Source organism: Cynocephalus volans, chromosome 15 (genome assembly GCF_027409185.1).
Source record: "Cynocephalus volans isolate mCynVol1 chromosome 15, mCynVol1.pri, whole genome shotgun sequence".
Classification (NCBI taxonomy): Eukaryota; Metazoa; Chordata; class Mammalia; order Dermoptera; family Cynocephalidae; genus Cynocephalus; species Cynocephalus volans.
The window spans coordinates 14,451,010-14,523,098 of NC_084474.1; the positions used below are offsets into that span (position 1 = coordinate 14,451,010).

Genomic DNA, 72,089 nt, shown 5'->3' on the forward strand with positions numbered 1-72,089 from the left:
GCTGAAATAACTGGCACCCTCTGATTGCAAATAACCAATGCAGCAGTTTGCCTGCAATATAAATGGCAAAAAGTTATTTTCCCCCCTAATTTCCTATAGACTTGGCATATAGAATAGGTGGAGGAAAAATCCACCCCCATTATTAATTTGAGTGCCAGTTCTCACCCTCTTCTGACCACAAAGACGTATTGAAATAGGCCCATGAAGCAATTATTTCCATCACACCTTGACGAAGAGGTGTGTCTTTGTATTAAGCAGTCATATTCAGTGTGTTTTGATGTTGTTTTGTTTTTCCACACTTCACCGAGATTTAGTTGGTAGAGAGCTTAAAGGCACTAATAGCGACATGTTCAGGTTATAACTTACTCTACTTTTTTGTTTCTTGGGTTTTGGGTTTTTTGGTTTGGTTTTTCACATTAAAAACTTCTTTTAGGTTTGGGGCTTAAAAGTTTTTCTGAAATCAAGCAACTTACTGCCCAAGTTAAATGATGATACATGAAGTGTGATATGTCTGCTGATAATTTGCCCCATTAGTTGATATCTTTGCCCTGGATATATTAGAACTATCCAGCTATTAAAAAAAAAAAAAAACAACAACAACACAAAAAACCAAAAAACACACAAACAGTGACAGCAAGAAAACAAAGTGTTAAGAGATGCAAAACACATAGCAGAGAATTGTAGAATAATTTTTCCTAAAAGGTTTAGCCTCAAAAGAGCTCTGCTATTGCCACAGTACAAGAATTTGGACAGAATTGATTGACAGACAAATGCGGTGATTACTGGGACGTCTTCCTCTTTGACGGTGCCCTTGCCGTGAATCCCTTCTTACCTGGAAGCTCGTAACTTGCTCCCCGATTCAGGGCAACTCCTGCCGCGTGCAGATGCACCGAGGAATCAGGGCTGCAAAGAGGTGCCCCCGAGCCTCTCTGTCATCCACGGCCCCCAGGGAATGAAGTTCTGTTCTCTGGGTTGCATCATATCAATGGTGACACTTACCAGATGACACAAACTGAATTGGTTTTCCCTGGTATAGAAAGAGACAGCCAGGTAGTTTTCCTGGTGATAGACATGAACAAAAAGTAAAGCTTTCCAAGAAAGCAATGACTCTGAACGAGAAAATAAGAGTGTGGGTCAGTTGACTGTCTGGTTTGGCGATGGCTCTGATGTGCGCTGGGTATCTGCATAGAAACAAGAACCAATTCACGAATCTCTTCCCATGAGGCTCTGAACGGGGGCAGACCTCTGAAAGGCAGGACACCGGTGACCCGCAATAGAACGATCAGGCAGTGGCCCCGTCCTGCACTCCTTAGAAGTCCCTGAGGACGAGGGTCTTCCTCCTGCCAACTTGTACTGGGGCACAATTACTCGAAGTGCTTTCGGAAGCGTTTTCCTTTGCTCAGCGTGCGCTCATCAGAACAGCGGTCATCGTTCGCTCACGTTGCTTCCTCCTGAGCTGAAGCCGCTCACGGTGCGAGCAAGGGCCAGGGCCTAACACACCCGGCCTGGGCGCTGGGAAATGCCTGCAGGACGCTGGGCCCGGCGCAGAGCAGAGCCTGGGTGCTGTGACGAGCAAAGACGGGGGGACTCTCGCATGTTACGGCGACACGGGTTTTATGACCATGAAGGTTTTACCTTTTCTGGGATTCCAGGGCCTGACAAAGGTAAGATGGGAACACCCTGTGTGCCACCAGTTTAGTAAAAGCACGGGTCGTGCAGCATTTCTTTTTGAACCTGTGTTTTAAGTGCTCCATACTCTGATGGTTTTCACAGATAGGAGCGTTTCCAGCACTAGCGACCCCGTGCTGCCCCGGGTGCCGGCCTGCGGAGGCCGCCCAGGGCGGAGAAGCCGAGCACTGTGAGGGGGACAGACCCCAGGCCAGCCCCGCAGAGCAGAAGACAGAACAGAGAGCTGGGATCCCGGTGGTGCCCTGCTCGGCTGCTCTCACAGGAGCCCTGGTCCGCGGGGGAGGCGCACGACTCGCCTCCTCGCTGGGGAGCAGAGCCACAGGAGCCACAAAAATACTTTTACAATATAGCATTTAAGTTATGGAGGATCAGAAGAAGAGTAAACATCACTGGAGAACTTTACCTCCTTTTCTGGAGAAGAGATTGTGTATTTCGGGTTGTATGCAGGATAGCTGTATCCTCTTAGGTGGAGTTATGACCTTGTTAAGTATGGTTTTAGGAGATGCAAGTGGGTACAGAGTTGACAAGGGGTGGATTGGTGATGGTTAATTTTAGGCGTCAACTTGACTTGGCTAAGGGATGCCCAGATAGCTGGTAAAACATTCTTTCTGGATGTGTCTGTGAGGGTGTCTCTGGAAGAGACCGGCACTCGAGTCAGTGGACTGAGTACAGATCAGCTCACCAGCGTGGGCTGGCACCGCACAATCCACTGAGGGCGCAAATAGAGCAAAAAGGGTGGGGGGAAAGGAGAATTTGCTCTTTCTCCTTCAGCTGGGACATTCATCTTCTCCTGCCCTCAGACACTGGAGCTCCTGGTTCTTGGGCCTTTTGACTCTGGGATCCACGCCAGGCACCAACCTCACCCCTACCCCCACCCCTGCTCTCACCCCAAGCTTGCAGACGGCAGGTCGTGGGGCTTTTCAGCTTCCGTAGCTGTGTAAGCCAAGTTTCAGAATAAATTTGTGTGTGTGTGTGTCTCCTATTAGTTTATTGGTTCTGTTTCTTTGGAGAACTCTGACCAACGCAGCATCCGATAAGCATATTTTGCCAAGTATTAGGCCAAGTGAAATATGACTTCCCCCTTCTCCCATGAGGCAACCCAGTGCCCTCAGGCTATGACATAGGGAGCACTCTCTATTCCTCCCCTGCACCTGAGACCCAGGCCAACTCCCTGTAATTGCCTTTTTCCTTTGCTAAAGGCCCCAAGGATGCTTTCCTCTCAGTGGTGCCATCACAGGGTCCATCCTTTGGGCTTTCGTCCTCCAAAACAGGACAAGCTTCCCGAGATTCTCTTCTCAGCTCCCACTTTCTTGTTCTCCCCAAAGATTTCTACCAGTCTCTTTCTGCTTTAAGGATTTCGTATCATAGAGAAAGGGACGTTATGAAATAAGAAGTCACAGACTTGTGACATAGTGGCCCCTGGTCTATAGTGTCCAGATCCTGAGTCAACAAACAGAAGCCCTTGTCGACTTCTGCTGTCCTCTGTGTTCTCCTGAGAAAGTGAACTTTCAACACGTACACTCCCCTCCACTGCCAATGTCAAAAGGGAGGGTGGATTTAATAGAATTTGTTTTGAGAAATGTCCTTTCATAAGGACACTTATGAAAGGATATATTTTTATGTCCTTTCCTAAATCAACTTGTAAGTTGATTTAAAAATAAATAAAAATTATAGACAACAAAAGGGTTTCTTTATTGAGAGAGTAAAGGAGGATTTCAGTTTTAATACAAATTCTCACCATTTTAGTATTTTTTTGCATAATAACTTTAGGAATGGTTCACTGGCTTTGCAGAATTTTATACATAACAAATTATAAAGCTATCCCTTAAGAATTTGGTAGATTTAAAACATCTAAACCACTGTAATAACTTTCAGTGCCATAGGTAAGTGAGCTGAGGTCACAGAGGTGTATAATTGAATGAGGTCTGGAGTGTGCCTCATTGCAGGTGTGAACACATTCCCACCAACTGCCCAGGCAGGTGCATGACCAAGGGGTTATTTTATTGAATTTTCAAGAAAGAACAGTTCCCCTCAGGAATGTCTCCAATGCTGAAATTAAATTATGCAATGATTTAAATTTGCTCTAATAAATTCTATACCAATCTGAATCCCTGGGATTAATAAAAACATACAAAGATATATTGTGTTGTAAGTGAATTCTGTATGTGATAAAGAACTAAAGACACATGTCAAATAAACAGGGTGGGTGGAGAGGGCAGAGGGCCCCGAGGGCTGGTCTAATGTGTCTGCTCCCTGCCAGCGACCAGGGGTACAGGGCAGGACACTGAGGTCTCCAGTCCCAGCAAAATGGCACATGAGAAGCACTTTTGGAAGCAAGTGAGGTATGGAAGCTGGGGTTTGGTGTGATTCCCCTTGGTTCTTGGAAAGATCCAGGGAGGTGGAGCAGAGAGAGGCACTCAATTACAGATTTTACTTTCTTATTACAGTGTGGTGGTGTCACCCTCCACAACACTCAAGCGAAGGCAGGAAGGAAATATGCAGTCGGCCCAGTCAGTGAGGCTGCTGCTCCTCGGTCCAGGGCTGGGACACTGGACCACAGATTCCAGTAGAGAAGTCCACAGCCTGGGAGGTGTGGGGAAGAGATGACAGGGAGCCACTTCAGATTTCTTCCTTGGCTGTCCCACCTGTTTTAAGGTCAGGGTGTATGCATTGCTTTGAAAAAGTCAGGTAACTATTGAGGTATAATTTAAAAGCCTCAATGAGTTTTGGCACATTTATGCTGTCATGTAGCCATGTCCACAATCAAGACGCAGAACTTTTCCATCATCCCCAAACATTCCCTCCTGCTCTCGTGCACCCTCTGTCCTCACCCCTGCCCCGGCAACTGCTCATCGACCTTCTGTCACCAGAGTTTTGCTTGTTGTAGAATTTCATGGAAATGGAATCACGTGGCACAAAGACTTTGCTTCGTTCTCAAAGAATGAATTACCTGTTGGGTTTATCTGTCCTTTCCTGGTCCCTGTTGCCCTTGGTCGTCATCAGGGTTCTGGCAGCTCACCTCTGTGGCTGCAGAAGCCCCGCAGGTGTGACGACGGCCGACCATGACACAAGAGCCCTCCCCGTGTGTCACAGAGCAGCGGGGCTCTTGCGTGTTCCTCAGAAGGAAGCAACGGGAAGACCTCCTGGGACATCACAGCGTAACTTGGGTGACTCTTCACTCTGCCTTTTTAAAGATCTCCCTCCCAGCCAGGCATGAGGAGGGAAAGAAAAGAGTGGTGTGTGGGCGCAGGACCCCCATGCTGACCTGAAAGAGGGTGGAAAGAGGCACCAAAAGCCATGATAAGGTTAGATGGGGGGGTGGCGAGGGACTACAACCCCAGTGCACAAGTCCAGTTTGTTTATTTTCCCCCAATTAAAAGACTTATCCTGGGTGAAGAGAGTGGGAGGAGAATTCTTCCTGAGGACTGAGTCCACAAGGGGACAGAGGAGGAGAGCACGATGTTATCTGAAGGGAGCACGTTGATGGGCCAGAAGCCAGGCTCAGCCACAAGGGGCCCCGTGGTCAGGGCTCCTGCCTTGTCCTCTGAAAGCAAGGAAAACTCGTCCTGGGCTGAGATGTGTGCGACTGTGGAGGCCGAGGAACCATATGAAGGCCTGGAGAGAAGGGCCCTTGGCAAAATCAGATTGTTCACGTTCTTATAGATGTGTCTCCTTCCAAGAGGGACTTAATAGAGAGAGCCAGGAAGAAAGAAGGTTGGGTTATGTTTTGCTGTATTTTAATGTCCCCTAGAGAGGGGATAGAAATCAACACTTGTCATCTACCAACTCTATGCCAGATACTATGTTAAGTGCTTTTATCCATTGTATTTGTCCATTTCTGTTGCTTATAACAAACATACCTGGAACTAGGTGATTAATAAGAAAACAAAATTTATTGCTTACTGTTTCAGAGTCTGGGAAGTCCAAAGCCCAGGGAACACATCTGGTGAGGGTCTTCTTTGGTGATGGCTTCATGCAATGCAGGTGTCTCACATGGCAGAATGGCAGAACAGAGAGAGAGAGACTCTCACGTGCTCTTCTTTTAAAGCCCTCAGAACCAGGCCTCTGACCACCATCATTAATCCATTCACTACTGCACGGTCCTGCAACCTCTTCAAGGCCCCACCTTTCAATTACTCGGATTCCCCACCCTCTTTGCACTATCACAATGGGGACTAAGTTTTGGGGGGACATCAATCCACAGCATTCCACCCTTGTCCCCCACAAACCCGTGTCTTTTTCATATCATCCCCATAGCCCCAAAGTCTTAACTTTTTTTTAACTCAAAAGTCCAAAGTCCCATCTGTGAAATCAAAACAAGTTATCAACTTCCGAGATACAATGGTGGGACAAGCAAAAGGTACATATTGCCAATCCAAAAGGGAGAAATAGGCCAAAAGGAAGGTGTAAGAGGTCCTAAGCAAGTTCAAAACCCAGCAGGGCAGATGTTAAATCTCAAAGCTAGTGAATTATGTACCTTGGCTCCATGTTTGACGTCCTCTGCATGCTGGTATGGGGGTTGTGACTCCAAGTCCTTGGGCTGCTCTGCTCCTATGGCTTTCCTGGTCTTCCACCATGCTTTATCTCTTGCAGGCTGGTGTTGCACACCAGTAACTCTACAAGTCTGGGGTCTCTGTGGTGGTCCTGCTCTCACAGCTCCACTTGGCACGACCTAGGTGGGGTTTTTCTGCGGCAATTCTGACCCCACATTCCCTTCTGGCATCACTCTAGCGAAGACTCTATGTGGTGAATCCGCCCCTGTGACAGATCTCTTCCTGGGTCCCTAGGCTTTTTCATACATCCTTTAAAATCAGTGGGGAGGATCCCAAACCTCCACAGCTCTAGCCATTATGTGAGTCTGCAGACCTAACACCAAGTGCACGCTGCCAAGGCTTCTGGCTTATATTTTCCAAAGCTGTGGGTCCAGCCACACCTGGGGCCAATTTAGCCACAGCTAGAGGAAACAAAGCACTGTGGGGAGCAGCTTTCAGAGGTGGCCCTGGGCAGCGAGCCCATGGAGGGTGCCTCAGGCCTGTTCCCCAAGACCATTCTGTCTCCCTAGGCCTTTGGGCCTGTAATGGAAGACTCAGCCTCCAAGATCTCTGCAGTGCCTTCAGGGCCTTCTTCCCATTGTCTTGGCTATTAGCATCTGGCTGCCTCATAGCCATGCTAATGTCTTTAGCAATCAGTCCCTTTGCTGCACCAGTGGATTTTTGTCCTGAAAATGCTCTCTGCTTCTCTACCAGGTTGCAATTTCTCCAAATCTTTACACTCTGCTTCCCTTTTAATTATACATTCTGGCTTTACATTATGCCTTTTCTGCCATAACTCAGCATAGGCTGCAAGTAGCCATGCAGGTTCCTGAATCCTTTGCTGCTTAGAAATTTCTTCTGCCAAATACTCTGGGTTGGCACCTTTAAGTTTTACATTCTGTTAAACTTTGGGGCATGAACAGAATGCAGCCAAGTTCCTTGCCAGTTCATAGCAAGGGTGATCTTTGCCCCAGTTTCCAGTAAGTCTTGTCTCATTTACATCTGAGATCTTCTCAGTGTGGTCTTTACTATCCAGAATGCTATCAGCATTCTGCTCACCATCATTTAACCAGTCTCTAAGAAGTTCCACACTCTCCTTGGTTTTCTTGTATTCCAAACTCCCACCAGCAGCTAGCCTTTTACTAACCTATACCTCCAAATTCTTCCAGCTTCTCTTCAAAACCCAGTTCCAAAGCTTCTTCCACATTTTCAGGTATTTGTTATAAGCAACACTCCACTTTTCTGGTGCCAATTTTCTGTATTAGCCCATTTCTGTTGCTTATAACAAAATACACAGAACTGGGTAATTTGTAAGAAAATGAAATTCATCACTTACAGTTTCAGAGGCTGGGAACTCGAAAGTCCAGGGAACAAATCTAAGGAGCGTCTTCTTTGGTGATGGCTTTACAGCAATGGGGGGGTCTCACATTGCAAGATGATGGAAGTGGAGATACTCATTTACTCTTCTTTTAAAGCCCTCAGAACTACACCCCTGACCACCATTATTAATCCATTCACTATGGCATGTTCCTGCAATCTAATCACTTCTTCAAGGCCCCAACTTTCAATTACCATAATAGGATTTCCCACCCTCTACAGTTACAGTGGGGATTTAAGCTTCAATGAGAGTTGGGGGGTTGGGGGGGCATCCAATCTACAGCATCCATGTTCTCATCACATAGGAAAGGAAAAACAAATCATAAACACTTAAAAAAAAAAAAAATGGAACAGCCAAGATTGGAATGAAAAGAAAAAGGACCTTTTTAAAAAACAAAAAAGTAGCAACAATCACAATAATATATTAAATTTTCAAAAGGAGAGAACAGAACTGAGGCCACCTGTGGTGGGAAAGGGGGAGGAAGGGTAAAGGAGGAATTGGTAAAAGGCCACGAAAAATGATTATATTGTATAATGGTGAATACACTAATTATCCTGATTCGAGCATCATATATGGCTCACAGGTACTGATATTCAACTCTGAACCCCACAGATATGTACAACCAACTATGTTTCAATAAATATAAATAAATGAAATTTTTTAAAAAGTAAAGGGGAAGAGTAAGGAGAGGATGGGAAACGCTAATAGTTTATCAATAAGGCGGCTAAGGCAGAGCGGGCGTGCTCTGGTGCTCTACTCTGTTCTGGCCAAATCAATTCTATAGGATCGACCAATTTAAGATAGAATTTTTAGATCCCACTGGGGGAAGGTGGAGCTTTCTTCAAGGTCATTATAGAAAAGAGGGTGTCTGAGATTAGCCTAGCCAGTCACTCCCAGAATCACAAAAGAGAGAGCAACAGTAGGGCATTCAAATGTGAGGGGGAAAGGTGTATCGGGCATCAGAGTCAGGACATCGGTTAATACTATTTATTTAATGGGAATTATCATTAACTGCAAAGGTTAGTGTCCTTGTATGTGGAATAAATAATCTCATTTGCTACTGCCCACCAGGTAAAATGCTGAGCCTCTTTGATCTCACCTGAATGTGCAAGCGCTGGACTGATCATTTGTGGACAGGTCCATGGGATACAGATCTTCTGTAAAGGACTGGGGAACCTCTGTGTTCTCAGACATAGAACTTCCCTCTATATTTAGCTTCCACAACAGGGGAATATTTCCTCTTTGGCACATTCTTAGCCTGGTTCAGGTCCCACAATGCTTCAGTACAAGTAACATGTCACAAGAAAAAAGCGCCGAACCCTATCCTGTCTCTATATCGGAATCATTGCTAGCCTAAGTGGTGAGATGGCGATTGTCTTCACCAAAGGGAATTCACCCTATCCAGCCCAGCAGGTTGGTCATCCACTTGCCTGGATGCCTCATTCTCATCGTTAGTCTCTGGGAAAGTCATGTAACCTCTCCATCTTCACTTTTAATGTGCTTATGCACAGTGCACACATCACATACAAACAGAAAACAAAACCACGTTGTCTTTTCCAGCCCAACGCCTTATGCTGGTACACAGGAACCTTCAATTGCAAGGACAAGGCGAGGCAGGGCAAGCAGTTTTAGGATTAGCTAGTTTGAATCATTTCAGCGGGCTCTGGGGCCTAGGGGCTGCCCTGATGGTCTGTTACCTGGCCCTTGGGTGAATAGGATGGGGGAGTAGTGGCCTGGAGGGTGACAGCCAGATGGGAGGTGGGGATGTGGGCTCCGGGTGAGTTGGTTTGTGTTTGAAAAGCGCACCTGGGAGGAGGAGGCCCCAGGCGGGGCGGTGTTCGGTGCGGGTGCAGCTGTAGGCAGCAGGGGCTTCAAGTTCCAATGGGGGGCTCGCTCTTTCCTCCCTCTCGGTTTTGGGGCTTCCCTGTGAACTGCTCTGTCTTGCAGCTCTCAGCTCTAACCCGTGGTTATTACTGTTAACTTAGTGTGAGGGTGTGGGGGAGAGGGCATTCTCTAATTTTCTAATTAAGTCTCACCCTTTTCCTTGTCCTGTCTCAGGCGTGTGACCTTCCAAAGAGTTTCTGTCCTTTCTCCACCAGCAGAGCTTCCCCCTTTCCTGCTCCCTAGTCCCTTTCCTGGCTTCAGCATTCCCAGATTTTCCCCTCACAGTGGGCTTCCCTGATGATCGTGTCTTTATTTACCTGTTTTTCCTCAGGTGAGGCAGAAAGGCTGAAGCAGGCTGGAGGGGGGCAAGTCCCTTCCCCTTGCAGGTCAGGCCTTTGTTAGGGAGAAGGGTCTGGGAGGGATTCACGATGACACTCCCTCCCTGCCCCTGGCGATTCCACATGGGGGGCTTTCTGGGATCTTCCTTGTGAGAAGCTGGTGGGGTTCCTGGAGGAAGAGGCTGTGAAAGCCTGGGCCCATCTCATGACTGTAGCCCCAAGGAGCTTTTCACTCTCCTGCCAGTCTGCCCTCTGCCTCCAGCAATTTGCCAAAATTACTGTCTAAATATTCCTACCGGCTTAGGGCATCTGGCAGCTTCTGCTCCAGGTATCTTTCTGGTTGCACCCAACGCTCCAGATGTCATGAGTCCTGTGACTCATTCCTCTGATGGGTCTAAGAAAAGTCTTTGATTTTCAGCTTTTTCTTGTTGTAAGGAAGAGAGAAATGATTTCTGAGCTCAACATGGCAGAACAGAATCCACTCTAACCTTTGCAATTTGGATCACTATTATAAATTTGGCTCTTAATAATTTGGCAGCTAGGAAATGAAAAAGAAAGAAAAGGAAAGCCTACTCTTTTGGCTTCAACTGATTTTCGTAAGGCCAATCTGAAGAGGTAAAACATTTGAGAACCAGATAAGGAATATCTTTGGAACAAGTTTAGGAATGAAGCAAAGCAGGAAGGAATCTACTAGTCATAGGTTGACCTTATAATTTAGCATCCAAACTAGGACATTTTTGAGAATAAAAGGTAGAGAGTTCACTAATTATATGAGGGAAACGGACATAAACTAAGATTGTCCCATGGAAACTGGGATGTATGGGCAGCTTTAATAATAGCTGCATTCATATCATAAAAGGTAATAAAGGCCAGAGGTTAAAGCCACTCCTTTTTTCTCAACACTAATTTTTTATTACTTCTGTAGTTTTGTGTATCTCCTTGTATTTGAAATACCACGTATGCTGCCATCACTGCCCCAGGGCCCAACTGGGGTCTTGAGGTATGGAGCTGGGAGAAGCTGAACCCAGCCACAACCAGGTAAAGAGCACACCTGAAACACCATTTCCATGCAGGTAGCCCACCATGGCCACCCCAGTTGCCACGGCTGCCACAAAAGCCGCTGGTCTCTGTAGCAGCCGTCACAGCCACCGTGCAGATGGCACACCAGACTCTCAACTGCATTGACACAAGGAGAGGCAACAGAGAAGACACAAAAAAGAAGAGGTCCTCTCTCTCCACACAGCACACTCCAGAGCAACAGAAGAAGCATCTGCTGTAGGACAGTAGGGGAGGACTTGACCACACCTGTCTCAGCACTGGACAGATCATCGAGGCAACAAACCAACAGAGGAGCAGTTATCTGTCAGATTGAGAGAACAAATCTCTGGTTATTAGAGGGGCCAGGGGAAGGGGAGAGATTGGATAAGGGGTTTAAAGAATAAGTATAATTTGTAATAATGAATATGCTAGTAAAGAAAAAAAGAAATATCACATACATTTATTTTAAAATAAAAAATAAGTTAGTATCTATTATTTACTAGCATTTCTTTCTAAGAACAACAACAAAAAACCTTGTTTTTCTGAATGCTACTAGACTCTGTGCACAGCAATTTTAAAATAAAAAATCCTAACACTTCTCCAAGCTTCTGAAGGCTAATATCCTCACATCTTCAGTCATAATTAAAACAATAGGAAGACCTCTTGCAATCAGAGTGTAACATCACTCCTACTAACTATGTGTTATAGCCATAAGAGGAAGTTATCATCACATCCATTTAGGATCATGGAAAAACAATTTCTCTTCAGTATAATCATGGAATGCTAGAATTTGAACTCTGGAAAGGACTGCTGAGATCATTTATTCTAAACAGCAGGCATCTGAGTCCTGGGGAAGGTTAAGTGATCTGCTCAAGGACGAACATGAGGGAAGAACAGGGACTAAACCCACATCCCCAGACACCAGGTTCTCTGACCTTTCCAAGTCCGTGTTGCACAGAAGCATATATGTATATATGTATATGTATGTATGTATATATCTCGAATACGACTTGGATACTGTTGCTACGAGATTGTCAGCACGTCCTTTGACCTCCTCTCGTTCTGACAAAATGTAACAGTCAGAGTCTGCCTTGCTCGTGTGTCTTTCTTTTGTTCATTGATTTCATGGTCTATCACTTGGTAATTACGATATTCTTCACTCCCTTGTCATATCTCCCACCATTGCCATGACCTGGAAAACCCCAATCCTGGATCAATGTAACAGTTTGTTTTCTCGGTGTCTAAATTTTGATCACTATAGACAACTAGAGAGAAAAGAACTAACAACACGGCTCAGATCGGCGCCCCTGTGTGATCAAGGTCTTACTGCCTCAGTCATCCTCCCATCTTCTGGTCTGCTCTATCTCTCTCCGGCTCTTCCCCAGGCTTTTGCAAGCTTTCTCCATTCTCTTCCTGTCTCAGATCCCACCAGATCCCTCCTTTCTCAGCATATGATACTTTTTCCTGTTCATGGAGACACTGAACTTCGGGCACTAAGCAAGAGAATGACCTGCCTGTAGTAGGCCTTGTCGTTACCTTGTTCCTTGCAGTTACAACAGAAAAGGGCAGCCCATCCCTCCTGCTCCCAGGCTCACCCCGCTGCCTGTCCCTGGTCCCCAGCCTCCTACCTCCTCACGAGCCTCCCTCCGTTGCTTGTCACCTCCCTCTCCAGGGCTCTGGCCTCTCCTCTGCCTCCTTCCCGTCAGCAATGAGACATGCCCCAGGGCGTGTGGAAAGCACCTTCTCCTCTCGCCGTCTCCTCCTCTCCTGTACAGCCCACCTGTCCACAGGACCTGCTGTCCTCTCAGGCTCCACTCTCCAGCCCGCCTCTCACTCCCTGTCTTCTGCGATCTACCTCCCATCCCCACCGCTCTGGAAAGCTGCCTTTGTATAAACTGCTAACGTGAATGGACTCTTTATTTGGCTTGTATTTTATTTGACCCAGTTGACACCTCCCTCATTCCTGAAGTGCTTGCCTTGGTCTCCCTCATTCCACAGTCCCTTGATTTCTCTCAGTCACATGCATAGTCTCCCTTCCTTGACAATCTCCAAAATCTGAGTTAGATTACACATCTAGATTTGAGCTATGCCGATAATAAAACAAATACCTGTTAAATTGAAATCATGATTTTATCATAACCACATTGAAATTTACAGAAAAACATATGATTTACCAAGAGCTCAGCCTTCTTCCTCATGTGGAACCCAATTCTTAATATACTCTCAAAGAATTCAAGTCAAATATGAGAACAAATAGACCAACTTCTGAACACTTGCAGGGAGATTACTGAAGGAATAAAACTTCAAAGTTTGCGTTAAAACATCACAACCCTTTTGAAGTTTTATCAGTTTTCACTACAGGACATAGAATCATTTTTCTGCAGATAATAGCGGTAGCTGCTCATGTTAAATGAGGGAGGTGTCAAATGGGTCATGCTTTAGAATTTTTCACATTCCAATTTGCTCTGCTCCTTTTACTTCCTGAAATAACACTTTGGATATTAATGCATCTTTATTTAGTGCATTACTGCATTATTACTTTTTTAGCAACTACCTTTCCTATCAGCTTTCCAGCTGACCTTAAATCCTGCTAAAAGTAATTGAAAAGAGGAAATAGACACATAGGTAATTTGTTCTAGGGTAGGATCACATCTCATACCCATTGACAAATGGGGCTGTTCCCATAGCACTCAGGCCTTCTCATTTTTATAACATTTAACACTCTAGAGATATCATATTTATTGGGGCAAATGTGAACAAGCATTTCATTAAAAAAACAACAAATAAAGATTGTCTTAGCTCTTTTTGTGCTGCTATAACAGAATACTTGAGACTGGGTAATTTATAATCAACAGAAATTTATCTCTCACAGTTCTGGAGGTTGGGAACTCCAAGATCAAGGTGCCAGCACTTGATCTGGTGAGTGCCCTCTTGCTGCATCCTTGCATGGCAGAAGGCAAAAGAGCAGGCTGGCCAAACACTGTGCAAAGCCTCTTTTAAAAGGGCCTTAATCCCACTAACAATAGAGCAGCCCTTATGGCCTAATCACCTCTTAAAGGTCCCACTTTTTAATACTACCACATTGGCAACATCTGCATTTTGGAAGGGACACAACAGCACAGATGATCTGTAAGTATATGGAAATCTTTAAAGGAATAAATAAAAAGTAGATGTACAAGACATAGGTTTTGTTTGTCTTCCTGGAGAATGACCAAAAGATGAGAATGCTGTCCAGTGTTGGGAGGGAATGAGGAAAGTCACTCCCACACGTTGTGCAAAGTCCTGTGTACACAGATACGCAAGGCACCATTGCTCGTGGTGCAAAATAACTACAACAAAAAGAAACAAAATATCTATCAATGGAGTATGTCTTAATTCACCTGGGATGCTATAACAAAAATACCATAGACTGAGAGGCTTATAAACAATGAAATTTATTTCTCATAGTTTGGGAGGCTGGAAGTTCTAGATCAGGATGCCAGCAGGTTTGGTTCTGGTGAGGGCCCTCTTCTGGGCTGTAGGCTGCTGTCTTTCTCATTGTATCCTCACGCAGCAGGAAGAGGCAAGAGAGCTCTGTTGGGTCCTTTTTACAAGGGCATGAATCCCATTTATGATGTCTTTACCCTCATGATCTCATTACCTCCCCAAAGTCTCACTTCCTAATACTATCACCTTGGGAGTTAGGATTTCGACATACAAATTTCGGAGGTATACAATCATTCAGTACCAAGTAAATAAATTGTGCTATAGCCATAAAATGGAATCCTGTGCAGTCACTGAAAAAGAATAGAATAGTTCTACAAACACAAAAATAAGATTATTTCCAAGATATATTAAGGGGGGGGGAACCAAGGTGCAGAACATTGTGCAGAGAGTGCTATAACTTCTGTGATATACTCTTATCTGTGCCTCAGGAACTAGTTCCATAGAAGTAACCCTTGCAATTCGCCCTGAATTTAGTTATACCTGATGCTCAGCTCAGACTGAGCCCATCCAGAAGACCAGTGCACCCCTCCCCTTCACTTCTTTTTCTTAGGAATTATAGGGGTGCCATCTCAGTTCATCTCATTCCCTCTAAGAATCCAACAAAAGTTTATGATCTTCTGTCCAGAAAAATCAGTCATTTTTTTTGTCTATCATCTCAAAATAAAGTCACTGGAGACCATCCGTGGATTTCAAGACATCCAAAGATCCAAAGTTACAAGCCCATTGTCAAGCAAGAGCTCATAGTACAATACCATACAGAACTCTAGGAAAGCATTATAGCTAGACCTGGGTGGCCGTGCACACTCTCCTGAGTTGAGTGGGTGGGTAGCCCCTTACATATGCCCTCAAAGCTTTGGAAGGGCAGATGGATGCATATGGGTATAAAACCAACCAGGGACCTGGATGGGCGAGTCCATTGCAATCCTTCTTGGTCTACTTGTCTCTTGCATTTGAGAGGATAATCCACTAGGTTAATGCCACTGAGGAAGATGACCTTTAGGGGCTTTCCTGAAGGAAGAGAAGAGCAGCTAGGACAGCATCTCTTTAAGAGCTTCTCATGGTGCAATGACCTTGAGGACGATGGTCTTCTAGCACAGCAACTGAGGTTCAGAGTGATTCTTTAGCCTATAAATTCCTAACAATCAGCATACTCTAAGGAAGCAGGGAAAGGTACAGTGCATTGCAGAGGAGTTCCATGGAGAATGGATAAAAGCAAAGCTTTGGAAATTATGGAATTAAACTTTACTTATCCAAAAATTATTCTTCAGAATGCATTCCCTCATTGAGGTGTTTCTGTATTTAACTATTGACTATCCAGATAATTTCCATTAAACTTGCAAGACCAAACTTCTTTAGTACTTGGCCAAATTACTATGTCGATACATAGTAGAGATTATAAAACACAGAGAAAATTTAGAAATTATAAAGGCTGAAAATGTTTGATTCTTCTCAGCAGCTGCATCCACCTGTAGGCAAGTGCTTGCATGCTGTATCTTAGCAAGCCTGTCTCTGCTTAGGTTTCAGCCTGATTGGTTGCCTTAAGATCCCAGCTCCCCAGTGGGTTCAAAAAAAGTCATAAACATGCAGTTTGTTCAGCTTTTGTTGTTGTTGTAAGAGTGGGAGTAACTCTCTTTCCAGTTACAGAGCTAGGGCTGGGTCTGGAGCTCACAGACCCCTCAAGCCTGTTGTCCAGACTGGGTCACAAACCCTTCACATGCAGGTCTATGAGCTAGGTAACAGGAAAAAGGTCCTTGGAGCCTTGGTTGAAGGAATAATAGTCTTTATTCAGCACACACACATCTGAGAGCTAAGCAGTCCAAAGAGAAACTCAACTGCTACCAGCAAAGTCCAAAGAAAAACTGAGCAGCTGCCAGCAAAGTAAACATGCTCTATTTTTAGATGCAAGCTCTGCCCTAGAGCTGCTGCTTCACACACTGAAGAACACACAATAGCAACAATCTAAAAAGATACATGGCGCACATGCGCACTACCTCCACCCACACACAACTTGTTTACAAAGAATGTGCTGCACCACCCCCAACCAGACCTGAGGCAAGGGGGCCTGACTAATCTATTCTATTTCCCTCACACCAGTTCTGTATATCCTGAGCAGAAACTAGAAGTCCCTTCTGGAGAACTTTAAACAAAAAAAAAATGATATTACCTGATTTAAATATTTGAAAGATATTCTGTGCAACAAAGAAAATGAGCTTGGAGGTGGGGAATGAGTGAAAGCAGGAAGACCAGCAAGGGGCTGTTGCGGCAGCCTGGATGGGAAGCGAGGGTGAGAGGGACTAGTGGCAGTGGGAATCACAGAGGACTTCTGTGGGAATGTGCAGTTTGCCATTATAGAATATGAACCCACATTTCATACTTTTTTACTACTATAAATGTCTTATATAATACTATGCTGATTTCATTTTTCAGTACACTTTTGTGTACTTGTATAGAATGCTTAAGACAGTGAATTCTCTTTTTGTGTGTGTGTTCTTAATAATCATGGTTAAATATGACCACTCCTTTTAATATCTCAAAATATTCTTCTGGAATTCATGATATAAACCAAAATGTATTTTGTTTTAAAATTTATTTGTGATTCTCCTTAGTAAAATGACATCAGCTCATCAACTGGTTCAAAGTCTTGTCTGCTACAATTCATATTTAGACAAATTCTAAAATGTATTTTTGAAGGCTCTTTAGGATTCTTTCCCTCACTTTTCTTTTTCTTCTTCTTCCTCTTCCCTTCCCTCCCTGAGCAATTCAGCTACTGGTTGTGACCGTCCATATAGGGCGTTGCAGTGGGGAGCTGCAGTGGCCCCATTGCAGTGTCAGAGCCTGAGCTGGGTGAGGTGGGTGTCTGAGGAGGGGCCTCAGAGGCATGGTGCTGCTGCCCCAGTGGGGCAAGAAGTGCCTGCACAGGGGGAAGAGGGCTCCAGTGCTAAGGTGCCCAAGCCCGGACAGGTAGGGAGGGTGTTGCTGTGGTGGCAGCCAAAGTGGTCCGTGTGGGAAGGTGTTGGGGGCAGGGGCATACATGCAGAAGTGAGGGGCTGGAGACTGAGCAGGGTCAGGAAGGTGACCAAGTGGGGCAGTGCCCTGTCATCTCTAAAAGAGTTAATCACAAAAGTTAAAGACAGGTTGAGGAACTCCAGACAAGCTCTGAGCTAAGAGACTAGAGACCTGTTAACTCGATGTGATGCCTGATTCTGATCTGGATCCTTGTGCTCTAAAGGGCAAAATGAGGACAGTTGGTGGAGCCCAAATGAGATCTGAGGATTAGATGATAGTAAATATCACTGTTAATATTCCTAATTTGATGGTTGGGTTATGATTGGGTTGAGAATATGAAGTGTTTGGGGATGATGGCATGATAGCAACCTGTACCCAAACGTCGGGAAAATGTTCTGTGTACCGTTCTGGAAGATTTTATGTAAATTTGATTGTTTCAAAAGAAAAAACAAAGAGAAGACTCTTTAAGGAGCATGTGCTCGTCAGCATTGTTTTCTGGCATTGTGGTAACAATTGACTGAATTGTGTTCAATCAGGCTCACGGTTTTTAGGGTACTGGTTTATTTCTCTTTCCTCAGTTTTAAGAGATAATATACTTTTTGCTTCTCTGAGTTTTCCCTTATTTATTTATTTATTTATTTTTTAATGCAAAGCTTAATAATATCTGTCTTTGAAAAAGATTCAAGTTCACAGTGTTGTTTTGGGAATGAAACACTTGGGACTTGATAAAGTAGAATGTGGTAACTCTTAAGTGAACAAATAATGAGAGGTATATGACTTAAAAACACCCAACGAATAGCTTGTAGGAAAACAAGGTCAACAGTTCTTCTGTTTTTTAATTGCAGTTTTGTTAGGACTATATCTTTTGTTAGAACTATACCTTTTCCTCTCAATGAGGGAATGTTGCATCCTGAAGACATATTTTATTACGGTCTTTTTGTTGGGCTTTAAATAGGCACAGTTCTTACTTTCCTCAGTCTTTGCTGGAATATTGTGGGAATGTGACGATTGATAAAGATAAAAGGAAACAGATGATTGGAATCTGTTTCATTCAGTGTCCCCTTTGCCAGGCTGTCTTGCTTCTGTTAGTTGGACATATGATGAATTCATCTCAGTTGCTACCAAGATAGCTGGGTGTCTTGTCAGGGTACACACAGTCATTCAAATGTACTGACAAATTTAGTTTCTGTTAACCACACACTGAACTGCAAAAAGCAGTCACCCCTGAACCTGGTTGATTTCTAAGCAGAAAAAAAAAAAAAAATTTAACTTCCTTGTATTCAGGGAAGGCTGTACAGATATGAATGAGGCAAGAAATTCAAAGGGTTGCATTTTCAGATGTGTTTCATTTCCTGAAATCCAAATTCAGTCATTTTCAAATACTTATATAGCTCTTACTCTGTGCCAAGCAGTGTCCTAAGTACATTAAAAAGATTAGCTCATTTATTCTTCAAACAAGTCCACGAGGCATTATTCTTAGATGAGAAAACTGAGATAAAAGAGTGTGGGTAACATATCCAAAGTCTTAGCAGGGAAAGAGCAGAGTCAAATTTGGGACCAGATAGCTTGGCTCAGGAGTCCCTACTCGTAAGCACTGTGCTACTCCGCCTCTCTTCATAGCAAGAAGGGTCCTAGATGGGTGATCCATATTAAATAAATGCCAGACAAACTTGAAGAATCAATAAAATCTCAGCTCAGGGTTGCAGACTGAGCAAAGATATTTGCTTTATCTCTGCCTAGAGACTCATTGAAATTATCATCCAGGAAAACCAGGGAATAAATCAACAACCAAAAAGAGGATAGAAACAGACTTGTGAGTTCAACAACTTTCTGGAATTCAGGAAGTTGACAGAGTCCTGGCAAAGGAAGAAACAGAACGGAAGAGGCCGTGCCCCAGAATGTGCTCCTCCCGGGGTGTGGTGGTAGGAGCTGCTCCTCCTGGGGCTTGGGCAGCTCTGGGTGGGGAGAAGTCTGATGCAGGATGCAGGAGTTAGAAAGAGTCTAAAAACAGGGATTCAATTTAAAAATTAGCAGTGTGTTCATGAAACACCTGTGCCAGTCAGCATGCCTCATGAGCCCCAATCTCACCAGCGGTAAAGGGAGCTGTCCCCACATATAAACTGAACAATCCCTGGGGAGAGCTAAGGTCTCAGGAATGAGGAATATTGCTCTTCATTTTGGTGGTTTCTGTTGTGCAGGGTCCCCAGCAGAGCAGTTGGCTCCTTATAGGTGTACCCTAAAGGGAAGTCCATGAAAATCCTCCTAATACAGAGTACAGACATATAAGAGAACCAAGTGTATCTACATAAGAGCAGGGAAAATCCGGACCTGTATTCATAATGAAAAACTTAACTTGAATTCTTAATTGTGAATAAAAGAAATGAAAGACTCCCAGACATATAGGGAAAACAGTAGCTTCAGAGAAAAGCCAAAATAAATAGACAATTGCCCCTGAAGAATCAAATAATCTTAAAACAGGCAGTTGTCTCTTTACAAGGCTCTGATAAGTATGAATTTCAGTTACAACAGTTTAGGTAAATAATACCAGTCCTCCAACAATATAATTCAAACATCAGTTGCTATGGCATATTAATTGTGATAATTGCATAAAGTACAAACTTAACTGCTAGCTCCTCAGTCCACAGACCACCAAGTAAATAACATGCACATAATGATCAGTGATCAATCATGTCACTTCTTTAAAAGTCTGCTGATTGGTCATTGCACATCTGTTGTTCAACTCTTACAGATACAGCAAAGACAACAAAGTGTGTAGTGGTGTTGCCTCTTTGTCTCCCAGTGATAAACCCACATGACATTTTACAAAATAGATAGAACAGGGAATTGGCCAACAAAGACAAAAGTGCACCAAAGAAACAAAAAGTGGTAATACTGAAAGTGAAGTTTAAATCAAACATAAATGTAGTTATAGAAGAAATTGTTGATTGTGGGCATGTTGACATCACCGACATTTGAGAGACTCTAGATGTGCAGCCAGAGGAACTTAGTGGAGGCAGACTTATTGACATATGTACATGTATTTTTTCACAGTTTCTTAATCCATTCATTCATTGATGGATACCTAGATTGCTTCCATATCTTGGTTGTTGTGAACAGTGCCGCAATAAACATGGAAGTGCATGTATCTTTATGAGGTGATGATTTAATTCCCTTTGGGCATATATGCAAGATCATTTTCTTTGGTCTGTGCTACCGTGCAAAGTGAGAACTGTCTGTACTTAAATGCTTTCTTAAATGATAGGAGAACTACTAGATTAAAAGAGATTTAAGAAACACATCAACCAGCTTGATCCTGATTCAAACAAACAAGCCATAAAAACACTCAAGGAAATTTGAACACTATTGGATCTTTAATATTAAGAAATTGTTATTTTAGGTGTGATAATCATGTTTGATTATGTTTTTAAGAGTCCTTAGCGTGACATCAGCAAAATGGCAGAATAGGAAGCCCCAGGGCCTTTATTTACCATGAAGACAACAACTTAATATACAGACCAAATTGCCTTTGTGAGAATTCCAGAAACAAGAGGTTGCAGCACCCAACTGAGTGCAAAGCCAAAAACTACAGTGAAGTGGGTAGGAAAGTGTCTTACAGTTTGCCCACCCTGACTCCTCCTCCTGCCCCGTGCAGCATGGAGTGATTGGAAGAAAACTCCCAACTCCCCGCTTCTCCCTTAGGTGGGAAAGAGTAGAACATGAGCCTAACATTCTGGCTTTTTTGGGCGGCTGCCCAAGGGACTGGTTTCTGTTTCGCCTGACTGAGAGAACTGAGGAGAAAGGGCCTGTCGCTTGATGCTAGGTTGGGGATGGCTGGGAACAACGGTGAATGCCACACAAGTTGCATTAGGGAGACGGCAGTACTGAAAACAGACACCAGAGGGAGTAAGAGATTAGGAACTATTGAGAAAGCAGCGACAAGCCTCCTTAACTAGGAAATAACATACACAAACCCGGAGAATACACATACCCAGAAAAGGTTTAGAGGTTCCCCAGAATCTTTAGCCAGGATGGCTGGTGAAAGTCTTCCCTTGTATAAAGCCAGTCCACATAGACTGAAAGAGATGACTGTTTTTTCAAATGTTCCCATCCCAGTGAAATATCACAAGGCATACAAAGAAAGAGAAAAAATCATAGCCCAATAAAATGAAAATAAATCTCCAGAAACCATCCCTAAAGATATAGAAATTTATGAATTACCTGATAAAAAATTCAAAATAATCATCATAAAGAAGCTCAATGAGCTAATAGACATTACAGATTCACAGCTAAATGAAGTCAGGAGAACAATGCATGAACAAAATGAGAATATCAACAAAGAGATGGAAACTATTAAAAAGAACAAAACAGAAATTCTGGAGCAGAGAAATATAATTGAACTGGAAAATTTACTAGAGAGTGGATATATAAAGGAGTAGAGTTTTTGTATGCGATTGATCTTAAGTTGTATCAGTTTCGGTTTCAGTAATTAGCCACAATAATCAACCACATTGTATATTGACAAAATAAAATAAAATTTGGAAGAAAAAAATAAATTATTATGGGGCGTGGCTCTGGGGCTCAAATCTCAGCCACACGGGACTGTTCTGTACCCTTTGGGTACAGAAACTCTGTTTTTCTCCCGACTGAGGTGGATGGCTCCCAGGGTCGACTCAGCGTGGGGACTGGAGGCAGAAACCAACCCAGAGAACCAGGTTGAAGATATCAGCTTTTTAGATCCTGCCTTATCTTTTGGCTGGAACAAGAAGAATTGAGAACCATACAGGGAGGCATTCTCTAAGGAAATCCAAACCCTTGACCTTGGTGTCAACTGCACCATGCTCTCCCAAGTGAGCTAACTGGCTATCCCCAAGACAAGTCTTTCTAGAGGGATTGGGTCTCCAGAAAGTAGATCTCCAGGAAAAGAAAGAAATCATAAAAACCAAGAGCTGATCATAATCCCCACATTCACAAGCCTTTCTTCTCCTCCCACCCTATCCCCTTCCCCCTTCCCCTCTCCTCCTCTCCCTTAACTGCCCACAACATCTTAGAATGTAAAAATAATAATAAATTTTTAAAAAATAAGTAAATAATTATAACTTTAAGATGTTTTATGTAATCTCCATGATGGCCACAAATAAATATTTATAGAAGATACATAAAAGGAAATAAAAAACGAATCAAACCATATCACTAAAAAAATCAATGAAACATGAAGGAAGGCAGTAAAAGAAGAGAGACTAAATAGTTACAAGACATACAGAAAACCACAAAATGGCAATAGTAAGTCATTCATTATCATTAATTACTTTAAATGTAAATAGATTAAACTCCCCAATCAAAAGACATAGGTTGATTAAATGGATTAAAACAGGAAAAAAAACCCCCCAATTATATGCTATCTACAAGAGACTCACTTTAGATCCAATGACGCATATATGCTGAAAGTGAAAGAATGGAAAAAGATATTCCATGCAAATGGTAACCACAAGTGAGCAGGAGTGGCTATCCTAATGTCAGATAAAATAGACTTTCAGTCAAAAACTGTCACAAGAGACAAAGAAGAACATTATATAATAATAAAAGGATCAATTCATCAGGAAGAAATAACAATTATAGATATGCATTCAACAACACATTAAAAGGATCATACACCATGATGAAGTAGGATTTATCTGTGGGATGCAAGTATGGTTCAACATATAAAAATCAATCAATGTAATGCACCACATTAATAAAGGACAAAAACTAAATGGTCATCTTAATTGATGCACAAAAAGCATTTGACAAAATTCGACGCCCTTTTGAGATAAAAACATTCAACAAATTAGGATAGAAGAAAACTACCTCAACATGATAAAGACCCTATATAAAAAGCCCATGGCTACTATCATACTCAACAGTGAAAGACTGAAAGCTTTTCCTCTCAGATCAGGAACAAGACAAGGATGTGACTCCTATTTCACATAATAGTGAAAGTCCTAACCAGAGCAATTACACAAGAAGAAGAAATAAAAGACATCTGAATTGGAAAAGAAGTCAAATTATCTCTGTTCGTGTATGACATAATATTATATGTAAAAATCCTAAAGATACCACATACACAAAAAAAAACTGTTAGAACTAATGAACAAATTCAGTAAGGAAGTTTTCAACATTCAAAATCACAAATATCAGGTGTGTTTCTATACACCAACAATGACTAATCTGAAAAGGAAAGAAAACAATCTCATTTATAATGAATAGCATTAAAAAGAATAAAATGCTTAGGAATAAACTTAACCAAGGAGATGAAAGACTCATACACTTAAAACTAGAAAACATTGCTAAAAGAAATAAAAGCAGACACAAATAAATGGAAAGACATCTCATATTCATGCATTGGAAGACTTTATATTGTTGTCATTATTACCCAAAGTGATCTACAGTTCAACACAATACCTTTCAAAATCCCGATGGCCTTTTTGCAGATATAGAAAAATTCATTCTGAAATTCATATGGAATCTCAAGAGACTTTGAATAATCAAAACAATTTTGAAAAAGAAGAACAGAGTTGGAGGACTCACACTTCCTGATTTCAAACATATTACAAACCCACAGTAATCAAAACTGTGGTGCTAGCATAAAGACAAATAGAATGAAATAGAGAATCCAGAAAAAAATCCTTATGTGTATAGTTAAATTGTCTTCAACAATGGCACCAAGACCACTGAATGGGGAAAGGACAATTTCTTCAGCAAATAGTGCTGGGAAAACTGGCTCTTTACATGTGAAAGAATGAAGTGGGACACTTACACCATACACAAAAACTACCTTTACTTTAGGTCATATACAAAAATTAACTCAAAATGGATTAAAGACCTACTGATAAGACCTAAAATTATAAAACTCCTAGAAGAAAACATGACATGGAATTTGGCAATAACTTCTTGGATATGACACCAAAAGCACAGGCAACAAAAGCAAAAATAGACAAATGGGACTATATCAAACTTAAAAAAACTTTTGTGCATGAAAGGACACAGCCAACAGAATGAAAAGGCAACATATAGAATGGGAGAAAATATTCACAGATTATCTATCTAATAAGGGGTTCATATGCAGAATACATACAGAACTCATACAACTCAACAACAGTAACAACAATAACCTGATTAAAACATGGGGAAAAAACTTGAATAGACATTTCTCTGAAGCAGATATAGAAATGGCCAAAAAGCATATGAAAAGATGCTCAACTTCACTAATTTCTCATTAGAGAAATGCAAATCAAAACCACATGAGATAATCACCTCATATATGTTAGGATGATTGCTATAAAACAAAAAGAACCAAGAAAATAATAAGTGTCGGTGAGGATATGGAGAAATTGGAACCCTTGGTGGGAATGTAAAATGGTGCAACAGCTATGGAAAACAGTATAGAGGTTCCTCAAAAAATTAAAAGTAGAAATATCATAGGTTCCAGCAATCTCACTTGGTGTATACCCAGAATTCAAAGCAGGATCTCAAAGGCACATTTGCACACCCATCTTCATTGCAGCATTATTCACAGTAGCCAAGAAGTGGAAGCAACTGAAACATTTATCAACAGATGAATAGATAAAGAAAATATGGTGTATACATTCTAACTAGAATATTATTCAGCCTTAAAAAAGAAGAAAATCCTGCCACATGGTACAACATGGATAAACCTTGAGGATATTATGCTAAATGAAATAAGTCAATCACAAATAGACAAATGGTGTATGATTCCACTCATATTAGGTATCTAAACTAGTCAACTCATAGAAACAGAAAGCAGAATGGTGACTGCCAGGGGCTCGGGGTGGGAGGAATGAGAAGTTAGTGTTTAATGAGTATAGAGTTTCAGTTCTGTAATATGAAAATGTCCTAGAGATCTGTTGCACTGCGATATGAATACACTTAACACTACTGAAGCATTTAAAAAAAACAAACCTCTTATTCTTTGGATTTCGATACCAGAAAAATATATGCTTAAAATAATATGCTTGAAAATAATCTGAAGGTGGATCAGGGGAGTGGGTGAGTGATACATGAAATAAGACTGTCAGGAGTTGACAATCATTAAAGCTGAGTGGGTTTATTATACCATTTTCTCTTCCTGTGTATGTTTAAAATTTTCCATCATAAAGGAGTTAAAAAAAAGATTATCGAAATGAAAAATAAACCAGTAGAAGATTTAGACAGAAAGTGAAGGAAATCTCCTAGAGTGTGTAATAAAAAAGAATGAGAATGTGTGAAAGAAAACTGAGGGTCGAAGAGAAACTTCAGAAGGGAATGCAAACAACAGGAGTTCCAAAAAGAGAAAGAGATAAGCGGAGGGCAGGGCTATCATAATGAGATATTTTTTGTCCATCCGATGAATGTAATTGCACTCCCACTATTGGCAGAAATATAAACAGGCACATTTTTCATTTGAGGCCATCTATTTGGTAGTATTTCTTAAAATTAAAAATTCCCATATTCTATGGCTGAAAAAATCCAGTTCTCTTTAAACTACCCTAGAAAAACATTCATTCATGTGCATATAGTAGAAGCTTAATAAATGTTGTTAAATAACTAATTCTTTACATAGCCACTACATCTATTGATACAATGCCACCAAAATTCAGAAATTCAACTTCAGTGATATTGAGCAAAGACTATATTAAAGCATATTTACTGAAACAGTGCTTTCGATAGCAGAAAACCTGGAAATATCTAAAAGTCTACTAAGAGGAATCTGGTTAAATAAATTAAGGCATATTAGTATAATTTAATATTCATTGAAAAGAATGAGATAGTTCTATATGTGCAGATACGGAAACATGTCCCAGACACATAACAGTACAAATAATTTACAGAATGTTTAGTATTGTTTCATTTGTATTGTTTTAAAGAGATATAGATTTTTATACAGCTGAATAGATAAGTAGAAGACAGACTATACATTACATACACTTACATGGGCATAAAAAGTTCTGAAGAAAAAGTATTAACAATACCTTTTGGGGTGAGTTCTTAAGTTAATGAAGAGAGGTAACCACAATATATAAAGCAAAACTACATAGCAGTTTACAGAACAAAACGTAGAGAAGGTTTCAGTCCTCTGGTTCTAACAGTTTAATCTGCTGTGAAAGTGAAATATACAATTTCTAGGATGAAGGAAATAAGGATTAATTCAGTAGTTCCTTTTACTTTCAAAAGATAAAACTACAGCTTTGCCAGGTTCTCCAGTGTAGTTACACCTGCCTGGTCACTTTTTTGATGAAGGAGGATCTGTTTGGAAAGGCCATGCCCCTGGGGATTCAAATAAGTGTCCTTTCAAGTAATTTAACCCAATGTCAGTAGCAAGTTACTGCACCACATCCCGTGGGAATTGAGGTCCCAGGGCAAGAAATTCATGCCCTTAGCAAGCTAGTCTTCATTTGCTTGGAAAATGTCTCCCAGAGAGACAACGGAGCACCGATATATCTATTTTAGATAGATGCTATTAGTAACCTCATTTGGTACATAAAAACTGAGACTCAAAGAAGTCAAGTAGCTTGATCAAGTTCACAGATCCAAGTAACTAGATTTGGAACAATCTGTCTTACTGCATGGCCAGGAGATTTCCACTTTTATACCCTCTTGCCCGTTCACATCACAACCACAGAACATACACATACTCCTCTAAGGATGTCAGGTGAAGAAATCTGATCCAGCAATGAATTGCCATGGTGGTTTCTGTTCCTTTGGTTATCACTAGCTCACATTTCTAAAACAGAAGTCCACCGTGAATTCAAACAGAATGAGGTAAGGAATGGAGAGGCCTCCCATTTTCAACCTTCCTTTCACTCTGTCCATACGAGATGGACTATAACTTGCGTAGAATTATTGGCATCGCCACTATTTAATCTATCCCTAGCTCCTTATATTCAAAGCCCCTGCAGAGGTTTTATTTCCAAGTAGATATTTTTAAATGTTTGAGCAACTGAAAAAAATAGCAATTCCCCAAATTTTAAGTGCTGTATTTTAGATGCATTACAGGCTTTCCAACAGTTACGAAAAGCTTTAATCCCATTTGCTCACCTATTTGTGAAAATATACAATTGCTAAAATTCACAACTATATGAAAGCCACAAAGCTGTTCTCAATATTTTCTGATTTACTGAGGAAGATTTTTCACAATACCTATTCTTTGGTCATAAGTGGCTTTAATGTTTTCACAGAGTAAAGATCTTTTCTCAATCAGGTCTCGGATGTTGAGTATATTCCAAAGATTTCCATGTTGCAGTATACTTAGATCACTAAAGCAAGCTTGTAAGATTCTTGTACCTGTGGGCTGCACATTACTAGGTACAGTATTTTAACATGACCTTGGTAACTGCTACCTAAATAGCTCTCTAGCACTCCCTAGTGTACAGAATGCTTATAATGGGACTGGAAGACAGATCTGTAGGGTTATACCCTGGCCCTTGATGACTGAGAATAGTCTCGAACTCTAGTAGAGCTCTACAAAACAGGAGTCACAGCAGGCCTCAGGAACCTAACTAGACCCATACTGTGTCATTCTTGAATGAATATCTATGGTTCAGTTTTTACTGTTTCCCAAACCAGTTTCTTAGAAAAGTTTATAACTTGGTTTAATCCTGAGTTACAAAATGATTAACCTCAAAAGATAAATACTCCAAATTTGCATTAAAAATACTAGGATTTAAGTTTAGCAACTTGGCAGTTTGTTCCATTCAAATCCCTGATGTTAATTTAAAAATCTGATTTGTTCTCTTGAAAGAGCTGCTAAAATAAAGGTAGAATCAAATAGACTTGCACATTTGGGAACAGCAGTAAGGGAGGGGACAAGAGATTATTTCAACTTTTGAGTGATTGTGTGGCTGCATGGTGTAACATGGATTGAGACAGATAACACAGAATGGGGGCTTCTGGGACAGAAGGTGACTTTAACATAGACAGCATCTTAAAGTCACTAGAATGGACAAGATAGTCCAGAGCAGTGGAGGCTGGGACTGAACTTAAAGGAATGAATTATCCCACCACTGTAATCCTATTAAAAGTAGCAAAAGTGGGAGCAAAACTTTTCTGAAGGAATTTTACAATTTATAAAAATGTTTATACTTTTACTTTTGTAAGAAGTATTTCTAGAAATTTTCTCCATTAGAAAATTAGACAAATGAATAAAGCTAACCATGTGGTTACAGATTTTAATAGCAAAAATGTTTTAATATCTTAATAGTACACTGAGAGTATAGATTCTGTTCTGGTGAACCTGTTTACACTCCAGCTATGCTATTAAGAGGCACTACGACACTGAGCAAGTTTAACCCTCAAAACCAGGTAGTACCCACATTATTGTATTCAAGAAAATAAAACGTGAAGTTCAGAGCCTAGCAGTTCAATGTTTCCCTGTTGGCACAATAATGGGATTTGACTAAATGAACTTGGCCTTTATGAGATGCTTTCTGGTTATAAGTTAACACAACTTCATATTGAAAGATCTATATTGTGAAAAGTATTACCAAGGAGTAAACGTAAAATCCGTCCACAGACATAACTTAAATGTTATCATTAAGTGCTGGGATTATGTTTACTTTTCTACTACCCTTTTTCATCTAAAATGTGAGTTTCCAAAATATTTTGAAGTTTACCCTAATGTCTTTAAAAAAGGAGGAATTGGCAGAGCCAGGACTGAAACTTTTAGGTCTCTATTTTTCTAATTTAATACTTGTCTACTAGGATAGGTTCTCAACCATGGGTGCATATTAAATCTCCCTGGAAAACCTTTACAAATTTTGTGGCACCCTATACCAATTTAATCAGAATTTCTGGAGCAGGACCTCAAATGCCAGTATGTTTTCTTCAGAAAAGCTCTAATATACTGCTAAAGTTATGAACACCCATACCGTACAATAAAAGAGCATGTGTTTATCAACGGTAAGGGCTCAAGCTTTATTTAGTTAACAGAAGTGTTTTCAAATAATGAGTAAACCATTTCACTAGCCTCTAGGAAATAATGAAAACAGAATAGGCCACTGTACAATATCCATAGCACACCTTCGTATTTCTAAAATCTGTATGTTTAGTGAATAAAAATCAACAAAACTTAACAACAATCAATTTATTAAAAGTTGACTTAAGCATCTGCAATGGTGACTTCAACCTCAACTCCTGGCTCAATGCTGATGGAAGTAATCTGTTTAACAATCTCAGAAGGGCTGTGCAAGTCAATGAGTCGTTTGTGGATTCTCATCTGGAAACGATCCCATGTCTTAGAACCTTCACCACAAGGCGTTTTTCTTGTAGTGATTCTCAAAGTCTGCAACAAAAGACAAAGTGTTTATAGTTTTAAGCTTACCCCACAGACATGTGGAAAACCATTACTTTGAAGTACTTCATTGGAGAAATATCTCCGTGACATTATTCCTTTTTACATTAACATGTTTTCAGATACCGTGAATTTAAAACATCAACTCCATTTTCACTGCCAGGACAGCAGCCTTGGAGCTTGTGACTCAAGTACCATACCACACCAAGGTTAACAGCAGCAATAAAACTTCAACGGTCACCTCTAGACATTGGGTACTTAATACAAACCAAATTATACCAGCATTGTTTATTTGAGTTTACACAGTTGTCAGTACAAGAATTCTTTAGGCAGCCAAACTCCACAAAGGGCAAGGCCTTGGATTTCTGCAACAACCAGCAGAAACTCTTCTCTGCCCCTATGACGTATCTTACCTTGGTAGGCATCCTAACTGGTCCTTTCACTTTGAGGTTCTTTTCCTTTGCGCCTCTGATCAAGTCAGCACACACTACGGGGAAATAAAAGCACCTCTCAGTTCATGCAAAACAAAATCGGCTTAGGAAATTCCAACTTCTGCTGGCTCAGAATAGCGTATAAAGCTATCACCATAATTCAACACAGTAGGTATCTCCTCATCGCCAACCCTGTTTAATAGATAATGGTGTAAATAGCACGGTAAAAATAACTTTAGACCATTTTTACTTCGTCTTTTCAAGCAAAATAACTTGCCACTTTCCTCCCTTGAGTCCACTTTGTACATTAACAAATCAGTTTTTCGTCTAAATGCCTCACCCCGAAACTACCGTACTGACCCTTCTCCAGGGACTTTACGTTGCGGCTCGTTAGGGTAATTCGAATTCGGTGAATCGCCACCTCCGGTTCCACGGGTGTTTTTCCGGTATCTTTAAAAGCCTATTGTTACACAGGTGAGGGAAAAAATAGTAAGCCAAAAACCGTCTGTTTCTTCTGAAAACAGTTTAATCAGGAAGCTTCCCGGGTTCCCCCCACCCCGGCACTCGCCCCAGAAGAGCACGAGCCCCGGATCCGAGTCCCGCCGGCGTCCCGAGCCGTGCGGCGCCATTTCCCGCCTCACCATGGCGGCGGCGCGGCTTCCTGACCGACTTGTCCCTCGGCGAGAGCGAACAGCGGTGAGTCAGGAGCAGGACCGGGAGGACGGAATACTCCGACCACCGGCGAACGCGTCTCACCCCAAAAGAAAGCTAAGTCGTCCGAGCGGCGCTTATATAGCACGCTCGCATCCGGGCCCTGCACGCCCCGGAAGAGGAACAGCCCCGCGGTTCTGGGCGGCTGCGCGAGGCCGGGCAGCAGCACCAACGGAGTTGGCGGGAAAGGCGCGGCTGCGGGCGCCCCCTGTCGGTGCGGCGGAGTCAGAGCCCCGCGAGATGTGTCCCCGCCAGGCAGCCGCCGAAGTCGTCTGGCCACCTGGCAGAGATGAGAGGTGACACTGAAAGCTGAGAAACTCCTCTGTGCGGTGCACCGACCCCTCGCCCTCGCAAAGTGCAAACGACCCCTGTGGTTTTTACAGTGCAAATATTTCTTCCCCCACAAACCAAATCACTCGTTCTCCGAGCAAGTGGGTAACTTTCCTGAATTTTAACTAACATGGGAATTGGGAAAAAATGATTCTGATAAGCTGCACCTATTACTTTTAAAATTAGTATGCAGTTATTTTTCATAGCCTGGAATGTCCTTTTGTGACATATCAGCTTCTGATTTCCCAGGCCGGTGGAAGCATCGACCTCTGTTTCTGGAAAGGACCTGAACTTGGCCTCTCCCCCCCGGCCCGGGAAAGTGAGCGCGAAATTGCCAGGCTGCGCGCACCCTCCAGGAGGCCCAGCTGGACCGGCTAGCTGCCCAATTCCAAAGCGTTATCTCCTGTCTGTGAGATAAAGTAATATTGGTTAAGACCTCCAAGATCTCCTTAATGCTGAACATCTGTTCATAATCAAATATGCGACAAAGCGCAGTGGAAAACCCCAGTTGTCAACTGGCCCGCGCGGCCGGGGGAGAGCGCATCACGAGCACACACTTGTACTTGAAGATGAAAGCATGGTTGCCTAGAACGACGGAGGACAGGTGGGTGTTGATGCAGCGCAGAAAGAAGCGTAGATAACCTCCTGTTATTTTACAGCTGAAGCCCTGAGCCCAAAGAGGTATTTGCTTAGACACAGAATTAGTGAGTGACAGGGCTCTGACCCCTCCAATCAGAGCTCCTTCTGAGGCTTTCCCTTCTGTTCCTTGGGGGGAAATCATACTTTATTTTTTTTTCTTTTTTACAATGTTGTGAGCAACAGAAAGAATATACTTTAAACTTACCTCAGGTAATAGCACTGACTTACTTGTTAGGTGAGAATTGGGCATGGCTAATAACTGGATTTCTTTGGCTCACAATACATGTTAGGGTTTGCTGCCATTTAACTATTAAATTAAATGTTAAAATTTGGATATTTTCCAGCTCAGTTATTTTTAAATGTAATCCATTGGCTGTAAATACTCTATTAGAAGAATTTGCAGCAGAAAATCTGAAAACCTGCATTCTTGTTTTACTAGCTATAACTTAAAAGGAACTTCACCACCTAGGGCTTTAACTTAATTGGTGTGGCTGTCTGCAACAAATAGACAGTAGTGCAATTGCCCAGCTCCGTGGGACCCTGTATTAGCACAGAAGGTGAATGTGTATCTTCAGAGAACACGTACAGCAGCACTCATGTTTTACTAATGCTCAAAAGACAGCCAGGAATTCAATGAAAGAATTTCGTTGGGAAGTACAATTGTAATTTTTTTCAGTAACAAATTTGGTACATTTATTCTTAGGCTTGCCTTACCCTTTAAGTACTTGAGGAAATGGTGAGCAAGTTTACTTCCCTGACAATAGAAAAAGGAATTTCAGTATAGAAAAAAGCAAAATATGGTCCTGCTTGTATGAGAAAAATGGATGAGGTGACTGAAACTAAGGAAACAGCTGGTTAAGATAATATTAGATAAAGGTAAGGAAAAACTTCATTATTTTTTGGAAAACAGTATGGAGGTTTCCCCCAAAATTAAAAATAGGAGCTACCATATGATTCAGTAATTCCACTTCTGTGTATATATCCAAAGGAAATGAAATCAGTATCTCAAAGAGCTGTCTGTATTCCCATGTTCATTGCACACTATCCACAACAGTGAAGATATGGAAACAACCTCAGTGTCCACCAATGGATGATGGATAAAGAAAATGTAGTGTGTATATACATACACACACACACATAATGGAATAATATTCAGCCTTAAAAACAAAGGAAGTCCTGTCATTTGCGACAACACAGATAAACCTGGAGGACATTATATTAAGTGAAATAAGCCAGGCACAGAAAGACAAATACTGTATGATCTCACTTGTACCATATGTGGAATCTAAAAAGGTTGAATTCATAGAAATAGAGAGTAGAATAGTTACCAGGAGGTGGGGACTGGAATAGGGGGGTTTGATAAGATTTGGGAGAAAAAAAATCACTATTTTAAACTTTATTAGTTTTAGTTTCAAACATTTTGTAGTATTTTTCTCTTGAAAATTAGAAGCTGCTGTGACCCCCAATTTTTATTTTAAATGTAATGTTGTATTAGATGTGAGATATTCATTGGAGAAAAAGTACAAATTAACAATAAGCAAAAAATAAGAAAATACGTAATTCCACTATTCTGAGATGACAACTATTTACACCTTCAGGTATGTACATATCTCTTTAGAAAATGGGTTCATACCCTGTATGCAGTGTGGTAACCTTTATTTGCAGATTTTTTTTTCTTTTTTTTGGTAGCTGACTGGTACAGAGTTGGTGTTACACCACACTCTAACCAACTGAGCTAACTGGCCAGCCTATTTGCAGAATTTTTTATCATAATAAATATACTTCTGCAACATACTTTTTAATGACTACGTAACCATGACTTGTATGTATGGTTCTTTCACAATTTGTTGAATCAGTCTTCTATTTTTAGACATTTAGATTTGTTTTCCCATTTTTTACTGTTATAAACAACCCATGAGGTAAATGCTTGGAGATCAGAGTTTCTCAGTCTCAGAACAATTGACGTTTGGGACCAGATAATTCTTTGTTTGGAGGGACCATCCTGTGCGTTATAGAATGGTTAGTGACATCTCTTGCCTCTACCTGCTAGATGCCAGTAGCAACCTCTCCCCTCCAGTTGTGACAATCAAACATGTCTCCAGACATTGTCAAATGTCCCTTGTGGGGCACAGTCACCCGTGGTTGAGAACCACGGTTGTAGATGACTCTTTTCGCTCATTCTTAATGCCTTATATTGTTACTATATATACTTATCCTTTGATGGATTAATCAAAGAATAAGCATATTTAAAATACTTTGGTATTAAGCAAGTTGCCCTCTGGGAAGGTTGTACCCAAATAGATACTTCCTCCAGCAGTGTAGTGAGGATTTTGGTGTGAAAAAAAAATGGAATAAAATATTCATTTCATTTTAATTTTAAAAATATTCTTAAGACCATTATGAAATCCGTGTTTTTAATAACTCTATTCATAGCCTTTCTTTACTAATTTTTGTAGTTCTTTTAAAATTATCCTGTGAAGACTTTTACTGCAGGTATTTGTGGTTCTGTGCACAGCCATCTACTGGTCTTTTGCCGCAATGACAGTGTCCTACTACTCCTTCCAAAAGGAAGCAGTCAAAAACTACTTCATTCATGGGATACGTGTCTATACTTGTTTGTAAAATAATAAAGGTAAATTGTCAAGTGAATGTGAATGAGTCTGTTTAGACCCTACTTTATTTGCAAAATTCTTGATCTAAACAAACATTTTTATGTTAAACTTCTTCAGTCTGAAATTTAAGAATAAAAACCAGAGTTTCAAACTTTCCCTTGTGGTTGTCATGTATTGGTAGGGGAGCAGAATGCACAGGCAATTCCTTGTGTCTTCCTTGGATTACAGGGGAGGATTGAGAACAGTACTCGGTGTGTGAGAGCAGCCAGCACTCTCAGAAGTGCTCTATCTGGGTTCATATCGAGCCATTTGATCCCCACACCGATCCCAGGAGATAAGAATTGTTGTTCATACTCTGTGTGTGAGGAAGCTGGGGTTAGGTGCCCTGCCCAGTGTTTGAGCCATGCAGTCTCACTCTGCAGGCTGCACTCTTAGCCACGAGGCTGGACCATCGGTACGTGTTAGCCTTCCTTTTTATCATGAGCAGTGGTAGTGTATCTGAGAGATGTAAAAAGCCTGTTGTGTTAAATCACGTGGCAGAGAAAGCTTTATATATTTCACTATAGTTGAGATCAGAAATTTTATTGCGCTACTATTCTGCATCTATTATAACGTAGAATTGTCCCCCTGCCACTTTTTTTTTTTTTTAACTCCTTCATTCTTTCATTCTTTTGCTTGAAGTTCCATAGATAATAACCAAGGTCAGTTCACTCAATACCTCCATTAAAGGCTTTCTGGGTTTTTTTTTTGGCAGTGGCTGGTACAGGGATCAAACCCCGGACCTTGGTGTCATCAGCACCGCGCTCTAACCAACAGAGCTAACCAACCAGCTTCCATTAAAATTCCTTTAAAGCCAAATTCGTAGTTATAATTTGAAAGATCCTCCACCGTTAACTTCTTGGTCATTTGAAACTCACTTTAAGTTTTGTGATAGTATTTTTTCCAATTTCTTTTATTAAGGTTATTCATTATGCAGATATTTATGGGCTGGCTCCTGTGTCCAGGTAGGGTTCCAGGCACTGGGAACACAATGGAAAGCAACGCACTTCACTCCATGCCTTGGTACGTGCATTTTTAGTGTGAAGAGACAGATAACTAGCTGTGAAATAAATAAATAAGAATTTCAGACAGTGATAAATTCTATGAGGAAAACGCAGGATAAATGGTCAGAGGAAAGCTGCCTGTGGAGAAGCTGGGTGGTCAAAGAAGGCCTCAGGAGAGGTCAGGACACCTGGTGGCAAGCCACAGAAACTCCTGCTGGATCACTTTAGGCAGGGTGAAATGTAGTGAAAGGATCTGTAGCAAGGCAGCCTTAGCGAGTACCCCACAAGAGCCATGCCCCAGTCATGATGCGGGGCTGAGCCTTGATGTTCTAGGAGGCTCTTCTGACTCCAGAAGGCTGGACAATGGCCACCTGACACTGTGCTGAAACCACTGCCTGTGCTGCCACAGGGAGCTGGATCTATCTGCTGCTGTGGTCACCATCCTCTCCAGAAGGGATTCTGCATGGTTCCATGTTTCTTTATGCCAGCGTCTGAAGGGCAAAGCCTAGCTTCTCATGTGGTCAAGACCAAGGTGCCAGGGAGGCTGGGAAAGTGAGTATCTAACCAAGGAGAATAACACATGTCTATTCAGGAGACGACACTGAGCAGAGGATAGAGTAACAAGAAAGAGCCAGCCATAGAGTAATCTGGAGGAAGAGCTTCTTAGTCAAAATGACTGCAAATGCCAAGGCCCTGGGGTAGAAGGAAGCCGCTGTGTTTGAGGAACAGAGAAGGTCAGTGCAGCTTCAACACAGCCAGGGAGGGGAGGGTGAAGGGGAAGGAGGCAGAGGGGAGCCAGGAGCCAGGTAGTGCAGTGCCTTGTAAAGCAGGATGAGGTGCTTGGATTTTATTCGAAGTTCAATAGGAAGCTGCCTGTATTAGATTCCTAGAGCTACTATAAAAAAAATCACCACAAACTCGGTCACTTGAAACAACAGAAATTTGTTCCCCTATAGTTCCAGAAGCCAGAAACCCAAAGTTGAGGTGTTGGCAGGGTTGGTTCCTTCTGAGGGAGAATCTGCTCCGAGCCCATCTGCTAGCTTCTGCCGGCTGTTGGCAAACTCGGCTTGTAGACTCACACTCCGATCTCTGCTTCCGTCTTCACATGGCCTTTCTCCTGTGTCTGTGTCAAATCTTCCTCTCCTTTCTAAGGATACCAGTCACTGGATTTAGGGCTCAACCTAAATCCAGGATGATTTCTTCTCAAGATCCTTAACTTAATTACATCTGCAAAGACCCTATTTCCAAACACTCACAGGTACTGGGTGTTAGGACTTGGACGTATCATTTTGGGGACACTGTTCTATTCACTACACTGCCAAAGGATTTTTGGCAGAAGAGGAATGTGATCTGATTTATGTCTGAAAGAGATGGATTATAGGAGGACAACAGTGAAAACAAGAAGTTAAAGCTACTGCAGTGATTTAGGTGAGGGATGATCTTGGTGGTTGTATTAGTCCGTTTCTGTTGCTTATAACAAAATACATGGAACTGGATATTTCATAAAGAAAACAAAATTTATTGCCTACACTTTCTGAGGCTGGGAAGGCCAAAGTCCAAGGAACACATCTGGTGAGGGTCTTGGTGGTGGCAACAGTAACCCAGGAGCCTTACATGGCAGGAAGTGGTGGAGCAGAGAGAGACTAACCTCTCATGTGCTCTTCTTTAAAGCCCTCAGAACCACGCCCAAGACCACCATTTAAAATCCGTTCACTATGGTGTAGTCCTACAATCTTATCACATATTCAAGGCCCACATTTTGATTACCATAATAGGACTTCCTAACCCTCAACAGTTACAACGGGGATTAAGTTTTCGGGGGACATTCAACCCAAGACAGTGGTATGTATAAGAGTGTAGCCTTGGAGATAAAGACAATTGGAGGTGGAAAGTATAGTTTGGGAGTGAATTCTATGTGTCTTGCTGATGGGCTGGATTCAGGTAGTGATGAGAAGGGACTCTTAAGTCCTGAGCCTGATGAACAAGGCCATAGCTGAGATGGGGAGGCTTGAGCAAGGGACCGGTTGAGGGTGGAGATTGAGAGTTATGTTTTAGACATTTTCAGTCTGAAATCAATTTTAGACATCTGAACTATGTGCATTTTGGCTACTAGAGCCTGAGGCAAAAGGAAAAGACAGTAACACAGATGCCATCTTTGTTGAAAATTGTGATTTTTTTTTGCCATAGATTATTTTGCTTTGCCTTTGATTTTTTTTTGTTTGTAGTCTATAATTTAAACATTTTTATTTACTAAAAAAATTTTTTCTTATTGTAACAGTTGATTGTACATATCTGTGGGGTACAGAGTTGAGTATCAATACTCTTGTGCAATATGTGATGCTCAAATCAGAGTAATTACTATATTCAGTAATATACACTGTCATTGCTATTCATGGCCCTTTACCAGTTCCACCCTTCCCTCTCCCTTCCTGCTTCCAGTAACCTCAGTTCTCTTTTTGAAAGTTCAATGTGTTACTGTGAATGTTGTATCTTTCTTTCTTTCTTTTATTTATGTTTACTATTAGAGCTCCTACTTATGAATGATAACATATGGTAATTCTCTTTCTATGCCTGGCTTATTTCACCTAATATGATTTTCCCTAAGTTCATCCATGTTGCTGCAAATGGCAATATTTCATTCTTCTTTGTGGCAGAGTAATATTCCATTGTGTCTATATACTACATATTCCTTATCCAGTCATCCGATGATGGACATTTAGGTTGACTCCAACTCTTGGCTATTGTAAACAGAGCTGCAATAAACATGGGGGTGCAGGTATCCCTTCAACATGATGATTTCCATTCCTTTGGGTTCATACCCAGCAGTGGAATTACTGGATTGTATGGCAGTTCTATCTGTAGCTGTTTGAGGAAACTCCATACTGTTTTCCACAATGGCTGCACCAATTTACAGTACCACCAAGAGTGTAGGAGGGCACCCGCTTCTCCACATCCTTGCCAGCATTTGTTATTCCCTGTCATTTTGATAATAGCCAGTCTAACTGGGGTGAGATGGTATCTTAATGCGGTTTTGATTTGCATTTCCATGATGCTGAGTGATGTTGAGCATTTTTTCATGTGTCGGTTGGCCATTTGTATATCTTCCTTTGAGAAATGCCTATTCAGCTCCTTTGCCCATTTTTTAATCAGGTTATTTGCTTTTTACTGTGAAGTTGTTTGATTTCCTTGTATATTCTGGATATTAATCTTTTGTCAGATGCATAGTTTGCAAATATTTTCTCCCACTCTGTAGGTTGTCTTTTTGCTCTGTTAATTGTTTCTTTTGCTGTGCAGAAGCTTGTAGTTTGATATGATCCCATTTGTTTATTTTACCTTTTGTTGCCTATGCTTTGGAGGTCATATTCATAAAGTCTTTGCCCAGTCCTACTTCCTGAAGTGTTTCCCCTGCATTTTCTTTTGGGAGTTTCATAGTTTCATGTCTTATATTTAAGTCTTTAATCCATTTTGAATTGATTTTGGTATATGGTGAGAGGTACAGGTCTAGTTTTATTCTTCTACATATGGATGTCCAGTTTTCCCAGCACCATTTATTGAAGAAGCAGTCTTTTTCCTAATGTGTGTTCTTGTTGCCTTTGTCAAAGATCACTTGGCTGTAGGTATGTGGGTTTATTTCTGGGTTCTCTATTCTATTCTATTTGTCTGAGTGTCTGTTTTTATGCCAGTACCATGCTGTTTTGGTTACTATAGCTTTTTAGTATAGTTTGAATTCAGATAGGGTTATGTCTCTAGGTTTACTTTTTTTTTTGCTCAAGATAGTTTTGGCTATTTGGACTCTTTTGTTGTTCTGCCTTTGATTTTTAAAATATTGCATTCCAAGACTACTTACTTCAATTACTGGGGTTTTTGGCACCCCCTTAAATATTATGCCTGAGACAAGTATCTCACCCCAGTCTGGGCTCTGATGGGCACATGTCAGAGCAGTACTGTTGTGCAGCAGAGGGGCACTGGAGAGGCTGTGAGCACTAGTTTATATCCAAGCTTCCCCACTCACTGGGTATGCCACTTCACAACAGCCGTCATCTCCATGGGCCCAAGTTTTCTCACTTGGTAAAGGAGGATGTTCAACTAGATGATCTCTCAACTTCAAAACAGATCCAAGGATATCTCTCCACCACCAACATAGCGCTAGACATGTCAGATGGCTCCTGCCTCTTCCATGTCTCCTTCCTGCTCCCCAACACCAGAGGAGCTAGGGTTAGAGTCCACAAAGGGAGAGGCTTGAAATAGCAGAGGAAGGTCCTTCCTCCCCATTTCAAGTCCTTGGTCCTAGGATGATCATTCATCCAATTTGGCCAGGACAGCTTCAGTACATGACCAAGGTATTGTTATAATTAGTGCCAACTTTCACTCAAGCAGGGCCCAATTTGGATTTAAAATTATATGGTCCCTATACTCAGGCCACAAGTCTAACCAGTGATATTGGAGAGGAATACTTTGAACTGTATATCAGTTTAGAGTTTTAAATTGAACTGGACTGAGTTTTAATAACTTGAAATGACCAGAAAGTAATATAATCTTTCTTAAATTTTTATTAAGGGATGGGAAAGATGATTTGACACAATGCAGTTGCAAACAGTAATTGGAGACAAAAAAGACTTTCATGTTTATACCCCTCTGGATTGGGATTCATCAAGAAACTGAATGCTAAGAAAGACCTTACTCACTCTGAGATTATTTTTAAAAATTATCCCATGGTTTCTTCTGGTAATTTTATGATTTCATTTTAGAATGGATTTAGAATTTTATCAAATGCCTTTTCAACAACTAAGCAGGTGTTGATATGATTTTCTTTTATAAAGTAAATAGAGTTTTTAATATTGAGCCTTTCTGCATTCCTGGAGTAAATATTTCTTCACAAAGTGTATTATAAATGAGATGTATAAAAAAGATGTGTGTGTGTGTGTGTGTGTGTGTGTGTGTGTGTGTGTGTGTGTGTTGTGCTGGCATTATAGAAACAAATTTGGAAGCTTGTTCTTCATGCCCTGGAAAGGTGTATATAGTAGTGTGCAGTTATGCATGCCTCAAAGATTTGATAGAGTACATGCCTTATTGAGGGGTAACTGTATACTTTCTTAATCTATTCTATGGTCGTTGATTTGCCTTGTTATCTCTTTTCTGAGATCAGTTTGGACACATCATAGTTTGCTAAAGCAGCAGTTTTCAAACTTTTTGTCTTAGGAACACTTTACATACTTAAAACTTACTGAGGACTACAAATGTTTTTTATTTATGTGGGCTATATCTATCGATATTTGGCATATTAGAAATTAAAACAGAAAAATTTTTAATATTTATTAATTTTTAAAAATATCAAACCCATTAATTGTTAGCATATTTTTATGAAAAATAGCTATATTTTCCACAACAAAAAAAGTTTAGTGAGAAGAGTGGCATTATTTTTACATTTTTGCAAGTCTCTCTAACATCCAGTTAATTTGCTTCTGCCTTCAGTCTGTCACAATGTGTTGTTTTGGCTGAAGTATACTATATGTAGAAAATCTATGTGAGCACAGGTGTGTAGTTGGAAAAGTGAGAAAGATTTTAATAACCTAACTAGGTACTCGTGTCTATTCTTTGATACTACAGCAAAACTGTGTAAGTGGTAGTTTCTTAATGATTAGTTACAATGAGAATCTAAAAGTTCACGACAGTGAACTTTTTGTACTCTGTTACATCGAAACCCATTGATTGGCCTGTCTTGCACTGTGAATAGATCTTTCACCCATGCATTATTTTGTAACAGCATGCATTATTCTTTGGGAAAATATTGGTTCACTGACTTATGCAGATCTTCTGAATGTTGACATATCTCATTATATAAGATCAAAAATCATGTTTGTTAACATCACTACTGATCTTGTCAGAAAAGTTTTTAAATATTGGGAAGCTGTCAAGCTCATAGTGGCAGATACAAGTTTTCTAAATTTCAAATTTTAGTTTGAAAGCTCAAATTTTATCATTGGCAATTGGCTGTTAGTTGTTTTCTTTGAAGGGACAAGCTAATTTCACCTCATTTATTTTTTAAAATTAGCACCCAGTTGTAAGTGAGATCACCTCAATTCATTTTTGAGGAAATGTCGGCCAAATACTCATGTCTGAATAACCATAGTTTGTCAGGTTTTTTTTCTTCTTCTTCAATAAAAGTGCTGTTCCATGAAAAAAAAAGGCTGGCTCTGCTTGCAACTCAGCTGCACAGGTGGTTTTCCTCCAAACAGCTGTAACACCTCGGCACACAGCAGAAGTGCCTCATGTGCACTTCCCATCTGATCATGTAGAATGGTAAAAGGACAAGGATCAAGATGTAGTAAAATTAGTCACTTTTACTGCTTGCTACTAATTTAGCAACCACCCAAAGGTGTGTTTCTGCTACTATGAGTGGATCAAGCACCATTTCATACATATTTTAGGAGCTGTTTGTATTTCCTTTTTTGTGAATTATCTGAATTGCCTGTGCCAATTTTTTCTATTAGGTTATTGACATTTTACCCATCGATTTGGTAAGAGCTCTGTTATGCAAATTAGCTCTTCATCTGTGATCTGAGTTGCAGATATTTTATTTCAGTTTGTCAGTTGTCTTCTGATTTTGCTCATGATAGTTTTTACTATGCAGAAATTTTATTTTTGGTTGTCAAATTAGTTAATCTTTTCTTGCTTTGGATTTTGGGTCATATTTGTCTTTCACAACTTCATTTAAACAAATCTTCATGGTTTTGTTATGGTACTTCTGAGGTTTCATTGTTTACATTTATTTCTTTGCTCCTTCTGAGACTTATTCTGGTATAGGGATTTAAATTATTTTTTAAAGTTGTTTACTTAGTTGTTTCACTCTACTTAAAAAAAATTAGGATTTCTTGATCTTTCCTATATCTCATATGGAAAATAATTGCTCAACAGTTATTGGCTGAACTCTGAGTGGTGCATAGCAGTGTGCCATGTGTTATGTATTTTTCTGTATAAAACACGGTTACCTTTATCTTACCAAAGTTGACTTAAAATTGTGATTGAAATAGTGCCCATGAATGTGTATTATTTTTTTTGTTGTTTTTAACAGCTTTATTGAAGTATAATCAACACAAACTGCACATATTTACTAAGTTACTTTATTTAAAAATTTTAAAAATATACATTTCCTGGCTCTGTCCACTAAAGAGGCCAAGGGGCAATGACAACCCAACAGCAATGAGCATGACTAATGCCTGGATTGTGGTCTCTAAACACCATTCCCCCCTGAAATAATTCAGGGATCATTGGAGGAAGGCTTTATTGTGGATCTGAGCAAGAATTTATAGGATAAGCTTGGGACATCATGTTGAGTCAGAAAGTAAGGAAGATTAATGGATTATGTCAAAAGAATAGGGGCCAATATGAAGAAACTTCCATTAGTCAATTATGGGACCATTTGGGTATCAAAGAGAATTACGAATAGAATTGATAGACACTGAATATATAAAAACCAATCGACTTATGATACCAAGAAAGAGAGGGGACAAGAACTAACAGAGAAGAAAAGAGAAAAATAATTCTTTGGATGCTGTAGTAAGTAACCAGGGCACCAACTCCTTTCTCTGAAAACTGGCAATTAATAGGAAAAAATTAAGCATTAATCTTGTTTTTCTTATACATACTGTATTTCCACCAAATAGCTCTATTTTATCAGAAGATCAATAGCTCTTTTTTAACAAAGAATTCTAAATAATAAATAGGGTTGAAATAATAATATTAGGATAGCCTATTTTACAATCTCTAATTAAATAACTGAGTCAGGCAACATTCCATGAGAGAACGGTTGAGGGTAACCTTACAATGGAGAGATTTGCTGAACCCACTGATCCATCTCACTATCTCTAGAACTAGTGTGTTCCTCCTGGGGTGACGCACTCAGCACCACATAAGAAGTATGTGAGCCTTCAAGAAGTTGAACTTTAATTTAATCAAGGCTATAAAACTAAATTCCACTCATGGGTAATATGAGGGATAATAGGAAAGGTTAAAATGTCACCTCAAGGAAGTCAATAGGCAAATTCTGTATGTGAAAAAGTTCTATTTAAAAATGCACCTGATTTCTGCAAACAAGCAAACAATGGTAGGGGTGGAGGGATGGGAGGAGGGACCCTAGATTAAAAGAACACCTGAAAGCAATGTGTACACCTTATCTGGGTCCCAATATAAAGAAAACAACCATAAAACATATTTTGAGATACTTAGGGAAATTTTATTATTGATCAATTATTAGATATTAGCAAGGAATTATTGTTAATTGGGGTGATAATGGCATTATGGTTATTTAAGAAAATGTCCATATTTTAGGAGATGAAGGAATAAAATGACATGACATTTGTGTTTGCTTTTAGATACTCTGGCAAAGAAAAAAATGGAAAAATAAAAAAATGCTAAATGAAGCATATTTTGCAAAGCTGTGATAATTGTGAAGGCTGAGAATTGATTTTTACTACTTTTTTTCCTTCTCCTTATGTACATGTTTGAAAATGTTCATAAAAAAACCATTTTGAGATTATTATTGAAATTCAAGCAGGTAATGGAAGGGCCTGAACTAAGACCAAGACCGTAGGGCAGCTTTGTATTCCCAATGATTAGCAAAATGCCTGGTACATACTCAATACTCCGAATGATTTTTCAAAAATGAATGAATATACATTTCCTTTTCTAAACTGAAAGTTATTTCAGGAAAGATCCCCTGTTTTTATTGTTCTTGTGTCTCTCACATATCCTATTTGTTCATTTCTTCAGCAAATATTAATTGAGCATCTACTATGTGTCAGATACTGTTTGAAGTCAGACATTGTTGAGATCATGTTCTCTCTCCTGAGCTTATATTCATTACATTACATAGTGAAGGGAGATGATTTTTTAAAGAAAGGTAAGCAAATAAATAGAATAGTTTCATATTATAAGAAAAATAGAGCAGGGTAATGATATAAAGAGTGACTGGGGACTGAAGTGTGACTATGCTTCTCAAGATAGAATATTCAGGGTAGAGAACATATGAGCTGAATTCTGAATGACACAAAAATCTTGGCATGTTACAGGATGGAACAAAAGAGAGCATGTATAGGTATAGCGAATGAGGGAGAAGTGAGGTCTGAGATATAGTCAAAGCCCAGATCACGCTGGATTTTCATGCCATAGTATGACTTTGGAGGCTTATTATGATGTAATGGGAAGGCAATGAAAAATTTTTTATAATTCTGACTTCTAATTTTACACCCCCCCTCCCCGCCTCTGCCCCCTTACCCTGGTAACCATCTTTCTACTCTCTGTGTATTTGAGTTTTTTGTTTCGGGTTTTTTTTTCAGATTGTACATTTAAGTGAGATAATGCAGTATTTTTATCTCTGTGTCTGGCTTATTTCACTTAGCATAATGTCATCTAGTTTCATCCATGTTGTCGAAAATGGCAGGATCTCCTTCTTTTTAAAGGCTGCATAGTATTTTGGCAATGGAAAATTTTAAGTAGGTGGTATAATGTGATTTAGTTTTTCAAAACCTAAACCAGGCTATTGTGCTGAGAACTGACAATAAGGATGTGAGCTATTAAAGGCTCTTACAGTCATCCAGAAAGAGATTTTAGTGGCTTGGACTAAGCTTTAGCAATACAGATAATGATAAGTCATTGATTTGATACAGTTTTGAGGTATTGACAGGATTGAACTTGGAGGATGGTGAAAAAAGAAGAATTAAGATTACTTCTAGTTTTTGGCTTAAAAACAGGATGCATTTTGGGGACATTAACTAAAATAAGGAAGACTTGCAAAGGAGTAGAAAATAATTACTTTGTTGTGAACAGGTTAAGTCTGAGTTGTCAGTGGGAAATGTAGATACAATGAAGGCAGTAGGATATGCTCTGAACTCAAAGAAACGATCAGGGCTGGAGATATAAATTTGGGGCCTATTAGCACAGAGATGACCATGGGACTGGATGAGATTACCTAAGGAGAGCACAGATGGAGAAGAGAAGAGGGCTTAGAACAAAGTTCTGGGGTATTCAGCATTTACAAGGAGACAGAGGAAAAGCAACCCAGAAAGTAGGAGGAAAATAGAATAATAGAAGCCAAGAAAAGAAAGAAGGAATGATCAAACTGTGTTAATCTTGCTGAGAGGTCAGGTAAGAATGAAGATAGAGTCAAAAAGTCGATTAATGTATTATACTACATCAATTAAAAAAAAGATAAAAAGCACATGATCTTCTCAATAAGCCCTGAAAAAGCATTGAAAAAATTCAACACTACTTCATGATAAACACCCATAACAAACCAGGAATAGAAGGGAACTTCATTAGCACAGTAATGAAAATCCACAGCTAACATCCTACTTAAAAGTGAAAGACTGAAATCTTTCCCCCCTAAGATCAGAAACAAGACAAGGATATCTGCTCTTACCACTTCTATTCAGTATTGTAGTGGAGGGTCTAGCCAGAGCAATTAGGCAAGAAAGCAAAATAAAAGAGATTGGAAAGGAAGATACAAAGTTATGACTATTTGCAGATGAGATTATCTTATATGTAGAAAATCCTGAAGAATACACTAATAAAACCTATTAGAACTAATAAATAGAGGCAAGAAGGCACGCCTGGGGTCTTAGGCAAAGAGCTGATGGCTGCAGCCCCCTTTGCCTGGAAACAGGCAAGAGAGCATACCTAGGGTCGGTGGCAAGGAGCCTAGGGCAGTATCACCTGCCAAAAAGCTGGCCAGAGAGCACCAAAAACACCACTTATGTGTGGTGGCTCACCACAGCCACAGCTGCTGAAAAAGCAGCTTGATGCCACAGGAGCAGCCACAGCCACTGTGCAGGTGGCCCACCAGACACACTTTGACACAAAGAGAGTCAGCAGCAGAGACTGGAAGAAGAAGAAGACGTCTCTCTCCTCAAAGCCCACTCCAGAGTAACAGAAGAAGCAACTGCTCTACCAGATGACCAAACATCAATGTAGAGATAGTAGAAATATGAAAACCCAAGAAAATATGACACCACCAAAAGAAAACAGTAATTCTCAAATACCAGATCCTATAGAGCAGAAAAGCCATCAAATGACTGAACAGGAATTCTGAGCAGCAATCTTAAGGAAACTCACTGGTATACGAGAAGACTCAGACAACATAATGAAATGAGAAAGAAAATCCAGGATATGAAGGAGGAAATTTACAAAGAGACCAATACCTTAAAAAGGAATGTAGCAGAACTCCTGGAACTGAAAGATTCACTCAATGAAATAAAAGCACAACTGATAGCTTAAGCAGCAGGCTAGAACAAACAGATGAAATAATTTCTGATCTTGAAGATAGTCTTTTCAAAATAACCCACGTGGGGAAAAAAAAAAAAAAAAGGAAAAAAGAATTTTAAAAAAGGAAAAAAATCTAAGAGAGCTAGCAGAAAACCTGAAGCTCATTAACATTTGAATCATGGGTGTTCCAGAAGGGGAGGAGAAAGGAAAAGGCATGGAAAACCTATTCAAATAATGGAAAACTTCCCAGGTGTAGGGAGAGACACAGATCTTCAGGTCCAGGAGGCTCAAAGATCCCCAAACAGATTCAACCCGAAAAGAGCCTCTCAAGACACATTATAGTCAAACTGGCAAAGCTCAAAGACAAAGGGAGAATCTTTAAAAAAAGCAAGAGAAAAGCATCAAGTCACCTATAAGTGAGCCCTTATCAGATTAACAGCAGACTTCTCAACAAAAACTCTATAGGCCAGAAGAAAAGAGGATGGTATATTCAAAATACTAAAAGAAAAAAACTGCCAGCCATGAATATTATATCCAGCAAGGCTATTCTTCAGAAATGAGGGGAAAATAGTGTATTTTCCAGACAAACTAAAGCTGCGGTATTTCACCACCACAAGTCCAGCCCTATAAGAAATCCTCAAGGAAGACCGAAAAACAATAATCACTACCAAGAATACGCAAGAAAGAACATAATCCACTGGTAGAACAAAAATGCAAATTAGAAAGAGAAAGAAACTAAATCTTACCACCACAACCATAGCGACAATGTAATAATGCTCTTACTTTATTTCTGATTTTTGTAATTTCAGTCTTCTCTCTTTTTTCTTGGTTAGCCTAGATGAAGGTGTGCAAATTTTGTTGATCTTTTTAAGAAACAACTTTGGTGTTATTGACTTTTTCTATTGTTTTTTAATTCCATATTTTCATATATTTCTGTTGTAATCTTTGTTATTTCTGTCATAATCTTTGTTATTTCCTACTTATATTTTCTTTTGGTTTAGTTTGCTCTACTTTTTTTTATTTTCTCTAAGTTGAGGTTTACATTACTGATTTGAGATTTTTCTTATTTTTAATATAGGTGTTTACAAGTATAAATTTTCCTCTGAGTACTATTTGAGTCCTGCGTCCTGTAAATTTTGATATGTTGCACTTTGATCTTTATCTCATAGTACTGTCTAATTTCCCTGTGAGTTTTCTTTTTATTCATTTTTTTTAGGACAGTGTTGTTTAATTTCCACGTATTTATGAATTTTCTAAATTTCCTTCTGTTACTGTGGTCAGAGAATATATTTTCTATGATCTTACTCTTTTTTTTTAAAGGAAACATTTAAACAAACAAAAAGTGCATGGAAAGATTTTCATTATCTTTCAATTCTATTTTTCCATGAGTTTTTTGAAGTGTCCTGTGTTTATATTCTGTTTCATTGATTTTTTATGTAATTTATGTTTCTAAACATAGATATTTAATTTCTGTTCTTGATTTCTTTTTATTAAGTGGACATGTTGATTTGCTTAGAAATTCATTTGCCTTTGAAAGTTTATTCATTTTCCTTTGTTAAAATTAATTTGATATTTGCATGCTGTTGGAAGACTTTAAAGAGCTATTTCAAATAATTGTAGAGATTATAAAATGAAATATGTAAATTTAAAAAATAAAAATAAAATAAAGAGGAAAACAAAGAATTAATAAATAAGTTCAATAAGGTTGCAGGATACAAGATCAGTATACAAAAATTAATTGTATATCTACACACAATGAATAATCCAAAAATAAAATGAGGAAAACAATTGTATTTACAATAGCATCAAAAAGAATAAAATGCTTTGGAATAAACTTAAGAAAAGAAGTCCAAAACTTATTCTCTGAAAACTATAAATCATTGTTGAAAGAAATCAAAGAAGACATAAACAAATGGAAATACATCCTATGTTCATAGACCAAAAGACTCAGTAGTGTTCAGATGGCAATACTACCAAATTGATCAACAGATGTAGTACAATTCCTATCAAAATTCCAGCTACCTTCTTTTCAGAATTGTCAAGCTTATCCTAAACCTCACATGGAAATTGTTAAATAATCTTGAAAAAGCAAAACAAAGTTGGAGAACTCATACTTTCTGACTTAAAAAATTGCTACAAAGCTACAGCAATCAAGACAGCGTGGTACTGTCATAAGGACTGACATATAATTCAGTGGAATAGAATTGAGAGTCTGGAAATAAACACTCACATTTTGTTAACCGATTTTTTTTTTCTTTTGGCTGCTGGCCAGTAATGGGAATCTGAACCCTTGACCTTGGTGTTACAACACTGCACTCTAATCAACTGAGCTAACCAGCCAGCCCTATAGTCATTTGATGTTTGACAAGGATGCCAAGGCAATTGAGTGGGAGAAAAATAGTCTTTGAACAAATAATGCTGGGACAATGTGTTATCCACATGCAAAGGAATAAAGTTAGATTCCTACCTCACACCATATACAAAAAGCAATTAAAAATTGATCTAAGACTTAAATGTAAGAATGAAAACTATAAAGTCTTAGAAAAACCTTAAATCTTTTTGACCTTGGATTTGGCAATGGATTCATAGATATGACACCAAAAGCATGAGCAACAAAAGAATAAAAATAAATTGGACTTCACCAAAATTAAACACTTTTGTGCAGCAAAGGACACTATTGGAAAGTGGAAGGACAACCCACAGAATGGGAGAAAATATCTTTAAATTATATATCTAATAAGGGACATGTATATAGAATATTTAAAGAACTCTTACAATTTAATAATAAAAGACATATAATCAAATTTAAAAATGGAAAAGGAATCTAAATAGAAATATCCTCCATGAAAATACAAAAATGGCCAATAAACACATGAAAAGATGCTTAATATCATTAGCCCTGAAAATGAAATAAAATGAAAATCAAGACCATATTGAGGTATGATGTCATACCCACTAGGAAAAAGATAATGACAAGTGTTAGCAAGGATTTGGAGAAACTGGCAACCCTCATACATTGCCAGTTGGAATGTAAAATAGCTCAGCTGCTTTGGAAAATAATGTTTGGTTTCTCAAAAGGTTAAAAATGAAGTTACCATATGACCCAGCAATTCCACTCCCAGGTATACACCCTAGAGAAATGAAAACATATGTCTACACAAAAAGTGTATATGAATGTTTATAGCAGGATTATTCATAACAGCCCAAAGGTGGAAACAACCCAAATGTTCATCAGCTGATAAATGGGTAAATAAAGTGTGCTACATTTATACAATGGAATGTTATTTAGAAATAAAATGGAATTAAGTACTGATACATGGTGCAGCAGGGATGAACCTCGAAAACATTAGGCTAAATGAAAGATGCCAGTTATAGAAGATCACACATTAGATGATTCCATTTAAATGAAATGTCAAGACTAGGCAATTATATAGAGACAGAAAGTAGATTAGTGGTTGTCTAAGGGCCAGGGCTGTGAGTAAAAATGAAGACATATGTATAGAGATTTTTTTGGGGGTGATGAAAATATTCTAACATTGATTATGATCATGGTTACATAACTCTGTGAATATACCAAAAGTCATCGAATTGTATACTTTAAATAGGTGAATGGTATTATATCTGAATGATATCATAAAGCTGTTACTAAAAAGCAAGAATGAAAACAAAGAATTAAACATTGATTTTATAATATGGAAACTGTGTGGTAACAATGATATGAAATAATTTCAAGAGAGTATTGGAATGATTTGAAGTAGAGACAACTCTCAAAAACATTTATTTAAATGTGAACACTTGGGTAGGTGTTCAATGGCAATTTATTTTATTTTTGACTTCTTAATTTTTTATTGTGATAAAAAACACATGACATAAAATTTATTATATTAAACATTTTTAGGTGTGCAGTTCAGAAGTGTAAGTATATTCACACTGTTGTAAAACAGATCTCCAGAATTTTCTCATCTTGCAAATCTGAAACTCTTTACCCATTCATTAATATCACCTCCCTTTCCTCCCTGTCTATTGTCTCTGTTAACTACCATTCTACTTTCTGTTTTTATGAGTTTGACTACTTTAGATATCTTATATTAGTGGAATCATACAGTATTTGCCTTTTTGTGAATGGCTTATTTCACCTAACATAATGTCCTCAAGGTTTACCCATTTTGTAGCATGTGATAGGATTTCCTTCCTTTTTATGGCTTAATAATATTCCATTGTATGTATATACCACATTTTGTTCATGCATTCATCCACTGAGGAACATTTAGTTTGCTTCCACATCTTGGCAATTGTTAATAGTGCTGCTATGAATATGGGCATGCAAACATCTTCTTGAGACCCTGCTTTCAATTCTTTTGGATGTATATGTCTTTTGGATATATATATATATCTTGGATTAATGGATTATGTGGTAATTCTATTTTTAATTTTTTGAAGAACTGCATATTGCTTTTTATAGTGGTGATACCGTTTTACATTCTCATCAACAGTGCAAGGGTTCCGATTTCTCCACATTCTTGTGTACACTTATTATTTTCTGTTTTCTTGATAGTGTCTATCATAATGGGTGTGAGGTGATAGTTCCTTGTGGTATTGATTTACATTTCTCTGATGATTAGTGATGTTGAGCATCTTTTCATAATGCTTGTTGGCTATTTGTATATCTTTTTTGGAGAAATGTCTATTCAAGAGCTTTGTCCACTTTTTAAAAATTAGTTTTTGCCCATTTTTTAATCAGCTTTTTTGATTTTTTTGTTGTTGAGTTGTAGGACTTCTTTATATATTCTGGATATTAACCTCTTATCAGATATATGATATGCAAACATCAATTTCATAGGTTGCCTTTTCACTCTGTTGATTGTGTCTTTTCATGCACAGAAGTTTTTAAGTTTGATGTAGTATCATTTGTCTACATTTGCTTTTGTTGCCTGTGCTTTTGATGTTATATCCAAAAAATCATTGTTAAAACCCATGTCATGAAGATTTTTCCTTATGTTTCTTCTAAGACTTTTATAGTTGTAGGTCTTACAATTAGGTCTTTAATCCATTTTGAGTTAATTTTTGTATATGTTGTAAGGTAAGGGTCCCATTTCATTCTTTTGCATGTGGATATCAAATTTTCCCAGCACCATTTGTTGAAGAGACTGTCCTTTCTCCATTCAATGGTCTTGTCACACTTGTTGAAGATCATTTAACCATATACAGGAGGGTTTATTTCTGAGCTCTTTATTCTATATCATTGGTCTACTTGTCTCTTTTTATACCCAGTACCACACTGTTTTGATTATTGTGGCTTTGCAATATCTTTTTGAAATCAGCAAGTGTGAGTCCTCCAACTCAGTTCTTCTTTTTCAAAATTGTTTTGACTATTTGGGGTCTCTTGAGATTCCATATGAATTTCAGGATAAGTTTTTCTGTTTCTGCCAAAAATGCCATCGTGATTTTGATTGGGATTGCATTGAATCTGTAGATTATTTTGGGTAGTATTGACATTTCTACAGTATTAAGTCTTCCAGTCCATGAACACGCATTTGTCTTCTCTAACTTCTTTCAGCAATGTTTTATAGCAATGTGAAAGTCTTTCACCTCTTTGGTTAGGTTTATAACTAAGAATTTTGTTCTTTTTGATTTTATTGTAAATGGAATTGTTTTCTGAATTTCCTTTACAAATTTTTCATTATTAATGTATAGAGATGCAAGTAATTTTTGTGACCACTTATTTTTAAATAGGTGTTTATACTATAAAGAATTTCTAGAAATCAGAAAACAAGAAAAATTTAAAAAATAAAATAAATATCCACAGTCCCCGAGACAACTAATGAAAACAAACAAAACTGTTTTCAGTCCTTCGTCTGTATGTTTAAAGAAAAATTTTTTGATTTTAAAAAACAGGTATAATCAAACTGAATATATAATATTGTGCTCTGCCCTTTTCATTTAATGCTGTAGTACAGCCATTTCTATGTTATTATGATTATCATAACATTTTAAATCAACTGTTCTAACTTATTTAAACATTTTTGGACATTTATCTTGTTTTTATTTTTTTCCAAAATAAATAAATCTTAGTGAATATTTTGTCAATTAAAATTCTCATTTTATATTAGTTTGTAAGATGGATTTGCAGAAGCATAATTACTGAGTCAATGAATATAAACATTTTTGAGGTTTTTGATTCACTGCCAAACTACAGTTGCTTTCCAAAAAGTTGTAGTAATCTATAGTGTCACTAGCAATATATGGAAGATCCTGTTTTACCACAACTTCATTAGCATTAAGAATTTTGTGCATGGGTGTGTTTTTAAGACACCTTATTTTTAATTTGCACTTCTTCGAGTACTTGTGAGATAACATTTTCTTGTTTTTCACGTTTGTCTCCTGAATGTATTTTATTTACCGTAAATTGATTTTTCAAGATTTTTGTCCACTTCTCTATTAGGGCATGATGTTTTTTTACTTTTATTTGTATGTGTTCTTTACATATTAAAATGTTAACACTTTAATAAAATATTTTTCTCAGCCAATTGTCTGTATTTTATTCATATTTTAATATCCAGAAGTTATCATTTTATTTGTAATTAAGTCTGGCAGTTTCCTCTACAGTTTTTCCACTGCTTTTATGCTTAGAAATCCCTTCTCTCTCCGAATTTATAATAACTTTTCAATTCTATTTTCTTCCAGTTTTACATATGCTCTTTCATCCATCTGGAAATGATTTCAGTATGTGGTATGTAAAGTATTTGTTAAAAAAAATAGTTTTAGTGAAACTAATGGTGGTAAGCTAAAAGTTCCTTGAAAACAGGAAGCATGTTTTATTCACTCTTGGGTTTCCCTGACTTTCCCAAACAGAAGAATCACTAAACCCAGCTCTATTTCCTCAGGCTACAGTAACCCAAGACGGGTCCCCACTCCTTCCCTCTGCTTTCCCTGTTAGGAGACACTAAGCACTTGTCCCCTTGCTGGTGTCATGACATGACATCTCCCCAGGGGTTGCCACTACTCTGGTCCCTCACGGACGTCTTCTTCCATGTGTCTCTGCAGAATCAGAGAAAAGGCGACCTTCTCTGGGTGTGCCCCAGCCCTTAGCCAGCAGGTCCCCTGCCACCTCTTTCATTCTAACTGTTCACACAATCCTCCGCCCTCCCCACTCGTAATTTTTCCTGGCAGGTGCCTCAGAGGATCTTCTCCTTCAGCCCCTAGGGTAGCCAGGCTCTGGCATTCTCTGCAGGGTAAGGTTCTTCTCCACTCGGAACAACCCCTCAGTTGAGGAGAAGCTATTACTTCCTGGTTGCCTTTTTATTTTCTTGATGCGGAGAGGTGGAGAGATTGTGGGTGGAGGCCAACTATGAGCCCCAAATTCTTGGTGATCTCTTCTGTGAAATCTTTGAGGCTTTTCAAATAAAACCCCACTGAGGCTTCCTTGCTCCCACACTAAAGCCTCAAGTTGTGAGTTCCAGCTACAGGTCTGACTCTGGCACCCTCATTAAAGAGTTAAAAAAACAAAAAGAACCCACAAAACTATGCAAAACTGAATTTTTATTGCCAAAGGCAGAATCTATAAAATAGGGAGGGTGGGGGAGTTCAAACAAATGAAACTTAGAAGTAGTCTTCAAATCTAATTAAAGCCAATATTGCAGAGTGGTCCTGCTGGAAAACAGAAAAACAAACTGTTGAATACATCTGCATCGTTTTCTCTCCTAACACCCTGGTGGAGGTGCTAATAAGTACCAGAATGGCCAAGACATGGAGGGCAAGAAAGCTGGAGGGAAAGATCCTGAACAATCCTTTAATTGCATATTCAAACCTAATTTCAATTGACTCTACATACAGAAACAGAATTGTCCTAGTGACGGATTATTCTAGCTCAAGTTATAATAGCAGGAAATTATGAAATAACTATGGAAGGATACACTACAATAGACAATTAATGATAGTTATACCATTTTACCATAGTAAACTAGCTTACCCTTGTCACAATATTTGAAAAATATGAGAGAAAACAGGTTATTTTTGTCTTTTTTTTTTTTTTTAACAATTTATTCTTCAGATTGTTTTGCAGCAGAATCCAAATTTCTTAAGCCTTAAAGTAAAGATTACTCAATGTTTGACAAACGTTTGGTCAGACTGACTGGACAATGTGTTCTAATATAATTTACCATTCCTGAAAGTGGGAAAATCTCCTTCCAGTTTTTAAGTCAGGGAAATTCTGTAACTTGACCCATCTGTGAGGGGACATGCTTCTGGCTTTGGTTGCCATTAGTCTGTCAAGTTTTTTCTCCTTTCTCTTTAAATTTCTTCTGGCTGCACTCTATTATTCCATGGACCTTTAGGCTTTGCCTCTTTGTAATCTGATGCCCCATTCAGCAGTGTTCAGGAAGCTGTCTTACTTTATTTTAGTCCTTCTCAGCTGCTTCTGCTTTCCTTAGCTGAATGTGTGGCTTGTTTCCTCTTTCAGGTTTTCCCCTTTCTAGGGAGCTTGCACTATGTGAATATTCTTCATAAAGAAAGTACGAATTTCACCTAATAAGTTGATTTACATATATCAAGATAAGAGTATTTCATTTATTCTCTTTGATATTGTTAGTTTCTGAAAACTCGTATTTCATAGAAAAAGCATATTAAAATGTCCGTTTCCTGCCTTCTCCTGAGACATACCTACACACTCATTTTCTTCTTTTTATTTTTAAAATTTAGTTTTAATTTTCATCAGTTATACATGAACATCAGTTATAGAGTGAAATAGTTACACTAGAATTATTGCATGAAAAAGTAGTCCTCTAGGATGCCACACCAGTTCTTGGAGTCCTGTAACCGCTTTCAACTGAGTATCTAACTCTGTATCTCTAAATAGTATACTTACATGGGTACTTCCTGATTCTTTTAATTTTATGCTTTATCTATTGACGTCCCTTTTCGGAAAATGAGGATTAAGTTTTTCCCACTCCTATCCCCAGTACATCTAGTCACAATTTTGCTCCATTCATCTTTCCATCATAGTTATAACTTTGGTTAGATCAACATACAAGGTTGCATTATTATATCTATATAAGGCTATTTTGAATTGTACCATTTGTTATGCCATATTTGCTTTTTTTTCTTTCTTTTGGTTGCCCAAATTTTTGTTTCTCCAAAAGTTAATACACTTTTTGTTTCATTTGCTTTTTTTTCTCTATCTTCATCATTAAGTTAATCCCCAATTCTTCTCAAATTGTGGGAATATTCTTTCAATTCACTCAGACACAGAGATTCAATAGTTTTATCTTCTTTGAGTCTTTGGACCTGCTCTAAACTGCTCTGGTGTACAACTGACAGCTCATGATCTTCATTTGCCATCATCTTTGGGAATTCCCTTTGTCCCTGGATCACATGTTTTCTTGTTTCTTGGTTTATGCTCTTGCTTTGGTGGAATACCTCCTCAAGTAACTCCTTGAAAAAGGGTGCATAGGAGTAAATTTTTGAGATCTTGAATGTCTGAAGAAGTATTCGGTCAACCGGCATGTACAACTAATAGCTTGGCTGGTTATAGAATTTTGAGTTAAAAATGATTTTTTTCCCTCAGAGTTTTGGAATCTTCCATTGTCTTTTACCATCCTTACCTTTTGTATGTGATCTGTTTTTGTTTTTAATTTCTGGAAGCTTTTAGGACTATACCACTGTCCCCACTATTCCAGAATTTCATGGTGATAGGCCTTCTTATAGACTGTTTGCATTTATTGTCTGGGCAATCAATAACAACCGTTCAAATTGAAAACTTTTGTTTCTCAAATGGTTATTTGATAATTTTCTCCTGTTTTCCATATTTTCCCTTCCTGGAACTTCTATTATTTGAAAGTTGGATTTCTCAAACTCAACATCCAACTGTCTTGTCTTGGCTATTTTCAATCTTTTACTTTCCCTTACTTTCTGAGAGATTTCCTTATCTTTATGTGTCAGTTTTTCTAATGAATTTTTCACTTACATTATTAGTTTTAGCTTCCAAGAGCTCTTTATTATTTTCTAGTTGTTTGTTTGTTTTTTTAAATAGAACCCAGTTTTTACTTCATGTAGTCAGTAGCTCCTTTTATATGTCCCTGAGGATAGTAAAGACTTTTTTGATCTTTCTCTTTCACATTAAAGACTTTACTCAGAAATAAAATAGGCTGCCTGCTCTTATTTAAGACTAGGGCACTAAAAAGCTGATGTTTAACTCTGCATATGTGGATAGACCTTGAAGAATAAAAGCTTTGCTGTAAGTTATTCTTCTGTTTTACTGGGGAACCTCAATCGTCAGAATCTCTAGGTCTATTTTCTTGGACTATTCATATTTTCCTGCTTAGAGGGTATTAGTTCGGTTGCCAGATCCTGTGCACTTAATCTGTTAATGTGAAGACTTTGGGGCATTCTGTGGTGCAACTCAGGTTGCTTCTCAGATCCTTCAACTGCTGGCTCAGGATTAAACTTTCCTGGGCATACTGAACTTGCCAGCTTCTGAATTTTTCTTCATATAATTTACTCTCTAATCCTTGTGAGTTAATGTCTTTAAGAATTCATTTACTGTCACATACAAGGGTACTACAAAAAGTTTGTGGAAAAATAGAATCGAAAGATAATACAAATCATTCCATGAACTTTTTGAAGTACCTTCATATTGAGAATTTTAGGAGAGAGCAAAGATATATGAGTACGTTTCCATCATTCACTGGAAGTCCAGCATTTTCCAACACTGTTTGTAAGACAATTATTTATTTAGTTGTTTATTTATTTATTTATTTGGTGACTGGCTGTTATGGGGATCTGAACCTTGGCACAACACCTCTCTCTAACCATCTGAGCTAACTGGCCAGCCCCTGTCAGGTAATTTTAAATTTTGGAAATGTATGCACTATATCAATAATGAAATCAGTCTCTACAAAATCTTAAATTTAGTATTGCATGACCTTTCAACTGGAAGGTAATGTCAAATCTTGGGTCTATGTCTGTGCTTTTGCTTTACCCACCGTGCCTGGCATGGTGCTGAGGATGTACTAGGTGATGAGATAAATGCTTGTTGAGTATGTGAATAGGTGGATAAGAATTATTTCATGATCAGGTTTATGCAAAGGAAAGGAGTAAGCACACACTCTATTTCCTTTTTTTTCAACATTGGACACCACATCATATTTCTCATGTACCTTTTCTGTTTCAATCACACTATTCTAATATTTGTACCAAGTAATGTCTTTAATAACAATTTCCTTTTTAAAAAAAATAGATTAGATAAAATAAATTGTTTAAACATTTGAAGCAATGAAGCTAAAAGTAGGGTATTCCCAGCTATGCCACCAAACCAGGTGGAGAAATATATGGGTTAAAGACATGGGTTTTGCCTCCATCACTTGGCTGTGTGATCCTGGGCAAGTTACTTACCCTCTCTGTGTTTCAGTCTCCTGATATTTAAAAAGGAAATAATAATGATAGTAATAATAATAATAATAATAATAATAATAATAATAATAATAATAATAATAATAGTAAATATGTTAGGTTAGTTGTGAGGATTTAATTTGATTAACTATGTAAAACACTTTACAATTCTTGGCACATAATCAATACATTTGGCTCTGATAATGATCTGAGCAGTACGGACAGTAATTACAAGGGTGATGAGCATTGCGAAGGAGTCCAGTATGACAGAAATGTTTATCAGAGGGACATAACTTAAACCCGGTGCCTTTCAGTCTTTTTTCTTCGAAGGCCATGGCCCTGTCAGCTGCTCTCTGCTTTGAACCTGAGAAATTGATGAGAGAGAGATGAATTTCCTGGCACGGTTAAAAGCACATCTGCCATGACTCAGTTGGCTTGAGGAAAACTGGGTGAAGGGAGTGGCGACGGTGCAATCTAGGTCAGAAAGCGGCAGTCTGGAAGTGGACTCAAGGCATTCTTTTTAAGGCAAACTTGTGCAGATTGAGGTTTGATTTTAAGTATTTGTTACTATTAAATTTTACTGGTTTTGAACAGGAAAAACATTGATGTGATTCAAAAAATCAAATTAATATAAAAGATATGCAGTGGAAACCCATTCCTGTCCTTGCTCCCATCAGTCTCTTTCCCCCACCGCTGCTAATGACTATTGTTCTATTTTTGTTTTCCTTTCTGGAGTTCTAATGCAAATACAAACAAATATGAATATATATTCTTATTTCTCTTCTTTCTTTCACAAAAGGAAGCCCACTGTGGCATTCTCAGTTACATTCACTGTGGTCTTACATCTTGCTTTTAATTTAAAAATACATTATTCAAATTTTTCAGTGGAAGTAAAAGGCTTATTCATTCTTATTACTGTTAGTATTATTAATATTATTATTCATGTGCCTAGTGTTTTATTATAGGCTTTATTATATGATGGATCATAATCTAACCAGTTCTCATCGATGGTAGATTAAGATTCATTTAATCCAATTAAGATGCTTCCAATCTTTTGCTCTTACAAAAATGCTGTAATGAATAAACTTGTTCCTCTGTCTATGAGTATATCAACAGGATCAATTTTCAGAATTAAGATTATTGGATAACAGGGTAAATGATTTTGTAATTTTAATAGATATTGCCAAATTATTTTCCCTAAAGCTTATACCAACTTGTATTTCCACTAGCAATACCTGAGAGAGCCTTGTTCCCTATGCCTCACCAATGACAACTATCAAATCTTTGGATTCTGGACATCTATTTTCCATTTCTGTAATGGAAATGTTATTGCAGGGTAGCTTTAATTAGCAATTCTCATATATTTAAAGATCATTCATATTTCCATTTCTGTAAACTTCTTGCTCATCTGTTGGTCTTTTTAGTAAATTCCAGGAACTCTTTAAACTAGGGAGATTAGCCCTTTGCTGTGATATGAGGTACAAATATTTTCTCTCAGTTTGTTTCTCTTTGACTTCATTTATGATGTTAATTTTTTCCCATGCAAACATGTTCCCTCTTTTTGTAGTTGAAAATGTCAATTGTCTCTTTTATGGCTTTAAGAAGACTTCCCCACTCAGATGACATAAAGGCATTTACTCTTTATTTCTGGTACTCCTCATGACTTTGTTTTTGCCACTTAAGTCTTTGACTCATTGATAATGTATCCTAATGTATGATGTGAGGTCTGCATCTAATTTGGGTTCTACTTGGTAACTCAGGTGTCCCAACATAATTTTATTGAAAAGTCCATCTTTTCTACACTGACTTAAAACATCATTTTTATCATCTACAAAATTCTTTTATGTTCTTGAGTCTTTTTTTGGACATTCTATTCTGTTTCAATGATCTGTCTATTTGTACATCATGCCACAATATTTTCATTATTTAGGTTTTATAGTACATATTAATATCTAATAAAATAGTGCTCCCTTAATGCTTGTCTGTTTCTGAATTTTCCTGGCTCTTTTTGTTTATTTTCTATATAAATTTTACAGCCCGTATGTCTCTTTTTCAAATTAAGCCTATTGGATATATAAAGAGCTACATTTTTTTAAAAATTGAAATTGTTTTTTTTTTAATTTAATTTTTATTGAATCAAAATTGATTATACATATTTTGGGGGTTCAACATTGAGATATGTTGATCAAATCATTATTACTAGCATATATATTGTTACAAACTGTAATTATTCTTTATGCCCCTTGTCCAATCCCTCCTCCTCCCCTTTTCCCTCCCCTCTCCCCCTCCTTAATTGGATTAAGATGCTTCCAATCTTTTGCTCTTACAAAAATGCTATAATGAAGAAACTTGTTCCTATGTCTATGAGTATATTTACAGGATAAATTTTCAGAAGTACGATTATTGGATAACAGGGTTTAATGGTTGACCTTATAGGTACTTCTGGCTCTCCAGAGACTCGGTGCACCTGGGTTGTGTAGAAACTCTGATCAGGGCTTGTGTTTTTTCATCAAACTGCACCCCATGCAATTCTGCATTCCCGACTAGTCTCCTCTGAGTGGTCCTATGCTGATTGGGGGGCAGATCGGCTGTCCTTGCTGTGTGCCAGTGTTCCCCTGGTGGGCCCGTCTCCCCCACCGCCCGTGCTCCAAACACTTCCCATGGGACGGGCCCTGCACTAGTCCCTTGCAATGACTCACCAGCCTCTGAATGGCTCCTTTTTTTCAGCTGTTCTGGCTCCTCGCTCCTGCGTGGGTCCACAGGAACCCTATTAGTGGTCTTGCTGTCCTGGGGGCCACCCAAAGTCCTCTTCTCCCCTGCCGCCTCCAAGTAACTCCATCTGAAGGACACAGCTGCGGCTTCTGCTGGCTCCTGCTCCATGAGCTCCAGCATTAAAGTGGCCGCAGACCAAAAGCTGAGAGCAGTTTTTTCCTTTCTCTCATTGTGGTTTCTCCCACCTTCATGAACTCCGTAGGTCTCTCCTCCTCTTCACCTGAGCTCCAGCAGCCCCAGCTTGGCTGATGTTACATTTTTATAGTTGTAAATTGGTCGATTTGTGGGAGAGAGTGACGCTGGGGACCGCCTATTCCATCATCTTGACTGGAAGTCTCAAAATTGAAATTATTTTAAATTTATAAGTTAATTTAGGTAGAGTATCCATCTTTATGGCATCTTTTTATTCAAGAATGTAAGTCTTTTCATTTGTTTGAGGCCTCTTCTGTACATGTTTTAAAGTGTTTTGAAGTTTTCCCCACCTTGGGAGTATAGTCCAGCTGCCAATGCAAATAATCTAGGTTCTAGGTGTAACTCCACCATTCCTCTGTTCTACGACCACGAATAAACCCCCAGCCTTGTTGAATCTTCAACATCTGCTGATTGATGAAAGGAATATCTATGTGTCTTACTTTACGAGTTGTCACAAACAAGACACAACACATATGGATATCATGTACACCCTGATAGGATGCAATAAAAATGGCACTCTACCTCTATGGAACTTTTCTCCAAAACCCACAATTACAGTTTAACCACGAGAAAAGCATCAAACGACCCATTTGTGGCACGTTGTACAAAAGAGCTGACCAGTGCACCTCCAGACTATCCATCATAAAAAATCAGGAAAGACTGAGAAACTGTCACAGCCCAGAGGAGACTAAGGAGACGTGATGGCTAAATGTAATGTGGGATCCTAAACTGGATCATGGAATAGAAAAAGAACCTTAATTAAAAAACCTGGGATATATGAAAAAAAAATCTGGAGTTTAGTTAATAGTAATGTACCCAGGTTGATTTCTTAGTTTTCACAAATGTACATGCTAATATGAGATGTTAACATTAGAAGATGTTGGGTAGAGGGTATATGGGAACTCCCTGTATTATCTTTGAAAATTTTCTCTACATCTACAATTATTCCAAAACAAAAAGTTTATTTTAAAAGAAAAAAATTGTTTTCCCCACAAAGATTTCGAAGTTTTATTAAGCTTTGCCTAAGTATTTTCTTTCTAATTTTTTAGTTTGAAATAATTTAAAACTTACAGAAAAATTGCGAGAATGCTACAAAGATCTCCCAAATTTTCTTCACTCAATGAAGATTCCTCAATTGTTAAATTTGATGTTTTCCTTATTCTGTCTACATATACTTATAATTATTTTTTGTTCTAACCATTTGAGAGTAAGTGGTACACATAAGGTATCTAATTACTTTTTTAGTATTTTTCTATTTCCTAAAACAAGGACTCTCCAACATGGATGCAGTGTAACTATGGAACTCCAGAAATGATATAAATTACCATCAAATCCCAAGACCCCGTTCAAATTTCGCCAGTTGTCCTAATAACGTCCACTATAGGACCATGATCTAGTCCAGGATTATGTGTTGCACTGGGTTGTCATGTACTTCTGTAATCCACAGTCGCTCAGCCTTTTCTTGTCCTTTATGAACCTGATAGTTTTGAAGTGTTCAGGCCAGTTTGGGTTTGTATATTGTTTCCTCATGACTTGAGTTCCTTTTGCAGGACTACCACAGAAGTGGTGCTGAGTTCTTAGTGCTTCATATTAGGAGGTGCATAATGTCAATTTGTCCCATTACTGGTGATATTATTAATTAGGGTGTCTGTTTATCTAGCCACATCACTTGTAAGATGTCTGCAGAACTTCACCATGAGCATAACTGATCAGTATTATGTACTTATTAGCAATTAATATTAGTTGGCATTCTATTGTAAGATAGAGCTTTTTTTCCCTCACATATTTATTCAGTTATTTATATATATCAGTATGGATTTCTATTCCATTCACTGTGACTATTCATTCCTAATCTTTTTACTACCACTAATTATTTTAATGCTCAAATTGTCTCAGGTTCAGCTAGTGGGAGACCCTTCAAGCCAGCTCCTGTGTCCTTTTGACATGCCCCTACTATTCCTGAGCATTTCCTTATTTGGAGGTAGGTACAAGGTGTTCTAGGCTCATTTTGTGTTTTTCCTGCTGTGGAATCAGCCATTTCTTCAAGAAGCCTAGGTTTCCTTCTGTGGTGAATAATTAAGAATTCAAAAACTAAAAAGTCAGAATCCAGAAACAAAAATCTTGTGCTAAGTCTGTTCCAGAGTGTCATTACTTTAGGCTCTGTCAAAGGACAGAGCTAGGAAATACAAGTATGAGCATACACACATATATACACACGTACGTTTTTGTCTATTTCTATATCTACATCTCTGTATCCATCTATCTCTGTTAAAAACCATGAGTTCACACTGATACCTCTAATTACAACTTGATATTATAGGGTTCATTCTAGACTTTCTCCTTTCTGTACTCTTTCAACACTTACTAAACCTGGCTCCCAACACCAAGGTCAAGGCTTCGGATCCCCATATGAGCCAGCCACCAATAAATAAATAAATAAACCTGGCTGTTATTATCATCGATATATTTACTTACTTGTTTAACCCTCCTGTATATGACTACTGTCCCTAACCTTCTGGCCAAGTATCGCATCCTCTGGCCTTGATATCACCAACCACACAAGCCATGGCTCTGTCAGAGAGAATATATTATCTTTTTTATTGTTATTGTAAAAGGAATTCTTTTCTTGGGGAGGAAAAAACTGTGGTTACTAGAGGTGGAAAACTGGAGGGGAGAGGGAGGGGGGTTAATGAGAAATTGGTTAACAGATAAAAAGAATGATTACGTACTGTAATGATGATTTGACCATCACACGTACGCAACTATAAATAGGTATAATAAATTATCTTTTTTTTTTTAAAAAAAGAAATCCCTTTCTTTGATAAATTCTAGCTGGTTTTTGTTTACATATTTGTAGTCTATTGATTTCTCTATGTTAATTTTATATCCTGCTACCTAACACAATTCTCTTACTGTTTGAGTTAGTTTTTCTATTAATCCTTGTTTTTTTTTTTTTTTTTTTTTTTTTTTCCTTTTTAGGTATACATACCAAAAATCAAATCTGCAGACAGAATTTGTTTTTCCTCTCGTCACAATTTTTAGACTTCAATTTTTCTTTGTGAATATCTTTGACCAATAAAATGTTAAATCATAGTGGCAGTATTGGGTGTTCTCATATCATTCCTGATTTCAGTGGGAATGCCTCCAATGTCTGTGTGTTTATAAGTTTTTAACTTTTTACTTTGAAATAATTTTAGAAATATAGAAGAGTTGCAAAGATAGTACAGAGAATTTTTGTATATCCTTTACTCAGCTTTCCCTAATGTTAACATCTTATATGACCTTGATACACTTATAAAAACCAAAATAATTCACATTGGTTATGTGTAAGTTTTTAATAATTGGATTAAGGAATTACTCATAGATTCCTTTTTCTTTGAGTCTCTTTTTAAAAGTTGGGAATAAATGTTTAATTTTATCAAATATCTTCTTAGCACACTCTCTTATTTTTCTCTTTTGACCAATTAATGTGATAAGTGAATAGATTTTCTAATATTGAATCATCCTTGCATCTGGAAGAAACCCATAGAGTAAAAAGATCATGTTCATGATTTTTAAAATAACTGTTAGATTCTGCTTGCTAGTATTTACTTAGAATTTTTACACTGATAGTTTAAATAAGATTGGTCTGTAGTTTCTTTTTTTAAAGCAGTCTTTGTCAGGTTTGTTAAAATGTTATTCTTAAAAAGAATTTAGAAATATTCCTTCTGTGCTCTGAAATAATTTAAGTAGCATCAAGATGACCTGGGCTTTAAGGTTTGGTAGAAGTCAGTGGGAATTTGGACTGAATGCCTATGGGTTGTGGAGGGAGGGACTGGGCAGTCCTCTCTGTCTCTGCTATGGAAACTTGTCTGTTCAGACTTTTTATCTTCATTTGGGCCAGTTTTGGTAAATTATGGTTTCCTAGAAAGTTATATGTTCTAGATGTTCAAATTTATTACTATAGTTACGTAAAGTTATCTCCTAAAATTAAAAAAAGTCCTCTGTTTTGATCATATTCTCTTTTTATTGCTAATTTTGTATATATGTGATTTTATTTCTTTTAAAATAGTTAGTGGTTTATCTGTTTTAGTGATTTTTATTCAACGATTTATTTATTCATTTACTTGTTCTACTTCTTTTAATTCATTGTGTATGCTTTAATTCCTATTTTTTAAATTTTCCCTAATTTTTTGTTCTTTTCTTAGTTTTGACTCGTGCTTAATTCACTTGTTTTTATTATTTCTTTTTTAGTCATATTACTACTTGAGACTGAATTTTTTTCTACTTCATCTTTAACTATGGGCCCTAATATAAGTGTTTTCATTATTGTTGCTCTGTGGAATTCTTAGAGTTTTGATTAGCATTTTTTTTTTTTTTTTTTTTTGGACATACAGTTGCTTAAGAGTTTGAAAATTCCCAGGTAAATGGGTTTTTTTTTTCTTTTCTAATTTTCTTAAAATTTCAACTTTGTCTCTGTTATTTTTAGGTTTTGGGTATTCGTTGTATTTTTGTTCTATCATTTGCCTGTACATAATTTCCTTAATCCCAGGCAATATCTACTGGCTACTTTTGTGAGCAATGACAGTTCTAACAGCTTGTATCGCTTCCCAGCCCCCCCGCCGCCCCCATGTAACTTAAGTCAATAGTATGATCTTTCTTAATATTTATCTTTGTATTGTTAGATGTGCTCTAACTCTGACTTAATTCGCTAGCTTTACGTCATATCATTCGACTGTAAGCGATTACAAACAGACCGTCCATGCTCTTGTTCTGCCTCCCATCAGGGTGGTCTTCCTGCAAGTCAAAGACTTCCCTCATTTGCTTGTTTCCTTCAAATATGGCATATCTGCGGGTGTCTCCATGCAGCCGCAACTTTTTCTCTCTCTGAAGCAAACCAGGTCAGGACGCTTCTCAGCCTCTCTTGCATTCCCTGGCCCCGACCCCCAGCGTGACCCTCTCACATTCAGGAGCTGAGTTTTCTGCCACTTTCTGAGCTCTACCATCGCTGGACCCTCTTCAACACCTTCCATTCCTTCTATTTCTACCAACACTTGTAAGTTCAGTTCTGTATGATCTCAGCCCTGTTCTCAGGAGTTCCCTCCCCAACGTTTGCACTTTCAGTGGGCTCCTGTTCTCCGGGTATCAATTTTTGCAGGTCTTTCCAGGATCTGTCACTATGAGTCCCTCCAATCCCCCCTGAGCTATCCCCTATTGCTCCCTGCACTCTTTTTAAGGGGCTCTGTCCAGACATCAATGTACATATTTTGGAGTTTATTTTTTCTATGTATGCTACTTTCACCGACTATGGAGTTTACAGGGTTTATTCCTCCTTCTTTGCCTTGTCACTCTGTGCGGTTTCCAGGAGAAGGGAAGATTTTTGAATCTAAGCCATGGCCAGGGTGGAAGTCTGGATTTTAACACCTTTAACAGGGAATTATCATGTAGATCATTGACAGTTTGTTAATGAGGTATTCAGCATAGTTTGAATCTCATTTTTACACACTTGGTTGAACAAAACTAATCCATTGTAATTTTTTAAAATCGATCATATTTTATATTTCCCAACATGAACTCCTGTAATAACATAGGAAGGAATTATTGGTTTATGAATGGTTTGTTCCTCAAACTACCTGGACAGAGTTAGGAGCACTCTGTTTATGTTTTCCATGGCCACAGACAGCTCCCTTTTGCTTCCCTCAAGAACAGTACTAGACCATGGTCTCATACTGTCAACCCCCTACCCTCAACCGCTGTTAACAGAAAAAATAGAAGTTCACAAATGTTGGCTTCCCCAGACCCCCTTTTTCCACTTGTAGACTTATCCATAATGGTAGTTGTCTCACCCTCCTTGACTCCCATCCTGGGAAGAGATGCCCTTTCTCTCCAAGGCTACAATCTCTTTCCCTAGGTGCTACATTTCTTCTCTTCTGCAAGTTTTTAAATGTTATCAATTATCTTTGTCTCCTCTGACTTCTTCCCACCTAGAAGCTTACTTTCTTCATCCTAAAACTAAACAAAATCAAACCAAAAATTCAAAACCATTTCTGTGTCTATTACTCCCTTTTAAGCCTTCTGCTTCTCTCTCTTTCCTTCATGCTCATGCACAACCTCTACCTCAAGCCCTTGCCACTGACTCTCAGGGCCATCAAACCGGCCTTGCCTTCTACCACTCACTGAAACTGCTCTTGCTAAAAGAAAGCCGAAGTAGTCCCAACGACAAGATCCAGTCCCCCCTTTATTTAAGTCCTATGTACCAGCACCCACCATCTCAACATCTAGTGTGGGCCACCTCGTTCTACTTTGCTGTCCTCCATCCAAATGCTAAATCTCACTTTCCTCAGGGTTATCCTTTTTTCTCCACATTGTATAATCTTTATTTTGTCATGTACTTCTGAGTGTAAATACTAGGTAAAAGAGTTTAGAAGTATGTCAGCAAATTTTTTCTACTGACGTCAATGCAAAGTTCAAAATATTACAGTCAATAAATATAGTATTCCATTAAAAATAAATTTACCTCAATTTGTGGAATTTGTGTGTGAAGGTCATTACAAACAAGTTCTATTGGGGGAAGTAGGAAAAAAATTTTTTTTAAAAAAGTTTTTACTGATTTGGTATGGAAGCAAGTAATCTGTTAATAGTTTGAATTTAGGTGGTAGGTAGGGTCTATATTACGTGAATTAATAGAAAATTTTGGCATTTCTGCATTGGGTTCTGTTTCAGACAAACTGGTTGTATCGGTAGTAAATTTGAGTAAATGCAATACGATGGAACTGTTAAAGTAAGCACACTAGCTATGGAAAGCAAAGCATGTAACTGAATAAAGGATAAGGTTAGTGACTAATAGTATTAAGACAATGTCAGACTTGCAGCTCTGCTGTTCATCTTAGAAAAAGCATTTGAGATGAAAGAGTTTTCAGTAACTTTATTTTCTAAAAATCCATCCTACATCTATGTTTTCTTCTACATCTTGCTTCTTTAAAAACAAAAGGAAACACAGACAAAAGCTTATCTTGACAGAGTCAGCCAAATTCAGCTTTCAAAGAGTTAAGATCCACCAAGAGAAGTTCTGCGCTGGGCCTCTGCAGGGCAGTGGCCCCCCAGCAGCGCCGGATGATGTTCTCAAGCCGACGTCCAGCGAGAGAATCGCTGAAGACAGCTGCCGAGAGGGACGGGCGCAGGTGGTAGGCCACCACCGCGTACAGCACGTGCTGCCGCTCGCCCGAGTAGGGCACCTCCCTGGTAGTCATTTGCCAGAGAGTGATGGCAAAGGAGTAGATGTCGGCCTTGGGCGTGATGGTCTCTCCTTTCAGGAGCTCGGGGGCTCGGTGGGTGTATGTGCCTCCCAGGTGGTAAGGGCGACTCTGGAAGCACAGCGGATCTTCCAGCTTCTCGGAGCAACCAAAGTCACCAATTTTGCAAACATCTTGCTCACTGACCAAAATGTTGGCCGGCTTCAGGTCCAAGTGCACGATGCTGTGCGAGTGAAGGTAGAGCAGGCCGTTCACCACATCTAGGGAATACTTCAGACACTTTCCCAGACCTAATTGCTCTCCAGCGCAGCAGTGAGGCTCCCCCGCCTCCTCCTCAGGGTAGCCGATGGTACCATAAATGACTTGGTGTAAAGTGACATTGCCACCGAACTCCATGATTATGGTGCCTAGACTGTTAGAGCCCGCAGGCGTGCGCGCGCTGGCAGCCACCACCCGCACTATGTTGTCATGGCGCAGCCTCGCAATGTTGAGCTCAGCCCAGAAACTGCGCTGTGACGCCAGTCGGTTCTTGGTGCATTTGCTCACTTGCTTTATGGCCACAGGGACACCATGGTACGTCGCCTTGTACACCGAGCCAAAGCCTCCAGTTCCCAGCCTCTGTAGCAAGCACACCTGTTCCCAGTCAATGGAGCACCAGGCCAGCCGGCGAGGCAGCCGTGGGGCCCGAGGAGGAGTGGCCCCCAGGAAGAGCTTCCCCGCCTTCCCCGGGAGCTCGGAAGGGCTGCTGCAGGGCCTCGAGTCCATGCACGGGGACAGCTCCCCCGGGAGGTAGCGGCGCAGGGCGAGAGGCGAGGGCATCGCACTTCCCAGGTGAACACTAAGGCCTTTCCGGGCAATAAGAGGAAAACCCGCGGGAATTTGGACGCATGACTAAATAGCCTTTCGCTCCATCCCAGCCTTTTCCTCCTCTTCCTTCATTTTCTGCAAATGAGCTACATCTGGGCTGTCACTCAGCAGGGGTTTTTATCAGATGCGAGGAAAAATCTGAACGAACAACAATCCCTTTCAGATGAAAGCATTTCCCTTCCACGCTTCAAGTGAGTTCTTAGAAAAACAAGCTCTCACCAGATAAACAGCACTGAGCTGGCCCAGCACTCACCCTTCTTTTACACCATTTCTTTAATTAAAATAAAATGGGCTTTTCCCAAATCTCATCTGCTGAACATTATCAGTGCTCATACAAAGGAGATCACAGAAGTACAATGAAATTGTTTCTCACTTTGCAGGCTATCATGGTTGTTGGTGTTTTCCTCCAGCTGCATTAAATCATTTCCAGCAGGTATTGGCTGAAAGAGTTGAAACACAAAAAGCAGACATTTGTTTAACCGATTATGGGGATAATTAGGTGCCACATTCATGTGGATAAGAAATTGCAACCTTTAAAATAATTGATCCAAATAGAATCACTGATACAGGTAAAAACATACACCTCTGAAGTTCACGAGGGGAGAGAATTCTCTGACACTCCATTCAACTTATACAGCAAATTAGCAAGACTTCTTAGCAACATACTGACTTCTTAACAATCCTTCCATTCCAAGGCAATTCGGCCCACCCGGTAAGCTCACTTGCAAGAGAGATTCTAGACTTTGCAGTAAATGACTTACAGAAGTTTTGAAGCACAGTTCAGGGAGAAAAAAGGACAAAAATAATTCAGAGCTATGCTCAGAGCTTTAAATATGGGAGAAATGTAGAAGAGAAGAAATCTGAAGAAATAAAAATGGCACAGTCACTGGTGCCCATATAGGAGGGTGCTTCGAAGAGTTCATGGGCAGATTTATCTTTTCAATTTATCTTTCAATTCTATTTTTCCACAAACTTTTTGAAGTACCTCGTGTCATGTGGAAAAGCAGATGTTGAAATTAAATTCAGGGACTTGCCATCAAGCCATAAACTTTTTCTTTCTGATTTTATAATAAAATATTAATTTTTGTACTATATCTTTGGAAAAAGACCAACAATATTACCCTGTTCATTAAAAACACTACTTTAAAAAAATCAAATGGTAAAGTATCCTCCTTCTAAAGCACCTGTGTGCTTTAGAGCACGTGGGTCATGTGTAACCACATTTTTATATGACAGTAGTATGCTTCTGCAGTATATTGGCTCTGAGAAGGTAAGTAATAAACATGAGTCATTTACATAAGCAATTTGAAGTCTGTGGAGCCCGTGAATAGGATTTCTATTCTATGCTACCTGTGTGGCTTAGTACGTAATCTTGCAATAGTTTGAGCCTCAATATTTTCATTTAAGAAATTAGGATAGAAATAATTATTAAAATAAATGCTGTTATTTTGGAATAAAACTTGGGGAGTCCCATCCAGATTAACAAGAACAGCAACAAAAATATAAACTATGGAATATTTTAGTAGAAATACAGTTGTGTGCAATTATACTAACCTCCAAATATGAAAGAATGACAATGCATAGGGAAAAATAAGAAAGTAATAAAAAAATTCTATAATAAATTTATACTGCAAAATGTGCTCAATAGCCATCACTTAGTTGGAATTATAATTCAGGGCTCTGAAACTGTTATGTATTATGAGCACTGTGAATATTAGCAGAATAAGAGCAATAGAGTACCCTTAGGTATCACACATTATTCAAGATTATGTGACTCGTTATCACATAATCTTTGTTTTTAAAATAATCACACAAACAATTCATTTTTAAAAGTTGATTTTACTATGTACATACAACGTAAGGTATTAATGAAAATGTGGTACTCAATGTGTTCACAAACGCTGAGTTCATTAGGTTTGTCATCTGCCAATCTGCCCAAGAATATTTAACTGAATATCCATTTTACAACAGCCTTTGTGTCCTTTTTTAGGCATCTTAAAATATTTCTGTTACTCACCAACTGCAATTACACTGAAAGCAGGATGTATCCCCCTTACTGATTTTTCCTCCTGTGAGTAGCATAATCCTTAGCTCATAAATTCTTCTTATGCTCTTGGTTTAATTTTTAGCCCTGATTTTGTTACCACGTACATGCACTATATAATATTTTGGATCTCAGAAGTGTATGAAATCTAAGCATAGTGGTTAAAGGCTTTGGTGCCGGATGGCCTGGTTTCTTACCACCCCACCGCCTCAGTTTCCTCATCTGGAAAGTGAGGAAAATATACCCACCTCAGGATTGTTGTGAAGATTAACAGAGTTTCAAATACTTAGATCAGGGCCTGGCTTATGGTAAGTCATACCTAAGTGCTAGTTATTATTTATGAAACTCATATAAAATGTTTATAGGTTTATACCAATAAGAAACATACAATTTATTAGATAGCATTGGTTTTAAAGTATCCTATCAGGACTGAAGTAATTCATTTTATTATGTTAAACTAATTTAAAGTTTCATTTGAGTACTTTTCTGCTCCTAAGTATTGAGGTTAAAGACAGAAAAGCACGTTGCATTATTGGTGTGTATTGGAAACACGAAGGGTTAGCACTAATCTAATCAAATGCAGTAAACCTATGTCATCCCCACACAGGGGCAAAGAGCAGAATGTGTTGGTTACAGGGCAGGAACTACCTGGAATTGTAAATGAAGCAAAGGGGAGAAAGGAGAGACTGTGCACCTCCTGACGAGCGAGACGCTCAGGTTCCCAGTGTAAAGGCTCTGCACGTCGGGCTCTTTCACTGGCAGTGCAACTATTAAGGTACTTCTATATCGGGCAAACAACAGCCTATTTATCACAAGATGTGACAACAGATGCCAGAATTAACCGCTCATTTGGTCGGATTTTCGTCTGAGACCGAGAAGGCGGGTGTGGACAGAGTCCT

The 72,089-nt window shown here is 39.0% G+C and overlaps 2 protein-coding genes and 1 non-coding gene across 3 annotated transcripts; all 3 read right to left on the bottom strand.

Moving 5' to 3' along the window:
* Window positions 1-29,451: 29,451 nt before the first annotated feature.
* RPS20 (ribosomal protein S20) lies at window positions 29,452-30,880 on the bottom strand. The gene is made up of 4 exons (XM_063079804.1): window positions 30,746-30,880; window positions 30,465-30,564; window positions 30,087-30,160; window positions 29,452-29,664 (listed from the first exon to the last, which is right to left on the bottom strand). The coding sequence occupies exons 1-4, from the start codon at window positions 30,746-30,748 to the stop codon at window positions 29,482-29,484; spliced, it is 360 nt and encodes a 119-aa protein (XP_062935874.1). The 5' UTR covers window positions 30,749-30,880; the 3' UTR covers window positions 29,452-29,481.
* LOC134364259 (small nucleolar RNA U54) lies at window positions 30,227-30,293 on the bottom strand. The gene has a single exon (XR_010021816.1). It is a non-coding gene; the product is annotated as a small nucleolar RNA U54 (small nucleolar RNA).
* Window positions 30,881-68,048: 37,168 nt separating the features above from the next.
* MOS (MOS proto-oncogene, serine/threonine kinase) lies at window positions 68,049-69,098 on the bottom strand. Its single transcript, XM_063079117.1, has one exon. It carries the CDS (start codon window positions 69,096-69,098, stop codon window positions 68,049-68,051), a length of 1,050 nt encoding a protein of 349 aa, XP_062935187.1.
* Window positions 69,099-72,089: the final 2,991 nt, after the last annotated feature.

Coding starts and splice junctions, on each gene's coding strand:
- RPS20 (XM_063079804.1), bottom strand. Junction 30,161..30,464: donor CGTAAAGTCCCTGGAGAAGG/GTCAGTACGGTA, acceptor ATTTCCCCGTAG/TGTGTGCTGACTTGATCAGA. Junction 29,665..30,086: donor CAGTTAGGATGCCTACCAAG/GTAAGATACGTC, acceptor CTTTTGTTGCAG/ACTTTGAGAATCACTACAAG.
- MOS (XM_063079117.1), bottom strand. CDS start 69,098: ATGCCCTCGCCTCTCGCCCTGCGCCGCTACCTCCCGGGGGAGCTGTCC.